Here is a 72,089-nt window from a genome sequence, read left to right on the forward strand (position 1 = left end):
TACGTAAAAGTACATTGTAAGTCAGCTGATGTGTGCTCGGAAATTAGATCATCTTTTAAAGTACATAATGTAAGTTAATCATGTTACTTTTGAGGTTGCAAATATTTAAGATCATGAACTGTAAGTACCAAGAGGGTTTGAAGGATTAGAAGCTAAAATAATCGAAGAAAATAAGTTTCATCGAAACACGAAGTTGGGAATGCTATAACTCGTACTTTGGGGGTGATACTAGGATGATTAACATGATAAGGAGGTGATATTATTAGGGATTTTAGCCATATTATAGTCATGTGTTATTTTTTGAAGTCAAACGATTTAGGAAACAGAAGTTGACAAAAGTTGTCGCAAGTTACGTTGATAAATTTACATAAAACTTAGGTCTAATGTTACTGAGATTTTCTCTTAATCTAATTAGATTTATAGGGTGATACAAACACCAAATTAAATATATACAAGTCTAGTTTCCAATGCATTAAACCATTCGTCGATACGACATCGGAGTATACAGATATTCGCTTTTTCACAAAACTGCACAAGTAGCTCCCTTTTGGACCCACAAGTGCGGTGGAAGTTTATATTGATATATAAAGTTGTAGCCTTCGTCTCTAAGGCTCACTTCGACCCAAATTAGGCCTGCAAAGTCTCTTTAGACATCCTTAGGGTTTTGAAGCAATTCCATCATCCGCAATTCAAAAGCAAGATGCAAACACATCAATGCGATACTTACGACATAGGTAAGACTTTGCCATCCCCCTTTCTCCTTATAACTCGTTTTTGGAAATATCTTCGTGGTTAAAGAAGCTTTTCACCTTTGTATTTTACTTATACAAGCATAAGTAAGGTGTGGATAAAAGGGAAAAAGGTTTGGAAGCAAGAACACAAGAGGTTTGTATGGTTTTCGTTTTGTTTTCAGCATGATTTAGTTTAGCTATGTTCTAGCCTTTTTCTTGATCCTTTAGGGATGTTTAAGGGAAATATCAGCATGTATTGTATACTTGTATATTATTTAATTCCACATGTGAATTGTGGAAGCAAATAGTTTAGGTTGGAACTTCAAAACAAAAATAAAAAGCAAAAGGGCAAATCCCCATTTGGCCTATGCCATCTAAACATTCGTTTGTTCCGTTCCTTTGATGTTTTATGTATACCTAAACCCCATATGTTCCTAATATATTCATTTAAGATTACATAAGCTTAATTATCGTGTGTTGATGCTTGGATTATTCCTATATCATATTTAGACTTTCATGTAACAAGTTAGCCACTATGAGTCGACATTACATTCACAATTTCGTTTTGTCGATCGTTTGACACTATTGTGGATAACTGGATCTCCTTTAGTTTGATATTATCATCTTGGCCGAGTATCCATTCCCGTGTATATTGTGGTGCTTGCTGTTGTTTTTGAGGATCATCAAGTTTTAGGGGAAACTCTGCCGAAATATTTGGAATTTCGAAGAGTTTGACAAATCTTGAGTTCCTTGGTTCTAAATTGATTATAGAGGGATCAAAATGAGTTAATTTATCTTAGTATCTCATGTATATACTCAGTTTCTCCCTAAAATGGTGATAGGCTCATATGTCCAACTTATGGACAACAAGCGTCAGATTACATTTGTGATTCTGTTTATGGTTTCCTTCATGATCTCTTGAGTCCATATGATGTTTCCACGTGTCTTATGCCTCATACATGCTTACATTGATTATGCTTGAGGGATATATCCCATAACACCAGCAAGGCCTATTGATTATATGCTAGGGGGAGATAGCCTATAACTCCAGCGAGTCCTATTAGATTTTCTTCTACACAGACTCATCCATGAATAAATAAGATACATATTTTTGGTAATTAGATAATAAGATGATCATGTCTGCAATACCAATTTCTTACCATAAATTACTTCATTTTAAGGTCTCAAAACACACACACCCCTTTATGATTCAAAGTGGAACAAGTGATTTAATCACAACACAACTTGTTTATCATTCCCAACACCCATATACAACCCACACTTAGTCTACGGAGCCTCTAAAAATACCAAAGAGTACAATGATAGTGCCGGCAACAAGACTCTGGCTATACCTCAAAACACGATAACATATACTAAACAAAAGATGCACAACCCCGGAATGAGATGGAGCTCACAAAGTCAGCTGGGAAGAATGAGAACTGCAATCATCGGTCAGTATCCTTCGCTGTGGAACCACCTACATCCATTAAATATGCATCGCCCCGGCAAAAGGGACGTTAGTACATGTCGAATAGTACTAATATGCAAACCAAACTCCAATTTAAGAACTCGGAAATACAATATGAATATGATGAATAAAGGCGACAATAGAATAGCATAGATAGTCATTTAAACCAAAGCAAGCTCATCAAGAGTTGTCATTAACATTTATAGAATTTAAGATGAGATCCTCTGTAACCATTTTCACACAAAGCGGCCCCGCCGCCTCACCCCAATGTATGCAGGTGGAGGTGTAAGCACAATACCAACTTTCTACTCAAGCGGCCCTGCCGCCTCACCCCAATGTATGTTGGTGGAGGTGTAAACACAATAACCATTTTCACACAAATGGCCCCACTGCCTCACCGCAATATATGCGTGTGGAAATGCATCAACGATACCGATACCTACACAAAGCGACCATGCCGCCTTACCCCAATATATATAGGTGGGTGGTGGTGCAACAACAATTCCAAAATCATACACAAAGCGGTCCTGCCGGCTCACCCCAATATATGCGGGTGGAGGTGTAACCCCGATCACAATCTCTACACAATTTGGCATAATAATTTTCCACATAAATCACGACTTGGAATCATAACACGTAGATACACAATCCATAATTGGGATCACATCCTCAATTTATAATACAATTTGATAAGGGCATTTGAAACATGAATTGAACATATATCTTTGTCACAAAACTTATTCGGAATACTCAACTTGTAATAAATATCTTGGAACTTACAAGGATATTGAGGTTCCAATTCTTAAAGTAACGTTTAGCCAACATACCTCAATTGAGCTTCCTTAAACTCTAAAATGTTCTGGATTTCTTAGCAACTTCAATCTATTTTAGAAATATAACAAGTTGAACAAAAATTAGGAAGATGATCATGGTTATAGCTCATTTGAGCATTTTATCAAACACTAAGTGTGCATTAAGATTTCAAGGTCCTATTATGGAGGGTTCTATCATCCCACAACCCATTCCTTACCATGTTTAGTTCAACAATCTCCCTACTCCCCTTTGATAACACATGCATGTAAAATAAACAACTCTGATGCCCAAATATTATCTTGCTAATTACCCATTTTCAGATAATTTCAAAATTAGGGGTTATGGTGTAGAATATTACCTCTAGGATGAAGACCTAGTGAGTTTTCCTTGTTAATCTTCAATGATTCGAGCAAGAATTGAAGGACAATTTGTTAAAGATCACTCTCTCACTCTCAAAATGTCATATTTTAGCTAAAAATGGTACAAATCGTCTATTTAACGAAGTAGGGTCGGGTTATAAAAACCCAAAAATGAAGCTCCGGAACAGGGTATGCAATCGCATATGCGAACGCAGAACTGATATGCGGTAGCATATGCGATCACAGAAGTGGTGCTAAAAAAATAGAAACTTTACCTGGGTATGCGGTAGTTATGCGGCCCACATACCTATTCTGTGGTCGCATAATGCACCACAGGACTGGTCTGTGGTCGCATAATGCACCGTAGATGTTTGCCCAAACTGCCTCTCCCCTGCTTCATTCTTCGACCATTATGCGGTCTACATAGTGATTTTGCGGCCGCATAGTGGGTTGCAAAAATACATTTTTCTGCCCATGTCTTTCCTTCACTTTCCAGTGCATTGTTCAAATCAAAAAGTATGAGCCGCGGCGAGATTTTACGGGGCCTAGTCTAGCACCATGAAAAATTATTTTTCCTTTGCGAAATTTTACGGGGCATTACATTCTATCCCACTTCGGATCATTCATTCTCGAATGAGGGTCAAATTCCGTCATTAGCATTCAATGTAACTCAATTTTTAATTCACACACACCAATAGTTTCAAAATTTGGCTAACTCCCTAAATTTCCAAAAATTTGCCTGAGTCTCCCTTGTAACTGGGCTTATTCACCTGCTTGACAACCCCAGAAACATATCCTGACAACATATACATAATCCAACGATGTAACATAACACAAAACAACACCATCTGTGGCCTTACAAGCAATATATTACCAGAGAGGAACACCTTAACGTCAATTTGTACAAATGATACATAATTCATAGAAGGTAATCCTTAGAATTTTCATAGAACACAACTTTATAAATACATGGCTATTCAAACAAATAAGGATACTTTTTCTTCGTTTCATCCTCGGCCTCCCAAGTAGCCTCTTCAACCTGTTGGTTTCACCATAGCACTCTCAGGGAGGCAATTTCTTTATTTCTCAACTTTCGGACTTTTCGATCAATAATAGAAACTAGAATCTCTTCATACGTACATGAAACACCGGGTGCACTAATAATATCTCAAACACGTAAACCTAGTCCGACACCATGAAACATTATTTTTCCTTTGCGAAATTTTACGTGCCTTACACCTGATTTGGCGGACATAGCCCGTAACACCGGACAAGTACCATTTTAGATAGTAGTTCAGTTTCAGCACAGTTTCAGCTTAACCTTCGGTTAAGTTCCAGATCAGTTGCTAGTTTAGACTCTTGTTTAGCTTTCAGCTTATATTCAGATTTCCAGCTTACAGTCATACTTTAGTATGCTTTATATATGATTTCCACCCTACATACTTTGTACATATCGTACTCACGTCCTTTTCAAGGCGCTGCATTTCATGTCATATAGGTACCGATAGATCAGCATTTGAGTCACATCAGTAGGCCATCCACCAGCTGTTGGAGTCACTCCGCTTACTCCCAGAGTTACTTATCTTTATGCGTACAATCAGCTAGTTTGGGTATGATGGGGTCATGTTCATCATGTTCCATCCAATACTTTTTTAGTTCAGCACTCCTAGAGGCATGTAGATATGCACTTGTGTAGTTAGTATGTTTCTATATGTCAGATTTTTTTAGCCTCGTCAGTGTTCCAGATTGTACAGTTCTTATCGGTTATGCTTATGCTTTTAAATTTTATCCGTTTATATTCATGACTAGCATATTATCAATAAGTTTAGTAATGATCAGCACCTAGTGTCAGTTATTCGTCGTGACCCCAGGCTGGGTCGTGACAAACATGGTATCAGAGCAAAGTTCAGTCCTATGGTATCTGCAGGCCATGTCTAGTAGAGACTTGTTTATTGATGTGTTTTGCACCACACTTATAGACAGGGGGCTACAAGATATTTAGGATGGTTCCTTTTCTTTCCGGTCTATATTGTGCGATAGAACTGAGTCGTATGTATTTGCTCCTAATCTCTATCTTATTTATGTTCTTAGTGATGACTATCAGTACTACGGGTCAAACCCGTCCGAGGAGGATCCATCCGAGGATCCATATGAGTCATTTGTTCGAGTAGTTTCGATTCCGCGAACAACAAATGGGGTGAGAGGAGTTCGACCTCACCAACACCCATAGTTTCATTATCAGTGCTAGTTGATCGGGGTATAAAGGGAGTGGTGCAGGGATTAGCATAGCCGGGTCACCCCCAGGCTCAAATATATGTTAGGGTATTTACGGACACCAGCTCTTCTGACGAGCCAGATAGTTCATAGTCTTCGGAGTGCGTTAAAACTTGGTTCGTGTATGTATGTCATGGGATATGCGAATGAAGAGGAGAGTTGTTAGGCCAAGAGGATGAAGGTGGCTGATAAGGATGTGAGGATTCTGCTTTGAAGTGTGTTTGATTGAAGCTCTTATATATGATCGAGGAGCACGGTCGCGCACGTAAGAGCCATATAAATACCCCCAAGGCCGAGTAGAGAGAGGGGCTAAGTCATTTCTTTGAGCTAGGGCTTGAATATCAAGGGGAACCCATCCTATACTTCCCTCCCATGAACCAAGGTAATGTTTTTGGAGTAATCTTGAGTTGATTACTACTCCTAAACACTTATATTAACTAGGATTAATCTTAAAAATCCATAGATTTCCATTCAAATCCCCAAATTGGCAAGAACACTACAAGTTGGAATTTTCAAAAGTCTCACTACAAGAGGTATGTCTACCATCTCTAACTACTCTATGGTGATTAACTATCTATGAAATATATGTTAGGACTTATGGGATGGTGATTGGAAGCCATAAGTGCCTAACCTGGGTTGTGTTGGTGTTGTAGAGATTGTAAATGGTTTAATTAATGAGTTTGATGGTTTGGGTGTGAATTGTTGGGCATGCGTGTGCTAATGGAAGTTGTGGATGGCCTAGAGATGATGGTAAGGTGGTTGTTAGGTGAAGAAATTCCATTGAAGGATGTTGTTGAAAGATATTCACGTTAGATGTTTGATAAAAAGTATAAATGACTTAAAGTATAGAAATCATATTGGTACAAATGTGTTGCATTGTTGTAGATTGAAGTTGTTTAGTGTGGTGGACCATCGTAGTACTATTAAGGGGCAAATTTCAGGTATGTTGGCTAAACTACTCTCTTAGAATTGAATTCCATGATGTTTCTGCAAGTTTCAAGTATGGTTGGCTCAAGTTCCTAATAAATTCGACTATTCCGAATGAACCTTGTGTCGATATATATATATATATATATATATATATATATATATATATATATATATATGTGTGTGTGTGTGTGTGTGTGTGTGTGTGTGTGTGTGTTCAAAATATATTTCGGATGCACTTATCATATTATGTTATCCTCCGAGAACATGTTCAAAGTATGATATGTGTATTAAAATGTTATGACTCTTAGTCGTGTTTCAAATGAAAGTCCATTATGCTTAACTTGGAAAGAATACTCCATGCGTCCAAAACTCCTATTTCTCATATATATACTTAAGACCTTGATTTCGAATAATTATATTATTGATAATCTATAAAGATGCTTGAAAGTGATAGAAGTGAGTTAAATTGTGTATTGCCCTTTTTGGGAAAAAATATATCAAGAATAAATGGTGCGTTACTTTATGATTTTAAATTGCGCTTCGTTTGCCAATCATTTTACTCTATTTCTTGGAAAGAAATCTATTGTGTTTAAAGTCTTCATTTCTAATGAACTTAAAGTTATGATTTCAAAAATATTATATATGTTGATATTAATGATGATGATACATGAGAGGAAAGAAATGGGAGTGTGGGACATGAAATATGGCCACTGTGCCATGAATAAAGAAACTTGTGAATGGCAAAAAGAGCCAAGGAAATATTGTTGTTATGAGTGGTTAAAATACTAATTAAGATTTATACAATGTGAAAGATGATGAGATGAATACATTTCTATTTATGTTACGTTGTGTGAAAAAACAAAAATAAATATTTTTGGGAGTATCATTAGCAAACCGAGGAAGGGTGGTTCATATGGCCCACGCCCAAAACTACACGTGCCGGTGTAGCGGTGGATTGTGATTATTCCCCTTATTTGGTATGAGACTGATATTAGTTTGAATTGGAAAGTCAACCCACACGACATATAAATGGTTAACTACCAAGACATTCAGGATTGTCTCGATTCTTTCTACTCTAGATCGTGCCATGAATCTTAGAGAAATAGGTAACCTTCTCTTCCTATCGAATTCCAGACGTATCGAATGCCTTAGCGACAGGTAGGAAAAACCCAAGGTCCTAGAGAGGGTGATAGCCCATTGGGGTATAATTATGGAGTACATGTTAGTAACAAATGAGACTTGAGAGGATGTTGAAAGTGGGATACAATGGATAGTAGTACATATTAGAGCATAACCTCATCAGAAAGTACAAAAGCATTTATCATGTTTTATGGTTATCTGTTTACCTTAGTTACCAGTTATGTAGTTTTTCAGTTAGCAGGTTTATGGTTATTGTTACACCCCATGTTTTCGTACATGGAAGCACGCCATAAGTAAATTGATGGAAACTCGAAAAATGAGATGTTACATCCCGCATTTTCATATGTTAAAGTTTCATCGTAAGTTAATCGACGTAAGTTCGGGAATGAAATTATTTTGGAGATTATAAGTATTATGCTATTTCAAACAAGTGATGAGTAAATTCGTGAAGGTGAGAGGGTAAGCAAATTGAAGAAAATGAATTTCGTCGAAGTTTGACATTTTGGAATAAAATATGGCCTGAGCTAAAATACCCAATATTTATGGACTAGTACCATACAAGGTACCACATGACCACGATAGTAAGGTATATATAAAGTGCGTTAAAAGTGGGTAGTATTTTAAATAAGTTGGGATAATTCTTAATTATGCGGACAATTGGTTAATTATTAATTAGTGGGAGATTAACTAGTCAATTAAGAATTAGTGGATAATTAATTAAGATATTGGGATAAGGCCTAACAAGTCAAAACGTGGCAGCCCCTTTCTTTCATTTAGTGACTCTTACCTTACAATTGAAAGGTGTCACAATTGAGTAAGATTAAGGCTTAGTCATTACTATGTGGGCCCCACTACATTTAATGCATAAGACCCCTCTAATTCAAAAAGAGGTCTAATATACAAGTGTTAGAAAACGTTCAGGTGGTATTCAACCAAAGTTTACACAAAAAACTTTTCATTTGAAGCAAAAACCATGGACTTCTCATCTTTCAATCTATCCTCTTTACTCATCCTTTTCATCCCACCTTTAATCTATCTAATACTAAATCAATCGACTCTACATTCTTTAAAATCCAAAATCTTCCACCAGCGCCATTCCAGTGGCCATTAATAGGAAACATACCAAATTTCATAGGCAAAAATCCCCATATCAAATGTGTATAATATAGTAAGGAAGTACATTATAATATAGTACTCTTTCTATTAGAAAGTTACGTGAGTATATCTTGAAAGAACATCATACGAATATTTTTCCTACTTCGATCCGCCGTTACGTGTCGTCGCAATCAACGGAAAGGCTATACCTACTTTCTTTTTGGCATGACCCAAATGATACTGAAAGAAACGAGCAAACGCACATTTCCATAAATGACTCTATTCATAGAAATATTAGGGGTGTCCATATTCTTGATTTCCCATGTGAATTATTATTATATCTTCTGTTCATGGGTCTCAGAAAAATACGTATTTGATAAAAATTTTCCGATAGGCATATTATTTTTATGACATTCCGAGAAAATCTTATTAAGGTATTTCTTAAGGCATATTATTCTTATGACATTCCGAGAAAACATTATTAACGTATTTCTTAAGTATTTCATGCATTTATACATGTACATTGACCCATGACCAGATGGCGTTATATACGCGTATATTATATGTATATGGGATATGGGAAAAGGTTATGGCGTTATATACGCACCACCACCTGATCAGCTGGTATACATTGATAATTTACCCACAATGGCTTAAATGATATGATGGGATGCCCTCAGAGGCTTGATGATGCTATGAACGCATATACCTATGCATGGTATGACATTTATACGCATATGCATGACATTATAAAAATGAAATGACTCACAGAGCTATGCACACGTACATGTCGAGTCTTTTACTCCATGTTTCTCTCATGTCTATTATTTACTAATTTTCATTCCTTACATACTCGGTACATTATTTGTACTGATGTCCTTTTTGCCTGGGGACGCTGCGTTTCATGCCCGCAGGTCTCGATAGACAGGTCGAGAGTCCTCCAATTAGGCGATCAGCTCAGCTGAAGATGTTGGTGCACTCCATTTGTTCCGGAGTTGCTTATGTGGTCAGTATGATTAGAACATGTACTGATTAGTATGGTGGGGCCCTCTCCCGACCTTTATGACAATTATGTACTCTTAGAGGCTTATAGACATATGTCATGTACGTGAAAGATTGTACGGCCTTGCCGGCCTATATTTTGAGTTTATAAATGATCATGTTAGCCTATTAGGCCCGTATGTCACGTGTATATGATGAAGTAATAAGAAAGATATGTTACGTGGGTACTCGATTGAGTAAGGTACCGGGTGCCTGTCGCGGCCCATCGGTTTGGGTCGTGACAGTTATTCAGTATGCCAGTATTCAGTTGTTTAGTTACTAGATCTCTAATTATTAGTGTATCAGAATTCCGGTGACTTCTAAGTACACAATGATGTATACGGGTGGTAAAAGAAAATGTAAGTAACAATGATTATTGCTAAATATTCATGTGTTTTAGGTACAAATTAAGACTCAAGACTCGCCGGATGGTGCAAAAAGTGATTTACCAGATAATGGTATACTTTGAAGGATAAGTTTGCATATGGTAGCTTATCTGTATGCGTTTTGACCTCATAGAACAATTTCATTTTAATTCTTGTAAATGGAGCCACATGTTGGATGATGATATTTCATATGTTAGACCCCACGGTGTAACAAGTTAAGAATTTAATTGTAGCGGGCATGAATTGATGACGATAGTTTTCGACAAAAGAAGAGCCTAAGGGCAAAATAAATAGGAGTCAGAAACGTTTGATATATACAAAGTTGTGTTTTTCGTAAGACTCATGCATGACTAAGAAGATATGATGTACAAAATGAGAATCAAGAGAAGCCGATATTAAATTTCAGGGAATGATTTTAAGTTGTTAAGATTTATTCATATTAGAACTAGAAAGTACCACATTAGTAAGTTACCATAAGAGCAGCTATTATTGTGAGATAAAGGATATGACAGTTCCCCTTAGGTTTTGTGACTAAGTGTTTACCGCATATATTTATAGTATGATATGATTTTGAAGTGTATAGAAAGTTTTGGGGTTTGATAATCCAATTTCATTTAAGACAAATGAAATTTCTCTAAGTGTGATCCATGTGCATCATTCAAAACAAAGATAGTATGCGATTGCAGAATAGGGTCAGATGGTAAGGGAAGTTAGAAATAACATTATGCTTCACTTTAGTTATCCAATGTACAACAAGAATACATGATTCTAGCAAGTGGTTAGTAAAAGAATAGTAAGTACGTTTTGAGTTGATATAGTGAATTAGCAATTTCATCAGAGCTAGTAGAGCTACAATTTGATTCACTTAGCTAGGTTAACTCTAGTTAGTGGATGACAATTTGAAATATTGAACGTGTGTTAGAACCCAAAGAGTTTAAGTTAAACGCGAAGTACAGTGATAGTGGAAGAATAAATAAAATCAGCTAGGCAGTAAGAGAGCCAACTACAGAAGAATACCCTTTAAGAATTTTCAAAAAGGGGTCTCCCCAAGATCGACAGTGTGAGCAGAGTTAAGTCATTAAGATTGTGTTTGATAGTTGTGAATACATCAACTTTCCGTTTATGTAAGTAATTTTGTATTTTCCTAGTAAGAAAGATTTCTCAGAAGTAAGTCGGATGATGAGCCACCACTGACATAAAGTGCATAGAATTACAGAAAATAAGGAAAGTTGGCCGGATACCAAAAACAGGAGAAGGATCTGCAAGTACAATACCTTAACCTTTGGTTTAAGGGGGAGTTGCGAAAATCATCAGTAAGTCCGGTTGGAGATTCGAAACCCACATATTTAGCATATGATATAAAAACTGTAAAATCATGCCCAATTATGTATCATTAGTAAGTATTGACTTGGTTTCTCCAAAAGGAGTCAAGCTAGGAGTCCGACTTTCGGACTCCGAAGGTGGTGGAATTGTTTTCTAGAATAAGACTTGTTCCTCCTTAGTAACCGAAGTGAAGGAGATCACTACTTGTTGAAGTTGAACTAGGGGATTCACATGTATAAGATGATGGCTTTTGGATAAGGGGGAGATGATGGTACTTTGTGGTACCAAGACTGATTGTGTGTCCTAGACATAAACGGACATAGAGAAGGAGGATCATGTTAGAAGCCCGTAATTCCAAGTATTATATCTATTGAGGTTCCGCAAAGATGTATCATGATCTCAAGGAAATTTATTGGTAGAACGACATGAAAAAGAACGTCATAGACTTTGTGGCCAATTGTCTGAGTTGTCAGCAAGCGAAAGTAAAGCAACACAAATCCTAGTGTTTTACCATAGAATATACATATACTTTAGTGGAGATGGTAAATATGGACCATATAATAAGATTATCTCGCTTATTTGAAAAGCATTGTTTGTATGGGCGAAGGTGTAGATCACTAATTGGTTGGTTCAAAGTTGTTGAAGCAGAGTTGTTGGGAACAGATTTGGTCAATCAGTCTATGGAGAAAGTCAAGTTGATTCAAGAGCATTTGAAGACAGCTCAGAGTCACCATGCGAACATGCAACATAGAGACCTATAGTTTCAAGTCGATGATTGGGTGTTTCTAAAAGTTTTGCCTATGAAAGGTGTTACAAGATTTGGTAAGAAAGGAAAGCTCAGTCCCAGATACATCAGGCCGTATAGGATCTTACAAAGTATCGGGCATATAGCTTACGAGTTAGAGTTGACACCAGAATTGGTGGTTGTACATGCAGTATTTCACGTATCATGTTATAACATTCAAGTTTCCAGTGTTCAGATCTCATTTCATGACATCCATGTTTCTAATATTTAGATATCATGTTAGAACATTCATGTCTGTTCAAGTACTGAGATACTCATATCAGTCCAGTACTCAAATATTCATGCCAGCCTAGTACTCAAATATTGATGTCAGTTCAGTGCTCAGATATTCACGTCAGCTCGGTACTCAAATATTTGTGCCAGTTCATTATTCATATATCCACGTTAGTTCAGAATTGACGTATCCATAACAGACTAGGATTCATGTATATGTTTCATGTTATGCGTATTATGATGCCCTATGAAGCTAGTTATGCTCTATTAGCTGGTCGGTATTTTGGAGAAATGTCGAAAGTAGCTATCCTTCTCATTCATAACTTGTATTATAATCTCCATGTCTTTTAGTATTCAGTCAGCTCAGTGTTCAGTCAGTTCAGTAACAATTCAGTTCAGTAGCTATTCAGTTCAGTATGTCAGCACATTAGTAATCCTGTATTCATTTAGTTTAGTATGCAAGTGTTCATTAAAGTTCAATGTTCACATGTTTCCACCAGACCCGTTTAAGGTCAAGAGTCAGCCATAGTTATAGTCAGGACAATCATTCGATGACGAATGATCCCAAAGGGGAGGTAATATAACACTTTGCAAATCCGGATTAGTTGTGGATGCATTAAATGAGTATTAATGTGACCTTTTAGACATGTTAAGTCATATCGGGATGAGTATGGGTGGAAACAATTGTTTTGAAATCAAGACAGAGATTGAAGTGTGTAAAATTCAATAGAATCGACTAAGTTTATGGGAGGTCCATCTTATATCCTTAGACGGTGCAAGGCCATGAAAACTCAAGGCCATAGATAGTTCAAGGCTATAAAAACTCAGTGCCCCAGATATTACAAGGCACTATCCAGGGTATCAACCTCAGCGCTTCAGACAGTGCAAGGCAATGTAGTTTTGGCGCCTCCGATGGTTCCTTGCACAGTTATTTCTCTTCCCCTGACGATGTCTCGTGCCTGCGAGGTTTATCCTAGATACTTTTATTTTCCTCCTTAATTTTGGGACATGTTCACTTATTTAAAATCCCCATCTCGTTTCCCCACACCCCTAACATGAAAACCTACTCTAGAAAGGGAAGCTCTCAAGAACCTAACTTCCCCTAGGTCCCTCCATCACCCAAGGTAAGTTCTAACGATAATTCTAAGTTAATTTAAATTCTCAACACCTTATTAACATGGGTAAATCCTTCCACTCATTAGATATTCAGTCGAGATACCATTGTTGAGAAAGGAATCCCTGAAACTCGAATTCAAGAGGAGTGAACTTCGAAAAGGTAATGCTTCTACTCCCTAATCATTTATAACTATGAATTGATAAGTTTTTGGGAGAATAGTAAATGGGTTTGATAAAGATAACCATAAGAACTAGGGTTTTGGATTGTTGAATTATGATTGTTGTAAACATATGGGTGATGAGAAATGGTGTTAGTTACATCTATTTGGGATTGTAGAATCACCTAGAAGTAGTAGACTGAGAACTTGGTATAGAAAAAGACAAATTACTAAGGTCGATGAGGCTTTACACCCATAAGGTGTTTGATAAAATTTCTAAGTTACTAAAATTGGAGCATTAGTGCTAATATTGGTTCCTCTTGATATATATATATTGTCATAGATTATCGTTGAAAGAGGCGACGAACATCGTGATACTCTTTAAAAGGGCTAGAGCTAAGGTATGTGAGGCTAACTCTATTTATACTTGGGAATGTTTATGATTCTACCTACGTCCCATTCTTTATGACTGCTACAAGTTTCCTCAGAATGTAATTAAGCCTTAGTCCCATGAATAGTTGTAGAACTTCTATTCTCTAGATGGCATAGTTTCATAATCGTTCAATATCCTATGTGCTTTAGTTATGAAAAATGAATTTATTATGAATACGTGTCTCAGTCTAGTTCTATTCAGCATTCCAGTATCATGTAACTCAGTATAATTCAGTAGCTTAGTATCATTGTAACAACCCGTAAAATTTTGAACTACTTAAGCGCTATTAAGAAAGTTGATGTACGCTAATTGTATTATTTTGTGTGTAGACAAGGAATATTATATGAATGATATCAATTGATCATGATAATATATGTATGAGGTGCATTAAGAATGGTTTATGGTCTAAGAAGAACCCAAAGGCTAAGTCAAGTTGAAAATTATATGATGGGATAAAGTTTCAAGCGAGTTCGCGCAAGACCTAACTAAAAATGAGAATAACTCTCATTATATGAAGATTTATATGCTGTATAACATATCAAATTAAAGCCCTTTTACTCTATTTTCCAATGAATTAAACCGTTCATCATTTGGATATGAATACAGAACGTTATGGCCATTTTACTGGACCTATGTCATATGTGCGCCAGATGCGCGACCGCGCATATTTGAGAGTTTCTGCCTCAAGTGCGCGGCCAGATGCACGACCATTTATCTAGGTGCACGGCCGCGCATGTAGGAACCCATTAAATAACCCCAAGGCCTGGTAGAGAGAGGGGTTAAGTCATTTCTTGAGCTAAAACCTGATATTTTAGAGAGAAGTGAGAGTGTTCTAGAGAGAGGAAGTAGATGGGGTGTTTTGTTCATCAAGATCTTGTTCAAGACTTGAAACCCAACAAGGAAATCTTACAAGATCTTCACTCAAGAGGTAATATTCAAACATCTATTCTTCAATTTCGAGTTTGGGGTAAAAGATGGGTGATTGGGAGTATGATCCTTGGGTGTAAGAGTATTAATTGTACATGCTTGTTCCAATAATATTTGCGGAAAGATTGTTGAGCTAAAATAAATAAAGATTGGGTTGAGGAGTGAAGGAAATATTGTAGAAGAACCTTGTAGTCAAATTTGTACATCTAGTGTTTGATAAAAAGTCTAAATGACTTAAAGTATAGAAATCTTGCTAATATTAGTGCAATTGTGTTGCATTGTTGTAGATTGAAGTTGTTTAGTGTGGTGGAACGTCGTAGTATTATAAAGGGGCGAATTCCAGGTATGTTGGCTAAACATCTTTACTAGAATTGAATTCTATAATGTTCTTGTAAGTCCCTAGTTATTCTTTATAAATCAACTATACCGAATAAGCTTTGTGTTGAAAGGTATATGTTCAAAATGTGTTGCGGATGCTCTTTTCATATGATGTTATACTTTGGGAATGTGTTCAACGCATGATTTGGGTATAAAAGTGTTATGACTCCAAGTAGTGTTTCAAGTGAAGGATATTATGCCAAATTGTGTAAGAAGTCTCAATGTGCAGAAGACTCTTATTTGCTCATAGGTGTACTAAAAGTCATGATTAGGGATTCCTTGTTGTCGGTAATCTATATAGATGCTTGAAGGTGAAAGTAGTGAGTTGGGGATATAAAGTGTGAAGTAGTGAGTTTAGGATATAAAGTGTGAAGTAGTGAGTTGGGGATATAAAGTGTGAACACCGTGCCAAGAATGAAATTAATACTTGTGGCCAATAGCGCCAACGAAGTAAAATGATGTGTGAAATGTTATGAAATGAGCCTTGATTCAACTATTCCAAATTGACTCCGAAAATAGAATTATCCAAAAGCTTATGTACTCTAGTCATGTCCAAATATGGTTGTTCTAACTAATGCTATGCTTGGTGGGTATTTCCAATATGTTTTGAGTTCTTACGTATACATGAGTTGAAATTGTGTATTGGCCTTTTCAGGGAAAGGTATTTTAAGAGTATTATATATGATGATGTTTATGATGATAATCCTTGAAAGTAAAGAACAAAAGTGCGGAATATGATATGCGGCCATAGTACCATGAATGAATAATTTTATGTATAGCCAAGGGAGTCAATGAAATAATGATGTTGTACGTAGTTGAAAGTCCTAATTAAGTGATATATGGTGTGAAAGGTTATGAGATGAATGTATTTGTACTTTTGTTTCCAATGTGTTCTAAGCCCTACATTCTTGCGAGTAAAGACTATGATGTTCCTAAATGTTCTAAATGTTCTTAATGTTGTATGATCACCCATGGCAAGTACACGTAAGTGACAGTATGAACATGAAATGTGGTCGTTTCCTAAGTGAGAATTATGAAGTGTTGTATGTCCCAATGGTTTTAACTATAGTTGTATGCTTCTGAAATAATGTATGTAAATGACTTCGATTGTTAAGTCCCCAAGAGTCATGAAGCTAGATAATGACCTCAAGAGGTCAAGGGAATGAATAATGAGATGTAAGGGAGATGTCCTTTGTTAAATGATGATGAACCTTAAGAAAAGGAATTGGGCCCATGTTCCATTGAAATCGACTTATTGATTTACCATGCATGCGCTAAGGTAATGAGTAGTGTTTCTCCATGATGAGTATGAACATGAAGTATTTTAGTGATATGAGTAATTACGACCTTAACTGTAATGACAAACTATGTCGCTTTGAGTTTATATATGGTATTGTGATTGGGATTACACCTCTACCCGCATATATTGGGGTTAGGCGGTAGGGCTGCTTTGTGTTGGGATTGTGGTATTGTGATACACCTCCACCTGCCTATATTGGGTTGAAGCGGTAGGGCCTCTTTGTGTTGGTATTGTGGTATTTTGATACACCTCCACCCGCATATATTGGGGTGAGGCGGTATGGCCGCTTTGTGTAGAGATTGTGGTTTCGTGATACACCTCCCCTGCTTATGTTGGGCGAAGCGGCAGGGCTGCTTTATGTGAAGGTGGTTATAGAGGATCCCTGACTGAATATCTATAAATGTTAATGGAAGCTCTAAATAAATTTTCTTGACGTTAACGCCTATCTAAGCCCATTTATTGTTTCTATGATTCATCATATTCATGTCGTATTTCCAAGCCCTTGAATAAGTGTATTTTTATTGTGTAAGCGAACACTATGAACGGTCGACGAGATGCATAGGTGTATAATATGATATGTGAATACTTAGGACGGTCTATGAAATGTATACGTGTAAAATAAGAGAGGAAGGTGCCACTTTCATTGGCCTTGTTTGTACATGTTGTTATAGTTGCATTATATTATGTATTCCACGTACAATTTATATGGCTCGGTTGATCCTAAAAGATGTTTAGAATGATGCAAATATAATAAGACTTGAAATGTGTTCCTATGGGATGTTTCGTAGTTTCATGATGTACTTTATTTGCCTCTTATTTGAATCACCGTATTTTTATATGTTGTTTTGACTGCCTTACATACAAGTATTATTCCAGATGTACTCACGTCCTTTTTGCCGGGAGCGCTCCATCTTTTAATGGATGCAAGTATACTTCTACAGAATAATATATCTTTGATAGGGATCTTCTTCACTACTCAGCTTATGGTGAGCCCGCTACAGTTCAAGTAGGTGTTTGAGTCTAGTTTGTTTTATGTATATAGGTATCCATTGTCAGTAAAGCTCCATGTACACTGTGGGTCATGTAATCAAAGATTTGAGTTATGTTATGTATTTATGTTCACAGTATTTACAGTTATTTATAGAGCTGTGTAACCATCACAAGAAAGAAAATATGGGCCAAATGTATTTAATATGAAAGTCATGATCTTATTATGTTATAGTAGCATACATTAGTAATGATGAGAGGTTAGTGTAAATTAGGCTTGCTCGACTGGGTTTACTCGGTTGAGCGTCGGTTGCACTCCTCGATTTCGGGGCGTGACAAACATGGTATCACAGCATGGTTTAGGAGTCCTAAGGTGTCGTGGAGCTGTGTTAGTAGAGTTCCTCTTATAGGTGTGTTGCCAGCCACACTTATAATAGGGAGGCTACAACGACATTTAGGAAATGTTTCTCTTCTTCTATCCTCGATCGTGCCTTAAGGTTCCAAGTTAGTCTCGGAGTTCCCTTGGTAATACCAAGGAATGTTGCATATCATGCTACATAATGAGAAAGGCCTAAGGATTAACGGAATGATGCACATGGCAGGCATAATGTGTGAGGTCCCAACTGTCCTCGTAATGGAGGAATGAAAAGCCAAGGATACGACCAGAGCTAAGAAAGGTCATAAAGTTGACCTGGATGGTCATAGTTATTGATTTAATATATATGGTGCAAAGTGGTATAATCTATATGTTGTTTAGGATTGATTTCTGTGATTCTCGGATAGGTGGATAAGCCCAGTTACAGGGGAAACTCTGTCGAAATTTAAGAATTTGAAATTTTTCAAATGATGTATAAGACTGATGTAGTCATAAGTGCCTATGTATAATGGTTGGGGGTAAAATGATGGTAACTCTATTCTTAGAAGGGACTTGTAAAACATTCGAGGACAAATTTTCTTAAGTGGGGGAGTAACACCCCGTAAAATTTCGAAGTACTTAAGCGCTATTAAGAAAGTTGATATGCGCTAATTTTATTATTTTGTGTGTAGACAAGGACTATTATATGAATTATATCAATTGATCATGATAATACATGTATGAGGTGCATTAAGAATAGTTTATGGTCTAAGAAGAGCCCTAAGGCTAAGTCAAGTTGAAAATTATATGATGGGATAAGGTTTCAAGTGAGTTCGCACAGGACCTAAATGCAAACGAGAATAACTCTCAACATATGAAGAGTTATATGGTGTATAACCTATCACATTAAATCCCTTTAAGTCTATTTTCTAACGCATCAAACCGTTCCTCGTTTGGATATGTATACAGAAAGTTATGGCTATTTTACTAGACTTGTGTCATATGTGCGCCGAGATGCACGGTCGCGCACGTAGGAAACCATTAAATAACCCCAAGGCCGGGCAAAGAGAGGGGTTAAGTCATTTCTTGAGCTAAAACCTTATATTTTAGAGAGAAATGAGAGTGTTCTAGAGAGAGAAAGTAGATTAAGTGTTTTGTTGATCACGATCTTGTTCAAGCCTTGAAACCCAACAAGGAAATCTCACAAGATCTTCACTCAAGAGGTAAGATTCAAACACCTAGTCTTCAATTTCGATTTTGGGGTAAAAGTGTGTGATTGGGAGTATGATTCTTGGGTGTAAGAGTATTAATTATGCATGCTTGTACCAATAAGGTTTGTGGAAAGATTGTTGAGCTAAAATAAGTTTTGAGTTATTACGTAATCATGAGTTGAAATTGTGTATTGACCTTTTTGGGGAAAGATATTTCAAGAGTATTATATATGATGATGTTTATGATGATAATCCCTGAAAGTAAAGAATGAAAGTGCGGAATATGATATGCGACAAGTAAGTGATAGTATGAACATGAAATGTGGTCGTTGCCAAAGTGAGAATTATGAAGTGTTGTATGTACCAATGGTTTTAACTATAGTTGTATGCTTTTGAAATAATGTATGTAAATGACTTCGATTGTTAAGTCCCCAAGAGTCATGAACCAAGATAATGACCTCAAGAGGTCAAGGGAATGAATAATGAGATGGAGGGGAGATGTCCTTTGGTAAATGATGATGAACCTTAAGAAAAGGAATTGGGCCCATGTTCCATTGAAATTGACTTATGTATTTGCCATGCATGCTCTAACGTAATGAGTAGTGTTTCTCTATGATGAGCATGAAAATGAAGTATTCCAATGATATGAGTAATTACAACCTTAACTGTAATGACAAACTATGTCGCTTTGAGTTTATATATGGTATTGTGATTGGGATTACACCTCTACCCGCATATATTTGGGTGAGGCGGTAGGGCCGCTTTGTTTTGGGATTGTGGTATTGTGATACACCTCCTCCCGCATATATTGGTGTGAGGCGATAGGGCCGCTTTGTGTTGGGATTGTGGTATTGTGATACACCTCAACCCGCATATATTGGGGTGAGGCGCTAGGGCCTCTTTGTGTTTGGATTGTGGTATTTTGATACACCTCCACCCGCATATATTTGGGTGAGGTGGTATAGCCGCTTTGTGTAGAGATTGTGGTTTCGTGATACACCTCCACCCGCTTATGTTGGCGAAGCGGCAGGGCCGCTTTGTGTGAAGGTATTTATAGAGGATCCCCGACTGAATATCGATAAATGTTAATGGAAGCTCTAAATAAATTTGCTTGACATTAACGCCTATCTAAGCCCATTTATTGTTGGTATGATTCATTATATTCATGTCGTATTTCCAAGCCCTTGAATAAGTGTATTTGTATTGTGTATGCAAACACTATGAACGGTCGACGAGATGCATAGGTGAATAATATTATATGTGAACACTTAGGACGGTCTATGAAATGTATGAGTGTAAAATAAGAGAGGAAGGTGCCGCTTTCATTGGCCTTGTTTGTACATGTTGTTATAGTTGTATTATATTATGTATTCCACGTACAATTTATATGGCTCGGTTGATCCTAAAAGATGTTTAGAATGATGCTAATATAATCAGACTTGAAATGTGTTCCTATGGGATGTTTCATAGTTTCTTGATGTACTTTATTTGCCTCTTATTTGAGTCACCATATTTTCATATGTTGTTTTGACTGCCTTACATACGAGTACTATTCCACATGTACTCACGTCCCTTTTGCCGGGAGCGCTGCATCTTTTAATGGATGCAGGTATACTTCTACAGAATGATATATATCTTTGATAGGGATCTTCTTCACTACTCAGCTTATGGTGAGCCCGCTACAATTCTAGTAAGTGTTTGAGTCTAGTTTGTTTTATATATATAGGTATCCATTGTCATTGAAGCTCCATGTACACTGTGGGTCATGTAATCAAATATTTGAGTTATGTTATGTATTTAAGTTCACAATAGTTACAGTTATTTATAGGGCTGTGTAACCATCACGAGAAGGAAAATATGGGCCAAATGTATTTAATATGAAAGTCATGATCTTATTATGTTATGGTAACATACATTAGTAATGATGAGAGGTTAGTGTAAATTAGGCTTGCTCGACTGGGTTTACTCGGTTGAGTGCCGGTCGCGCTCCTCGATTTCGGAGCATGACAATCATATATTGCAGTATGATTCTCAGTTACTAATTCTAAATTCCTGAATGTTGAACACCTGTATTTGGGCATGAGGCCGCGGTTTTTGCATCTTCGGGCCTGAGACCGTAGTTTATGCTTTATGTATTTTTGGGCATGAGGCTGCCCTTATGTATACGTATACTTGGGCCCGAGGCCGCAGCTTGTGCACATATATATTGGGCCTGAGGCCGCATTTTATTATTCAGATAAATAGGTGGTTCATCATTCAGAGGAGAGAGTATTCATATCCTTACTTCCTTTGTTCAGTTCTGTTATCAATTATCTATTTTCATTTCAGTTTCTCTCTTAGCTGTTATCGTTTCAGTTATCAGTTAATGGTCATTTCAGTATTTTGTTATCAGTTCTTAGTTATCAGCTCAGTTTCAATTCTAGTATTTACAGTTCTTTCTTTCAGTTGTTTTACATACCAATGCAATTCAAATGTACTGACATCCCTTTTTGCCCAGGGCCTGCATCTCGCAATGCAGGTAACGATTTATAGGTTGACAATTCTGCTTGCTTGAACATCTCGTATCAGCTATTGGTGAGCCCAGTCTTTCGAGGCATTATCCCCTTTTTTTTAGTCTTCAGTCTTTATAGTATTTCAGTAGTAAGGTATGCCAGGGACCTTGTCCTGGTAAACAATTAGCATTACAATATTCTTAGAGGCTTCGTAGACTATAGTTCAATCAGTCAGATGTTAGCAGACTTTTATGTGTTAGCCTTGTCGGCTACTTATTTACACTTGCAGACTTTTCAGTGTTTTCTGCATCTATGATATTTCAGTCAGACGCTTTAGAAGATCATATTCATACCACATGTTGATCCAGCCATACAGTTGGTTTGCTCGGTCACATGCTGTCAGGCATAGAGTGTCGTGTTACGCCCAGGCCATGGCGTGACACAAGGCCAGGTAGAGAAAGGGGCTAAGTCATTTCTTTGAGCTAAGGCTTTCATATCAAAGGGAACCCATCCTATACTTCCCTCCCATGAACCAAGGTAATAGTTTTGGAGTAATTTTTAGTTGATTACTACTCATAAACACATATATTAACTAGGATTAATCTTGAAGATCCATAGATTTCCATTAAAATCCCCAAATTGGTCAAGAACACTACAAGTTGGGAGTTTCAAGAGTCTCACTACGAGAGGTATGTATACCATCTCTAACTACTCAATGGTGATTATTTATTTATGAAATTTATGATAGGACTTATGGGATGGTGATTGGAAGCCATAAGTGCCTAACTTGGGTTGTGTTGGTGTTGTAGAGATTGTAAAATGGTTTAATTAATGAGATTGATGGTTTGGGTGTGAATTGTTGGGCATGCATGTGCTAATGGAAGTTGTGGATGTCCTAGAGACGATGGTAAGGTGAATTATTGGTATGAAAAGTGGTTGTTAGGTGAAGAAACTCCATTTAAGGAGGTTATAGAAAGAAATGCACGTTAGATGTTTGATAAAACATCTAAATGACATAAAGTATAGAAATCTTACTAATATTGGTACAAAAGTGTTGCATTGTTGTAGATTTAAGTTGTTTAGTGTGGTGAACCATCATAGTACTATTAAGGGGTGAATTTCAAGTATGTTGGCTAAACTACTCTCTTAGAATTGAATTCCATGATGTTTCGGCAAGTTTCAAGTATGGTTGGCTCAAGTTCCTAATAAATCCGATTATTCCGAATGAACCATGTGTCAAAATATATTTATATATATGTATGTTCAAAATGTGTTCTGGATGCTCTTATCATATTATGCTATCATTTGGGAACGTGTTCAAACTATGATATGTGTATTAAAATGTTATTAATTTTAGTCGTGTTTCAAATGAATGTCCATTATGCTTAACTTGGAAAGAATACTCCATGCGTCCAAAACTCCTATTGCTCACATATATACTTAAGACCTTGATTTCGAAAACTCATATTGTTGATAATATATAAAGATGCTTGAAAATGAAAGAAGTGAGTTGAAATTGTGTATTGCCCTTTTTGGGAAAAGTATTTCATGAATAAATGGTGTGTTACTCGTCTATGATTTTAACTTGAGCTTAGATTGCCAATCATTTTACTCTATTTAATGGAAAGAAATTTATTGTGTTTAAAGTCTTCATTTCTAATAAACTTAAAGTTTTGATTTCCCGAATATTATATATGTTGATATTTATGGTGATGATACATGAGAGGAAAGAAATGGAAGTGTGGAACTTGAAATACGGCCATCGTGCCATGAATAAAAATATTGTGAATGGCCAAAAGAGTCAAGGAAATACTATTGTTGTGAATGGTTGAAAATACTAATGAAGATTTATATAATGTGAAAGATTATGAGGTAAATATATTTGTATTTATGTTACCTTGTATGAATAAATTAAAATTTTTTTTTTGGGAGTATCATTAGCAAACCGAGGAAGGGTAGGTCATAAGGCCCACACCCGAAACTACATAAGACGGTGTACGAGTGGATTGTGATTATTCTCCTTATTTGGGATGAGATTGATATTAGCTGTGAATTGGATAGTCAGCCCACATGGCATATATAGGAAGGAGGCCTAGCCGATCGGGTTGAGATAGGACGCCATGTTGCGCACATGGCGGCACTACTCTTTGTAACAACTCTTTTCGCATCACATGTTGTACGTAGTTGAAAGTCCTAATTAAGTGATATATGGTGTGAAAGGTTATGAGATGAATGTATTTGTACTTTTGTTTCCAATGTGTTCTAAGCCCTACATTCTTGCGAGTAAAGACTATGATGTTCCTAAATGTTCTTAATGTTGTATGATCACCCATGGCAAGTACACGTAAGTGACAGTATGAACATGAAATATGGTCGTTTCCTAAGTGAGAATTATGAAGTGTTGTATGTCCCAATGGTTTTAACTATAGGTGTATGCTTCTGAAATAAAGTATGTAAATGACTTCGATTGTTAAGTCCCCAAGAGTCATGAACCTAGATAATGACCTCAAGAGGTCAAGGGAATGAATAATGAGATGTAAGGGAGATGTCCTTTGTTAAATGATGATGAACCTTAAGAAAAGGAATTGGGCCCATGTTCCATTGAAATCGACTTATTGATTTACCATGCATGCGCTAAGGTAATGAGTAGTGTTTCTCCATGATGAGCATGAACATGAAGTATTTCAGTGATATGAGTAATTACGACCTTAACTGTAATGACAAACTATGTCGCTTTGAGTTTATATATGGTATTGTGATTGGGATTACACCTCTACCCGCATATATTGGGGTTAGGCGGTAGGGCCGCTTTGTGTTGGGATTGTGGTATTGTGATACACCTCCACCTGCCTATATTGGGGTGAAGCGGTAGGGCCTCTTTGTGTTGGTATTGTGGTATTTTGATACACCTCCACCCGCATATATTGGGGTGAGGCGGTATGGCCGCTTTGTGTAAAGATTGTGGTTTCGTGATACACCTCCCCCGCTTATGTTGGGCGAAGCGGCAGGGCTGCTTTATGTGAAGGTGGTTATAGAGGATCCCTGACTGAATATCTATAAATGTTAATGGAAGCTCTAAATAAATTTTCTTAACGTTAACGCCTATCTAAGCCCATTTATTGTTTCTATGATTCATCATATTCATGTCGTATTTCCAAGCCCTTGAATAAGTGTATTTTTATTGTGTAAGCGAACACTATGAACGGTCGACGAGATGCATAGGTGTATAATATGATATGTGAATACTTAGGACGGTCTATGAAATGTATACGTGTAAAATAAGAGAGGAAGGTGCCCACTTTCATTGGCCTTGTTTGTACATGTTGTTATAGTTGCATTATATTATGTATTCCACGTACAATTTATATGGCTCAGTTGATCCTAAAAGATGTTTAGAATGATGCAAATATTATAAGACTTGAAATGTGTTCCTATGGGATGTTTCGTAGTTTCATGATGTACTTTATTTGCCTCTTATTTGAATCACCGTATTTTTATATGTTGTTTTAACTGCCTTACATACAAGTACTATTCCAGATGTACTCACGTCCTTTTTGCCGGGAGCGCTCCATCTTTTAATGGATGCAAGTATACTTCTACAGAATGATATATATCTTTGATAGGGATCTTCTTCACTACTCAGCTTATGGTGAGCCCGCTACAGTTCAAGTAGGTGTTTGAGTCTAGTTTGTTTTATGTATATAGGTATCCATTGTCATTAAAGCTCCATGTACACTGTGGGTCATGTAATCAAAGATTTGAGTTATGTTATGTATTTATGTTCACAGTATTTACAGTTATTTATAGAGCTGTGTAACCATCACAAGAAAGAAAATATGGGCCAAATGTATTTAATATGAAAGTCATGATCTTATTATGTTATAGTAACATACATTAGTAATGATGAGAGGTTGGTGTAAATTAGGCTTGCTCGACTGGGTTTACTCGGTTGAGCGCCGGTTGCACTCCTCGATTTCGGGGCGTGACAAACATGGTATCACAGCATGGTTTAGGAGTCCTAAGGTGTCGTGGAGCTGTGTTAGTAGAGTTCCTCTTATAGGTGTGTTGCCAGCCACACTTATAATAGGGAGGCTACAACGACATTTAGGAAATGTTTCTCTTCTTCTATCCTCGATCGTGCCTTAAGGTTCCAAGTTAGTCTCGGAGTTCCCTTGGTAATACCAAGGAATGTTGCACATCATGCTACATAATGAGAAAGGCCTAAGGATTAACAGAATGATGCACATGGCAGGCATAATGTGTGAGGTCCCAACTGTCCTCGTAATGGAGGAATGAAAAGCCAAGGATACGACCAGAGCTAAGAAAGGTCATAAAGTTGACCTGGATGGTCATGGTTATTGATTTAATATATATGGTGCAAAGTGGTGTAATCTATATGTTGTTTAGGATTGATTTATGTGATTCTCGGATAGGTGGATAAGCCCAGTTACAGGGGAAACTCTGTCGAAATTTAAGAATTTAAAATTTTTCAAATGATGTATAAGACTGATGTAGTCATAAGTGCCTATGTATAATGGTTGGGGGTAAAATGATGGTAACTCTATTCTTAGAAGGGACTTGTAAAACATTCGAGGACAAATTTTCTTAAGTGGGGGAGTAACACCCCATAAAATTTCGAAGTACTTAAGCGCTATTAAGAAAGTTGATATGCGCTAATTTTATTATTTTGTGTGTAGACAAGGACTATTATATGAATTATATCAATTGATCATGATAATACATGTATGAGGTGCATTAAGAATAGTTTATGGTCTAAGAAGAGTCCTAAGGCTAAGTCAAGTTGAAAATTATATGATGGGATAAGGTTTCAAGTGAGTTCGCACAGGACCTAAATGCAAACGAGAATAACTCTCAACATATGAAGAGTTATATGGTGTATAACCTATCACATTAAATCCCTTTAAGTCTATTTTCTAACGCATCAAACCGTTCCTCGTTTGGATATGTATACAGAAAGTTATGGCTATTTTACTAGACTTGTGTCATATGTGCGCCGAGATGCACGGTCGCGCACGTAGGAAACCATTAAATAACCCCAAGGCCGGGCAAAGAGAGGGGTTAAGTCATTTCTTGAGCTAAAACCTTATATTTTAGAGAGAAATGAGAGTGTTCTAGAGAGAGAAAGTAGATTAAGTGTTTTGTTGATCACGATCTTGTTCAAGCCTTGAAACCCAACAAGGAAATCTCACAAGATCTTCACTCAAGAGGTAAGGTTCAAACACCTAGTCTTCAATTTCGATTTTGGTGTAAAAGTGTGTGATTGGGAGTATGATTCTTGGGTGTAAGAGTATTAATTATGCATGCTTGTACCAATAAGGTTTGTGGAAAGATTGTTGAGCTAAAATAAGTTTTGAGTTATTACGTAATCATGAGTTGAAATTGTGTATTGACCTTTTTGGGAAAAGATATTTCAAGAGTATTATATATGATGATGTTTATGATGATAATCCTTGAAAGTAAAGAATGAAAGTGCGGAATATGATATGCGACAAGTAAGTGATAGTATGAACATGAAATGTGGTCGTTGCCAAAGTGAGAATTATGAAGTGTTGTATGTACCAATGGTTTTAACTATAGTTGTATGCTTCTGAAATAATGTATGTAAATGACTTCGATTGTTAAGTCCCCAAGAGTCATGAACCAAGATAATGACCTCAAGAGGTCAAGGGAATGAATAATGAGATGGAGGGGAGATGTCCTTTGGTAAATGATGATGAACCTTAAGAAAAGGAATTGGGCCCATGTTCCATTGAAATTGACTTATGTATTTACCATGCATGCTCTAACGTAATGAGTAGTGTTTCTCTATGATGAGCATGAAAATGAAGTATTCCAATGATATGAGTAATTACAACCTTAACTGTAATGACAAACTATGTCGCTTTGAGTTTATATATGGTATTGTGATTGGGATTACACCTCTACCCGCATATATTTGGGTGAGGCGGTAGGGCCGCTTTGTTTTGGGATTGTGGTATTGTGATACACCTCCACCCGCATATATTGGTGTGAGGCGGTAGGGCCGCTTTGTGTTGGGATTGTGGTATTGTGATACACCTCAACCCGCATATATTGGGGTGAGGCGCTAGGGCCTCTTTGTGTTTGGATTGTGGTATTTTGATACACCTCCACCCGCATATATTCGGGTGAGGTGGTATAGCCGCTTTGTGTAGAGATTGTGGTTTCGTGATACACCTCCACCCGCTTATGTTGGCGAAGCGGCAGGGCCGCTTTGTGTGAAGGTATTTATAGAGGATCCCCGACTGAATATCGATAAATGTTAATGGAATCTCTAAATAAATTTGCTTGACATTAACGCCTATCTAAGCCCATTTATTGTTGGTATGATTCATTATATTCATGTCGTATTTCCAAGCCCTTAAATAAGTGTATTTGTATTGTGTATGCAAACACTATGAACGGTCGACGAGATGCATAGGTGAATAATATTATATGTGAACACTTAGGACGGTCTATGAAATGTATGAGTGTAAAATAAGAGAGGAAGGTGCCGCTTTCATTGGCCTTGTTTGTACATGTTGTTATGGTTGTATTATATTATGTATTCCACGTACAATTTATATGGCTCAGTTGATCCTAAAAGATGTTTAGAATGATGCTAATATAATCAGAATTGAAATGTGTTACTATGGGATGTTTCATAGTTTCTTGATGTACTTTATTTGCCTCTTATTTGAGTCACCATATTTTCATATGTTGTTTTGACTGCCTTACATACGAGTACTATTCCACATGTACTCACGTCCCTTTTGCCGGGAGCGCTGCATCTTTTAATGGATGCAGGTATACTTCTACAGAATGATATATATCTTTGATAGGGATCTTCTTCACTACTCAGCTTATGGTGAGCCCGCTACAATTCTAGTAAGTGTTTGAGTCTAGTTTCTTTTATGTATATAGGTATCCATTGTCATTGAAGCTCCATGTACACTGTGGGTCATGTAATCAAATATTTGAGTTATGTTATGTATTTAAGTTCACAATAGTTACAGTTATTTATAGGGCTGTGTAACCATCACGAGAAAGAAAATATGGGCCAAATGTATTTAATATGAAAGTCATGATCTTATTATGTTATGGTAACATACATTAGTAATGATGAGAGGTTAGTGTAAATTAGGCTTGCTCGACTGGGTTTACTCGGTTGAGTGCCGGTCGCGCTCCTCGATTTCGGAGCATGACAATCATATATTGCAGTATGATTCTCAGTTACTAATTCTAAATTCCTGAATGTTGAACATCTGTATTTGGGCATGAGGCCGCGGTTTTTGCATCTTCGGGCCTGAGACCGTAGTTTATGCTTTATGTATTTTGGGCATGAGGCTGCCTTTATGTATACGTATACTTGGGCCCGAGGCCGCAGCTTGTGCACATATATATTGGGCCTGAGGCCGCATTTTATTATTCAGATAAATAGGTGGTTCATCATTCAGAGGAGAGTGTATTCATATCCTTACTTCCTTTGTTCAGTTCTGTTATCAGTTATCTGTTTTCATTTCAGTTTCTCTCTTAGCAGTTATCGTTTCAGTTATCAGTTAATGGTCATTTCAGTATTCTGTTATCAATTCTTAGTTATCAGCTCAGTTTCAATTCTAGTATTTACAGTTCTTTCTTTCAGTTGTTTTACATACCAATGCAATTCAAATGTACTGACATCCCTTTTTGCCCAGGGCCTGCATCTCGCAATGCAGGTAACGATTTACAGGTTGACAATTCTGCTTGCTTGAACATCTCGTATCAGCTATTGGTGAGCCCAGTCTTTCGAGGCATTATCCCCTTTTTTTTAGTCTTCAGTCTTTATAGTATTTCAGTAGTAAGGTATGCCAGGGACCTTGTCCTGGTAAACAATTAGCATTACAATATTCTTAGAGGCTTCGTAGACTATAGTTCAATCAGTCAGATGTTAGCAGACTTTTATGTGTTAGCCTTGTCGGCTACTTATTTACACTTGCAGACTTTTCAGTGTTTTCTGCATCTATGATATTTCAGTCAGATGCTTTAGAAGATCATATTCATACCACATGTTGATCCAGCCATACAGTTGGTTTGCTCGGTCACATGCTGTCAGGCATCGAGTGTCGTGTTATGCCCAGGCCATGGCGTGACACAAGGCCAGGTAGAGAAAGGGGCTAAGTCATTTCTTTGAGCTAAGGCTTTCATATCAAAGGGAACCCATCCTATACTTCCCTCCCATGAACCAAGGTAATAGTTTTGGAGTAATTTTTAGTTGATTACTACTCATAAACACATATATTAACTAGGATTAATCTTGAAGATCCATAGATTTCCATTAAAATCCCCAAATTGGTCAAGAACACTACAAGTTGGGAGTTTCAAGAGTCTCACTACGAGAGGTATGTATACCATCTCTAACTACTCAATGGTGATTATTTATTTATGAAATTTATGATAGGACTTATGGGATGGTGATTGGAAGCCATAAGTGCCTAACTTGGGTTGTGTTGGTGTTGTAGAGATTGTAAAATGATTTAATTAATGAGATTGATGGTTTGGGTGTGAATTGTTGGGCATGCATGTGCTAATGGAAGTTGTGGATGTCCTAGAGACGATGGTAAGGTGAATTATTGGTATGAAAAGTGGTTGTTAGGTGAAGAAACTCCATTTAAGGAGGTTATAGAAAGAAATGCACGTTAGATGTTTGATAAAACGTCTAAATGACATAAAGTATAGAAATCTTACTAATATTGGTACAAAAGTGTTGCATTGTTGTAGATTTAAGTTGTTTAATGTGGTGAACCATCGTAGTACTATTAAGGGGTGAATTTCAAGTATGTTGGCTAAACTACTCTCTTAGAATTGAATTCCATGATGTTTCGGCAAGTTTCAAGTATGGTTGGCTCAAGTTCCTAATAAATCTGATTATTCCGAATGAACCATGTGTCAAAATATATTTATATATATGTATGTTCAAAATGTGTTCTGGATGCTCTTATCATATTATGCTATCATTTGGGAACGTGTTCAAACTATGATATGTGTATTAAAATATTATTACTTTTAGTCGTGTTTCAAATGAATGTCCATTATGCTTAACTTGGAAAGAATACTCCATGCGTCCAAAACTCCTATTGCTCACATATATACTTAAGACCTTGATTTCGAAAACTCATATTGTTGATAATCTATAAAGATGCTTGAAAATGAAAGAAGTGAGTTGAAATTGTGTATTGCCCTTTTTGGGAAAAGTATTTCATGAATAAATGGTGTGTTACTCGTCTATGATTTTAACTTGAGCTTAGATTGCCAATCATTTTACTCTATTTCATGGAAAGAAATTTATTGTGTTTAAAGTCTTCATTTCTAATAAACTTAAAGTTTTGATTTCCCGAATATTATATATGTTGATATTTATGGTGATGATACATGAGAGGAAAGAAATGGAAGTGTGGAACTTGAAATACGGCCATCGTGCCATGAATAAAAATATTGTGAATGGCCAAAAGAGTCAAGGAAATACTATTGTTGTGAATGGTTGAAAATACTAATGAAGATTTATATAATGTGAAAGATTATGAGGTAAATATATTTGTATTTATGTTACCTTGTATGAATAAACAAAAAAATATTTTTGGGAGTATCATTAGCAAACCGAGGAAGGGTAGGTCATAAGGCCTACACCCGAAACTACATAAGCCGGTGTACGAGTGGATTGTGATTATTCTCCTTATTTGGGATGAGATTGATATTAGCTGTGAATTGGAAAGTCAACCCACATGGCATATATAGGAAGGAGGCCTAGCCGATCGGGCTGAGATAGGACGCCATGTTGCGCACATGGCGGCACTACTCTTTGTAACAACTCTTTTCGCATCACATGTTAAACCACATTGTCCGTGGGGAGATGGCCTAGCCAATCGGGAGTGATCGGACTCTGTGCTAAAAATACGGTGGTATATCAATGCTAATGCTTCCATGGTGTTTCCCCTTCTATCATTGACTTTCTATTTTGTAAGATGACATTTAGCTTTACATACTAGTACTATTCCATATGTACTAACTTACCTTTTGTCGGGGGCGCTGCATCTTCAATAGATGCAGGTAGTTCATCAGCGGGCGGTCTTGATCCTCATTAGCAGTTACTCTCTACTCAGCAGGTTTTGGTGAGCCCTACTTTGGTCAGGGCTTTATGTCATTTGATGTTATATTTTTTGCTTTGAGGTATAGCCGGGGTCTTATCGCCGGCACTTCCATTCTACTCTTCTGTTGTACTTAGAGGCTCCATAGACATAGTGTGGGTGGTGTTTGATGTTGGGAATTGAACTTGAAGTGTTGGTATTTTTGCAAACATGTTTTTCATCATATCTATAAACTTGTAATATTTTGGAAATTGTAAATGAATATCCTTTGAGTAATTGAAAAAGAATATGGAACACTTGACTCTTCTTTTGTCTATCACTTGTACTGATTCTTATATTGTTAATGGGCAAGGTTGGGTAGATGGCATCTCTCAGGCCTGCTTAACTAGGGTATCGTGGTTGAGCGCCAGTCACGCTCCTTGAGCTCGGGGAGTGATAGTGATCTATACCCCAATTTTAATATCTACGAGTCTAGTTTCCAACGCATTAACCCGTTCGTCAATACAACGTAGGAGTGGAGTGATATTCGTGTTTTCGCGAGACTGCGCAAGCAGCTGCATTTGGGACCTACAAGGTCGGTCAAAGTTTATCTTGATATATATAGTTGTAGCCTTCGTCTATGAGGCTCATATCGACCTAAATCAGACTTAAAAAGTCTCTATAGATATCCTAAAAGCATCCACAGGGTTTTGAAGAAATTCCATCATCAGCAATTCAAAATCACGATGTGAACACATCAACGCGATCCTTAGGACATAGGCAATACAAGCATAATTAAGGGTGTGGATCAAAGGGAACAATGTTTCGAAGCAAGAACACAAGAGGTATGTAGGGTTTTCATTTTGTTTTCGGCATGATATAGTTTAGCTATGTTCTAGCCTTTCTTCTTGATCTTTTAGGGTTGTTCAAGGGAAATATCAGCATGTATTGTATCATTGTATGTAATTTTATTCCATATGTGAATTATGGAAGGAAATAGTTTAGGTTGGAACTTCAAAACATAACAACAACAAACGGGAAAATTGCCCATTTGGCCTATGCCATCTCGATTTTCGTTTGTTCCCTTCCTTTGATGTTTTATGTATACCTAAACCCATATGATCCTAATAGATTCAATTAAGATTACATAAGCTTAATTATCATATGTTTATGCATAGATTATTCCTAAATAAGAGTTAGACTTTCATATGAGTCGACATTATATTCACAATTCCGTTTTGGCGATCGTTTGACACTATTGTGGATAACTAGATCTCCTTTAGTTTGATGTTATCATATTGGCCAGGTATTAATTCCCGTGTATATTGTGCTGCTTGCTGCTGTTTTGGGGGATTATCAAATTTTAGGGGAAACTCTACCGAAAGTTTTGGAAATTTGAAGAGATGGACAAATCTTGAGTTCCTTGGTTCTAAATTAATTATTGAGGGTTCCTAATGAGTTAATTAATCTTTGTATCTCATGTACACACTCAGTTTCTCTCTAAAATGGGGATAGGCTCCTCCGTCCATCTTATGGATGACGAGCGTCATATTACGTTTGTGATTCTGTTTATGGATTCCATCACGATCTCTTGAGTCCATAAGATGTTATCACATGTGTTATGTCTCATACATGATTACACTGATTATGTTGGGGGGATATATCCCATAACACCAGCGAGACCTATAGATTAAATTATAGGGGGAGATAGCTCGTAACACCAACGAGGCCTATTGATTATATGTTGGGGGGTATAGTCCACAACACCAGTTGGGCCTGTTGATTATATATTTATCTACTGCGAGGGGGGGTATGGACCATAATACAAGTCAGGCATGTTATGTTCGTTTATATAGAAACAGTTTGCATTGCATGACTATACATGAGGCTAGTTTAATTTTATAGTTACCTTATTTGGGGGACATTGCCCATTTCACCTGACATGTACCCGTTCAGATAGTAGTTCAGTTTCAGCACAGTTTAGCACCTTTAGTTCAATTCAAGACTAGTTGCTAAATAGACTATTGTTTAGCTTTCAGCTTTTATTGAGATTTCTAGCTTACAATAATACTTTAGTATGATTTACATATGCGTTCCACCCTACATATTATGTACATATCGTACTCACGTCCCTTTTAGGGCACTGTATTTCATGTTGCGCAGGTACCGATAGATAAGCATTTGAGCCACATCAGTAGGAAATCTACCAACTGTTGGAGTCACTCTGCTTACTCCCGGAGTTACTTATCTTTTGGTATGTGTACAGTCAGATAGTTTGGGTATGACGGGGCCATGTTCCATCCAGTACTCTTTCAATTCAACACTCCTAAAGACTTGTAGATACGCACCCAAGTAGTTAGTATATTTCTATATGTCAGCTTGTGTTAGGCTTGTCAACTTTCGATATTGAAAATTTCTTATCAGCAATGCTTATGCTTGTTCAGTTTATCTTTTTATATTCATGATTAGTAGATTATCATCAAGTTTAATGATGATCGGCACTTAGCGTCGGTTATCCGTGGCGGCCCTAGGCTGGGTCGTGGCAATAACCTGGCAAATTAATTATTCTCTATTTCGAGGGTTTGGTTCATTTTAATATAGTTTGAGTCGTAGAGCTCGATTTTGGGCAATTTTGGAAGGGATTTTCGCAGTTTGGACCAGGGTAAGTGTTTTTGACTTGGATATTTCAATTATTCATGATTCTACCATTGTTTTTATCATTTAATTAGTAATTTATGTTGGAGAAATTGGGGGGTTTTGTAAATGATTTCCTAAATAAGAAATTGAGAATTTCAAGGTCGATTTGAGGTCGAAATTGAATAATTTTTGTGTGGTTGGACTCGATTCGGAATGGGTTCTCAGAATTTTTAAGTTTGGTCGTGTTCTGAGGTGCGAGCCCGGGGTTGACCTTTTGAGCTGACTCTTTCATTTCATTAAATATTGAATCTTTATTATCCAAAATTGTTTTTCATGGCTTTTATTTATAATATTAAGTTATTTTTGCTAGATTCGAGTCGTCTGCAAGTTCTTTCATACGGGAAGGGCTTTTTAGTGCACTGATTTAGCTTGTTCGAGGTAAATATCTTGCCTAATTTTGTGTGGGGGAACTACACCATAATGATTGGTTGATTAAACTATTAGAATTACGTGGAAGACTTGTACACGAGGTGACGAGTTTGTACACGGCCTAATATGTGAAACTTTTGCCGGTTTAGACCCTTAGGTTTCGTTTATACATTTAATTGAAGTTGCATTCCATTGTTAAATTTACCCTCACATGTTTTACTTGAAGTTGTTAGTATATGTTCTATCTTTTATTTCCAAATATACTCTTATATGCTTTAAACAAAGTTGTTACCTCTCTTATTTACGCGTTATCTCTCTCATTGTTGAGTTATTCTTATTTGAAGTCATTGTTACATGTTATCTCTTCCATTAGTGATTTATTCTTATTTGATGTCGTTGTTACATGTTATCTCGTCCATTGTTGATTTATTATTATCTGAAGTCGTTGTTACATATTATCTCTCTCGTTGTTCAGTTATTCTTATTTGAAGAAATTATTACTTGTTATGTCTTTCATTGTTGAGCTTATTTTTAAGTTTCATTGTCTTTTTGTAATTCTTGTGTTGACTTACTTATTGCACTCTCGTGTTATTGTTGTTATAGTTGTTGTACTCAGTGTTGTTGAGTCGTGGGCAATGTGTGGTTGTGGTATTGGGATTTTTGTTAAGGGAATGTTGTGGCATATGGGCACATGTGGTGCGAGTTGTTATAATGTGTTGTTGTGTTTTTTGGCACATGTGGGATTGTTCAAAGGATTTGTCGGGGTGTTTGCATGCGCGTTGTCCGTGCTATTGTTATTAGTGATATTTGCACATGCGGCATAACATGACGGGCTATATATGTTGGGTTTGCGCATATGGCGAGACAGAGTGGGATAATTATTATGTGTGTATGGCGAGACAAGGGGGCTATGTCGGGGATGACTTGTGATGGCCTAGGGGAATTGTCATTGATAATATTTGTGTGGTAGTGTGACTATCTTGTGTGAGTCATGCATATTAAGGGCTTTTGTTGTGTTTTTTCCAATGTGCTATTCGGTGTATCTCATCTTACTTGTCTCTATTCATTGATCATGTACGTGTATTCTTGTAGATCTTCTTTCTGTGTGAGGACTGGACTGTGGGTACATGAGTTATCCGTGCGGATATAAGATATTGTTACTGTTGGCACACGAGTTATCCATGCAATTATGAGGTTATTATTAATTGTATTGGCGAATGTTGTCTGTGCAGTGCATGTGTTGTCCGTGTAGTTGTGATTGACAAAGTAGGCACGACATGCCATGTGATTATGATTCGTGATTTAGGACTTGTGATTTGTGATTATCATAGGTTAGTCTTGATACTTACAACTTACCATTGTGGTGTATTCATGTTACGCTTCTATACATTTTAGTGCAGATCCAGGTACATTCGCCTGGGCCGGATGCCAGTGATAAACCTGCTATTTGGGAGACTTCAAGGCACACATACTTGATGCTCGTAGGCCTCAGGGTCACCTTCTGGTTTTAGTTGTATTGCTGCTTATCTCGTGTTCAAAATATTAATGTATTTAGAGATTATTAGAGCACTCTCTGTAGAGCATATGACTCAGTTCCACTAGGTTATGGGAAATTTTGACAGTTGTATTGTTTGTATTTTGTTATGGTAGATTAATAGTTTAATTTGATATCTAAGCTGCAAATCTTGTTAACTCTCATTGTATTGTTGGCTTACCTAGTCTTAGAGACTAGGTGGCATCAGGACATCCTAAGGTGGGAATTCGGGGTCGTGACAGTTCTGTTGCTACCGGCTTTTGGGAGACTATGAGGTAAATGATATGTCGTCCGCAGACCTTAAAGTTCTCTTTCATTATTTCTACTATTGTGGTTTTGCTATTCAGATAGTTGTATTGAGAATTTGGCCTTGAATTTTGATGCTCAGTAGTGCTCAAGTACTCGTCGACACCAAATCATTGTGATTATTGTAGACGTATTGTTTTTGTTTTCATCAGTTATTTAGCATATTTCAGCAATTGAGTTTATTAAATCGTGTTTATTCAAACTCGTTCTTATAGTGTGACTGTTGGCTTGCCTAGCAATTAGTGTTAGGCATCATAGTAGCTCCGGTGGGAGTTGGGTCGAGACAAGTTGGTATCAGAGCAATAGGTTGCTTAGGTCTCATGAGTCATGAGCAAGTTTAGCAGAGTCTTGCGGATTGGTACAGAGACGTCTGTATCTATCTTCGAGAGGCTATCAAACTATTAGGAAATTTCACTTTCTTGCATTCTTGTCGTGTAGATTTATTCATTCCGAAGTCTAAACCTCTAGTCTTCTATTATCTCACAGATGACAAAGACACATGCAATCGGATCTGGCGGGATGAGCACTAGTACCACCAGTTAGAGTCGCGAGAGGTCGGGGCTGCGGTAGGGCCAAGGTGTGGCTCGTACTATATCTAGGGAAATACATATGGAGCAGGTTTTAGATATTGTTGAGCTAGTGGGACTAGCTCAGGAACTATCATTGCCAATTATTATTCTTGGCACTTTAGGAGGCCTTAGCCCAAATTCTGACTGTGTGCACAAACTGGCTCAAGCGGTATTTATTGCAGTTGCACCAGCTACCTCGCAGGCTAGGTGAGGTGCCCAGACTCCTGACACCCATACTCTAGAGAAGCTATCTCAAGGTCATTGTTCAGCGGGTTGCTACTGCTCGGGCCGAGGTTGGTCCACCTTTAATCGATGAGGAGCAGAAGAGGTTTGAGTGGTTTGGGAGGCTTAAAGTTCCATATTTAGCTAAGGAGGGTCAGAGGATGCTTAGGATTTTCTAGATTGGTGTGAGTGGATTTTTTTCACAGCGTGTATTTTGGAGACTAGTGGAGTTGCATTTACCACTATTGAGTTGACAGAGGCAGCCTACAGATGGTGGAAGTCTTATGAGTTGAGCAGGCCAGGTGGTGTAGCTCCACTTACATGGCATGAGTTCTCAGTTCTCTTTTTAAAGAAGTTTTTCCCACAGACTCGCAGAGAAGAGTTGCTTAGAGATTTTGAGCAGCTACATTGGGGGGATATGACTGTGACTCAGTATGAGATGAGATTTGTGGATCTAGCTTGTCAGGCTATACAGTTGGTTCCCACTGAGAGAGAGAGAGGATCAGGAGGTTCATTGGTGGCCTCAACTATTGTCTACGTTACAGTTTGGCTCGAGAGTCTGAGACGGATGCTAGGTTTGACCAGGTGGTCAAGATTGTTAGGCGCTTGGCAAGGGTTTGCAGGCTTGAGCGCGAGGAGGGGAAATGCATGAGCCCCGTGGTTTCGATGGTTTTACAGGTACCTCGTCTGGATGTCATTCACATCGTAGCAGAGGTCGTCCTTTTAGGCCCGCTCAAATGTCTCGTTAGGTTCTTCATGGTTCATCAGCTAGCCACGGTTCACACAACACTCATCCAGCTCAGTCATTGTTGCGACCAAACACACTCACGCAAGTATACGCGGTCGTCAAGTAATAAAGTGACTAAAAGTCGGATATCGAAACCACGAGGACTTATGATTAACTATTAACTAAATTAGACTATCATTATTATCTAAACAAGAATTAAATCTAAAAATATTTTATTCCAACTAATTAAATAAGAAAAATATAAATAATAACTTTGAACAGAGAAAGAGCAGATTTTTATGATATCAATGTAATGAAAACGATCTAGGGTTATGGGCTATCTAACAATCCTATTGTATTCTTCAATTGAATTGACCGACTGATTTATCTAGCTTATTGGTTGACAGGGTTAATGCTCATAAGAATCTGTCGAGTTCTTACTCGCCTATTCAAGCTAACCTAACGCCTATATGTCTATGGAGTTAGAATCAACAAGAACGCATTTATAATTCCTGTAAATCAACCAAGCAAGGCAATTAGGTATATGTCTATCCTAACTACGAATCCGTTCCCCGATGCCCGAGTTCAAGAACTTGCCCTACTCAATCCTGTATGCAATATAGAATTCCCACTTTCGAGTTCAATTCTAGATTCGTAGATAATATTCAATTGGTGATCAAGCAATTAAATAATTAAGTGCAAGATTGAATAAATAAACTAATATGATAAATCAAGAAGTCAAAATCAATATCCGAATAACAATAGTCATGAAAGAACCACAACCCTAGAACGTGAAGTTTAGCTCCACATAGACATGGTAGCCAAACAACAAATCATATAAAGAAACATAAAAATTACTAAGTTTGGTGGGAGAAAGAAGAAACTTGATGAATTCCGGCCTCCACAGCTTTGTCGTGGCTTTTTCCCTCTTCCCACTATGTTCGATAACCTAAAAGAGGCGTTTTTAGCTTATATATTGCGTACAAAAGTCGTGGGCCAAAGCTCTCCTATTCCTAGTCCAATTCGGCTTCAGGGATTGATGCTAAGGTGGATGCGACGCATCCACCTTGTCCTCCATTTCAATTTTTTCTGCGAAGGTGGATGCGACGCATCCACCTTGTCCTCTATTTCTCAGCTTTGCACGCGATGGCGGACGCGACGCATCCAGCCTTCTCTTCTACTTCCCAGTTTCGCACGCGATGGCGGACGCTATGGCCCAACTTCACTGCTAAGGTTGCATGCAAGATGATCTTTTCCTAGGTTGGATGCGACGCATCCAACCCTTCTTCCTCTGGCTAAACCACCTTTTCTTCATATTTTGCACTCCGAACACCTTAAATCGTCACACATAACTTAATTAGTCATCAAACCAATAATTACACCATGTTGGGTGTTTTAAAGATTAAATAACATCAAAAAGTGGTTAAAACATGGGTAAAGTAACATCAACACATATCGAAATATGCCAAACATCACTACCCCACACTTAAACCTTTGTTCGTCCTCGAACAAACCATCCTATAGTAGATGAAACAAAATTGAGCTCTTATCATTCAAAGCACACTGCACCTCTGACCGTGGTTATTTGCAACAATTAGGCTCTAGGCTATGCATCACATACCCTTCGCTTTACTTAATCCATTCTTTTAAAAATATTCGAACAAAGACAACATGCTCACAACAATCCTAACCTCAAAAACCGACTCAATGTCACTATGCACTCATGGCTTGAACAACCAACATCATAGAGAAGTCTAATAACGTTACCTATCCCTCGTGAAACCATGTGCCCTCACAACAAAAGCAGAGAGAGTAGAATCAATCCACACATTCGAATCTCATGCTCACAAAGAAAATCGCTCACTCTCACAAAAGAAGTCACATGCATGTAGTTGGTACCATAGGCTTGCCCTTAATGTAAATCTCTACTAATGTAAGCTCGCTCGATCTAAAATCAATTAGGACTTTTTCATGGTTGTAATGTGGGCTAAGGGACGGGTAGGATATATTTAAGGAATAGTGACTCACCCTCCTAAGCACTTTAATACATCACAAAATTACTTTAAGCGCAAATTCTTCAACACCACTTCAATTTCACAAACAATATCACCCCCAAAACAGTCCCTTTTTCTTTAAGCACTACTTTAATTCATACCCACTAGCAAGAACAAGATAACAATTTATTCATTTATATTTTTCTTTCTTTTTTTTTTTCCTTCAGATTTTTCTCTTCTTTTTTTCTTCTTTTAATTTCCGCTAGTGGTGTATTATTTTACAAAATAAGTGCACCCTTCTTTCTTTCATTGGTTCCACTCAAAAGTCACCCCACACTTAGTCCCTTCTTACTTCTTTTAGCGCTCATCTAACAATTAAAGTGCTTTAAGAGGTAAAAGGATCAAAACAATGTCAATTAAGAATAAAAAGGGTATAGGCTTGTAATGTGGGTACCAAATAAAAGGTCTACAGGCTCAAAAGGGTTAACTAGGGATAGATTCTATTTGTGATAAGCAATAAGCTCAAAAAGATCAAAGAAAGCCTAAAATCATTTTTCAAACCGAGCATCACCTAAAATTTCGCTTCAACTCACATACCGGGCAAGTTCTAGACACAAGTACAATACATGGACAATACAAAAACCTTACCACACATGGCACATGACTCATTAAGGACGATCACATTCCGACTCTCAAGCAATGCAAGTATTCACGGAGCCACGAGATATTAAGTATTAAACACAAGGTGAACATAAGTCATGTAAACGAGACATAGGCGTCACAAAACATGCTATCCAATTTAACAAGGCATCATCAATAAATTCAAATCATACAAAAGATACTACACATGCGAAAGTATAAATATGTTACTATCAAACAAGTCAAGGGCGCCTAGGTTCATCATTCTTGCTCCTTTTATTCCCTAAATTCCTAATCTACTCGGAAAGAAAAAAACTACCCGGTTCAAACTACATCCCATGGAAAAGAACCGAGGCACAAAGAAAAACCACAGGGGATTATTACTACCTAAAGAAAGCTAAAAGACATATTTTTGGATTTTTGTTTAGACTTTAATCCCTCAAGAAAACTATCTAGGAGATCAATCGTCGGGAAAAGTCCAATTTTTCTAATTTTTCATTTTTTTTTTTAATTTCTTTTTTTTTTCTTTTTTCTTTTACAAAAGCTACTACACTTAAGAATGAGTACTACAACTAAGCTAAAATAGCACAGAAACTCATCCAAACGATCTCCTCCAAAAACTTGTTGCGACCAAACGCACTCACGCAAGTATACGCGGTCGTCAAGTAATAAAGTGACTAAAAGTCGGATATCGAACCCACGAGGACTTATGATTAACTATTAACTAAATTAGACTATCCTTATTATCTAAACAAGAATTAAATCTAAAAATATTTTATTCCAACTAATTAAATAAGAAAAATATAAATAATAACTTTGAACAGAGAAAGAGCAGATTTTTATGATATCAATGTAATGAAAACGATCTAGGGTTATGGGCTATCTAACAATCCTATTGTATTCTTCAATTGAATTGACCGACTGATTTATCTAGCTTATTGGTTGACAGGGTTAATGCTCATAAGAATCTGTCGAGTTCTTACTCGCCTATTCAAGCTAACCTAACGCCTATATGTCTATGGAGTTAGAATCAACAAGAACGCATTTATAATTCCTGTAAATCAACCAAGCAAGGCAATTAGGTATATGTCTATCCTAACTACGAATCCGTTCCCCGATGCCCGAGTTCAAGAACTTGCCCTACTCAATCCTGTATGCAATATAGAATTCCCACTTTCGAGTTCAATTCTAGATTCGTAGATAATATTCAATTGGTGATCAAGCAATTAAATAATTAAGTGCAAGATTGAATAAATAAACTAATATGATAAATCAAGAAGTCAAAATCAATATCCGAATAACAATAGTCATGAAAGAACCACAACCCTAGAACGTGAAGTTTAGCTCCACATAGACATGGTAGCCAAACAACAAATCATATAAAGAAACATAAAAATTACTAAGTTTGGTGGGAGAAAGAAGAAACTTGATGAATTCCGGCCTCCACAGCTTTGTCGTGGCTTTTTCCCTCTTCCCACTATGTTCGATAACCTAAAAGAGGCGTTTTTAGCTTATATATTGCGTACAAAAGTCGTGGGCCAAAGCTCTCCTATTCCTAGTCCAATTCGGCTTCAGGGATTGATGCTAAGGTGGATGCGACGCATCCACCTTGTCCTCCATTTCAATTTTTTCCTGCGAAGGTGGATGCGACGCATCCACCTTGTCCTCTATTTCTCAGCTTTGCACGCGATGGCGGACGCGACGCATCCAGCCTTCTCTTCTACTTCCCAGTTTCGCACGCGATGGCGGACGCTATGGCCCAACTTCACTGCTAAGGTTGCATGCAGGATGATGTTTTCCTAGGTTGGATGCGACGCATCCAACCCTTCTTCCTCTGGCTAAACCACCTTTTCTTCATATTTTGCACTCCGAACACCTTAAATCGTCACACATAACTTAATTAGTCATCAAACCAATAATTACACCATGTTGGGTGTTTTAAAGATTAAATAACATCAAAAAGTGGTTAAAACATGGGTAAAGTAACATCAACACATATCGAAATATGCCAAACATCACTACCCCACACTTAAACCTTTGTTCGTCCTCGAACAAAACCATCATATAGTAGACGAAACAAAATTGAGCTCTTATCATTAAAAGCACACTGCACCTCTGACCGTGGTTATTTGCAACAATTAGGCTCTAGGCTATGCATCACATACCCTTCGCTTTACTTAAGCCATTCTTTTAAAAATATTCGAACAAAGACAACATGCTCACAACAATCCTAACCTCAAAAACCGACTCAATGTCACTATGCACTCATGGCTTGAACAACCAACATCATAGAGAAGTCTAATAACGTTACCTATCCCTCGTGAAACCATGTGCCCTCACAACAAAAGCAGAGAGAGTAGAATCAATCCACACATTCGAATCTCATGCTCACAAAGAAAATCGCTCACTCTCACAAAAGAAGTCACATGCATGTAGTTGGTACCATAGGCTTGCCCTTAATGTAAATCTCTACTAATGTAAGCTCGCTCGATCTAAAATCAATTAGGACTTTTTCATGGTTGTAATGTGGGCTAAGGGACGGGTAGGATATATTTAAGGAATAGTGACTCACCCTCCTAAGCACTTTAATACATCACAAAATTACTTTAAGCGCAAATTCTTCAACACCACTTCAATTTCACAAACAATATCACCCCCAAAACAGTCCCTTTTTCTTTAAGCACTACTTTAATTCATACCCACTAGCAAGAACAAGATAACAATTTATTCATTTATATTTTTCTTTCTTTTTTTTTTCTTCAGATTTTTCTCTTCTTTTTTTCTTCTTTTAATTTCCGCTAGTGGTGTATTATTTTACAAAATAAGTGCACCCTTCTTTCTTTCATTGGTTCCACTCAAAAGTCACCCCACACTTAGTCCCTTCTTACTTCTTTTAGCGCTCATCTAACAATTAAAGTGCTTTAAGAGGTAAAAGGATCAAAACAATGTCAATTAAGAATAAAAAGGGTATAGGCTTGTAATGTGGGTACCAAATAAAAGGTCTACAGGCTCAAAAGGGTTAACTAGGGATAGATTCTATTTGTGATAAGCAATAAGCTCAAAAAGATCAAAGAAAGCCTAAAATCATTTTTCAAACCGAGCATCACCTAAAATTTCGCTTCAACTCACATACCGGGCAAGTTCTAGACACAAGTACAATACATGGACAATACAAAAACCTTACCACACATGGCACATGACTCATTAAGGACGATCACATTCCGACTCTCAAGCAATGCAAGTATTCACGGAGCCACGAGATATTAAGTATTAAACACAAGGTGAACATAAGTCATGTAAACGAGACATAGGCGCCACAAAACATGCTATCCAATTTAACAAGGCATCATCAATAAATTCAAATCATACAAAAGATACTACACATGCGAAAGTATAAATATGTTACTATCAAACAAGTCAAGGGCGCCTAGGTTCATCATTCTTGCTCCTTTTATTCCCTAAATTCCTAATCTACTCGGAAAGAAAAAAACTACCCGGTTCAAACTACATCCCATGGAAAAGAACCGAGGCACAAAGAAAAACCACAGGGGATTATTACTACCTAAAGAAAGCTAAAAGATATATTTTGGATTTTTGTTTAGACTTTAATCCCTCAAGAAAACTATCTAGGAGATCAATCGTCGGGAAAAGTCCAATTTTTCTAATTTTTCATTTTTTTTTATTATTATTTTTTTTTCTTTTTTCTTTTACAAAAGCTACTACACTTAAGAATGAGTACTACAACTAAGCTAAAATAGCACAGAAACTCATCCAAACGATCTCCTCACCCCACACTTAAAATTTTGCAATGTCCTCAATGCACATTATAAATAATAAGAGGGTAAACGAGACTCCCTGGTAGGCCAAAGGCCGAAGCAATAGCGGCTCACGAGGTACTCAGACTTCCCCCAGGCATCGTCCTTTGTGTGGGCACCCCACACTTAGTCCTCACCATCTAGCTCGCTTTTGCACTCTTCTAATGGCTTTGCTTCCTATGCTCATAATCCTACAAAACAAAAATAAATACTACAAAATAATAAAAATAAAATAAAATAAAAAGTAAACAAAAATAGAAGAAAGCAGTAACGCTGGGTTGCCTCCCAACAAGCGCCTGATTTAACGTAGCGGCACGACATGAACCACTTTTTGCCTCCACCTCGAACTTATGAATTGAGCCCCTAACATGGCATCCAGTTTGCGGCTATGCTCCAGTGGTGGGGCTACAAAGATAACCAGGCCAAGTAATAAATTTTTCACTCTACACTTCTCGGCCTTTAGATGAGAAATGTATGTTTTGCTTTTTGGCATGACAAATTCAAAAATATAGGCATCATGTTCCTCTTCCATTGACTCCTCCAAAGGCTTAGATGACTCGATTTCCATGTCATCATCCAAATACAATGTTGAAAAATATTTAGAATGAGGACCAACACGCCCCAACTTTAGAATTGTATTACTATTTATATCCTCATATGTGCACACATTAGAGTCTTCAAATATAAAATTATCTGCTACCTCGCATGGCTCTAGTGTACTTTTCTCAACATGGGCATCATCAATAGAAATATGCTCGAATGATTGGCTCTCCACTTTTAGCTCCTCAATTTGGCGTATAAGCTCCTTTTCAGCTTCTGACAACTCATTACTATGTTGTTGGGCGATAGACGCAACAACCTTTGCATTTAATTTATCTTGCAAGTCGTGAATAGTAGTGACAAATTTATAGATCCCTTGTCCCAGTTTAGATCTTCCCTCTATAAAGTGTCTCATCCCATCAGTAAGTTCCTCATGTTGAGCTTCATATATTTCTAACTTTTCAGCCTGTTCTGCCAGCCAAGTTTGGCTCAAAATCTCCTCTTTTTCAAAAATTTTCTCTTGCTGGTACTCGCTCTCTTCATTCAATTCTTCCATATTGGCCTTCATTCTTGTGATTGCTGCCCTCATTCTTTTCATATCTTTTTTGAGTTCATCCTGTTGCTCTGCTACTTGCCTCAGAATATCCCTGATATATGCATCAGGCTCCATATCCTGCACTTCATTGCCCCTATCAAACTCAGAAATATCATTAGAAAGATCATAATAAGGGCTCAGAGAAGGATGAACAAAATTAGGACAACCATCCCAATGGCCATCTTGACCACCACACATATTACAAATATTCCACTCAAAGGATTGAGATTGTGCACACAACTCGCTCCTGGGAACATTCTGACAATTTTTCCACCAGTGGGGTCCTCCACAATATGGACAAGGATCATCAAAATAAGAATAACCATCATTCGAACAATTTTTATTCCAAGATGCCATGCTAAAATAAATAAAAAATACTAACTAAAATAAAATAATAAAAAAAACATGAATAGATAAAAAAATGTCTAATCTAGAAAAATAGCAAATTTCTAAGTCCCCGGCAACGGCGCCAAAAACTTGTTGCGACCAAACACACTCACGCAAGTATACGCGGTCGTCAAGTAATAAAGTGACTAAAAGTCGGATATCGAACCCACGAGGACTTATGATTAACTATTAACTAAATTAGACTATCCTTATTATCTAAACAAGAATTAAATCTAAAAATATTTTATTCCAACTAATTAAATAAGAAAAATATAAATAATAACTTTGAACAGAGAAAGAGCAGATTTTTATGATATCAATGTAATGAAAACGATCTAGGGTTATGGGCTATCTAACAATCCTATTGTATTCTTCAATTGAATTGACCGACTGATTTATCTAGCTTATTGGTTGACAGGGTTAATGCTCATAAGAATCTGTCGAGTTCTTACTCGCCTATTCAAGCTAACCTAACGCCTATATGTCTATGGAGTTAGAATCAACAAGAACGCATTTATAATTCCTGTAAATCAACCAAGCAAGGCAATTAGGTATATGTCTATCCTAACTACGAATCCGTTCCCCGATGCCCGAGTTCAAGAACTTGCCCTACTCAATCCTGTATGCAATATAGAATTCCCACTTTCGAGTTCAATTCTAGATTCGTAGATAATATTCAATTGGTGATCAAGCAATTAAATAATTAAGTGCAAGATTGAATAAATAAACTAATATGATAAATCAAGAAGTCAAAATCAATATCCGAATAACAATAGTCATGAAAGAACCACAACCCTAGAACGTGAAGTTTAGCTCCACATAGACATGGTAGCCAAACAACAAATCATATAAAGAAACATAAAAATTACTAAGTTTGGTGGGAGAAAGAAGAAACTTGATGAATTCCGGCCTCCACAGCTTTGTCGTGGCTTTTTCCCTCTTCCCACTATGTTCGATAACCTAAAAGAGGCGTTTTTAGCTTATATATTGCGTACAAAAGTCGTGGGCCAAAGCTCTCCTATTCCTAGTCCAATTCGGCTTCAGGGATTGATGCTAAGGTGGATGCGACGCATCCACCTTGTCCTCCATTTCAATTTTTTTCTGCGAAGGTGGATGCGACGCATCCACCTTGTCCTCTATTTCTCAGCTTTGCACGCGATGGCGGACGCGATGCATCCAGCCTTCTCTTCTATTTCCCAGTTTCGCACGCGATGGCGGACGCTATGGCCCAACTTCACTGCTAAGGTTGCATGCAGGATGATGTTTTCCGAGGTTGGATGCGACGCATCCAACCCTTCTTCCTCTGGCTAAACCACCTTTTCTTCATATTTTTCACTCCGAACACCTTAAATCGTCACACATAACTTAATTAGTCATCAAACCAATAATTACACCATGTTGGGTGTTTTAAAGATTAAATAACATCAAAAAGTGGTTAAAACATGGGTAAAGTAACATCAACACATATCGAAATATGCCAAACATCAGTCGTCCTTCAGTTCCCTTCCTGCTCAAATCACGTACCATGCTCCATCAGTTCAGGGTTCACTAGTACCGGATTCTTCTAGTGGTTATTCTAGTTCCCAAGGTCCAATTTAGGCCCCTCAATCATTCCCAGTGCGAGGTTTACATGATTTTGGAGAGTTGGGACATGTGATAAAGTATTACTACCGTCATTACATAGGTCTAATGTAGTAGGGGCCAGAATCTGACTCTTGCACCATTTGCTACACAAACCGCCCTGCCAGCTCGTGGCAGAGGTTGTGTGGGTCGAGTTTGCCCTAGAGGGGGAGGTAAGTCAGGTGGTGTTCAGGATCGTTTCTATGCATTTGCTACCAGACCATACGTAGTTGCTTCTGATGTTATGGTCACAGGTATTGTTTTAGTGCGCCGCAGAGATACTTCAGTATTATTTGATCCTGGTTCCACTTATTAATATATGTCATCATACTTTGCTCGTTATTTGGATATGCCTCGTAATTCTTTAACTATGTTTGTTCATATATCTACGCCGGTGGGTGATTCTATTGTTGTGGACCCTATATATCGGTCTTGTGTGGTGACTATTGGGGGATATGAAATGAGAGTTGATCTTTTATTGCTTAGCATGGTTGATTTTGATGTGATTTTTGGCATGGACTGGTTGTCGCCTTATCTCTCTATCCTTGATTATCATGCTAAGATCGTGACATTGGCAATGCTGGGGGTGCTGAAGTTGGAGTGAAGAGGTTCCCTGGATTATGTTCCTAGTAGGGTATTTGGCCTACTAGGTTGAGAAGGGATGTTTGGCGTACTTGGCCTTTGTGAGGGATATTAGTGCTGATACTCCTATCGCCAATTTAGTTCCGATAGGGATGGAATTTCCTTATGTGATTCCAGCAGTTCTGCCGGGACTTAGCCCATCTCTATTTCACTCTACCGCATGGAACCTATAGAGTTGAAGGAGTTAAAGGAATAGTTGCAGGAACTACTAGACAAGGGCTTCATCAGGCCTAGTGTGTCACCTTGGGGTGCACCGGTTCCATTTGTGAGCAAGAAGGATGGTACTATGAGTATGTGCATTGACTACAAGCAGCTGGACAAGGTTACTATTAATAACAGGTACCCACAACAACGCATTGATGACTTATTTGATCAACTTCATGTTGCTAGAGTTTTCTCGATGATTGATTTGAGGTCGGGTTACCATCAGATTAAGATACGAAATTTAGATATTCCGAAGACGACATTCAGGACTTGCTATGGTCACTATGAGTTTCTAGTGATGTCTTTTATGCTGACCAATGCCCCAACGACCTTTATGCACTTGAAGAACATTGTGTTCTAGCCATATCTTAGTTCTTTCATCATTGTATTATTGGTGTACTCACACAACTAGGAGGATCATGAGCAACATCTGAGGATCGTACTCCAGACATTGAGGGAGAAAAAGCTATATGCTCAATTCTCTAAGTGTGAGTTTTAGCTCGATTCAATGGTGCTCTTGGGGATCATGGTGTCTAGTGAAGGGATTAAGGTGGATCCGAAGAAGAATGAGCAGTTTAGAGTTGGTCTAGACCATCTTCAGGCCCAGAGATTTAGAGCTTCTTTGATTTGGCAGGTTATTATTGCCCTTTTTGGAGGGTTTCTCTTCTATTTCTACAACTTTGACTAGATTGACCTAGAAGGGTGCTCCTTTTAGTTGGTCTGATGAGTGTAAGTGAGCTTTTATAAGCTCAAGACTACATTAACTACATCCCCAATATTGGTGTTGCCTACATGTTTGGAATCTTACACTGTATATTATGATGCGTCGCTTATTGGGCTTGGAACGGTGTTGATGCAGGATGGTAGGGTGATTACCTATGCATCTTGACTGTTGAACATTTATTAGAAGAACTACCATGTGCATAGATTTAGCAGCCATTACTTATGCGTTGATGATTAGAAGGCTCTATCTATATGGCGTTCCATGTGAGGTCTATACCGACCATCAGAGTCTCTATCTCATGTTCAAGAAAAAGGATCTTAATTTGCCGCAACGATGATGGTTACAGTTGCCAAAAGACTGTGATATCACCATATTATATCATTTGGGAAGGTAAATTTGGTGGACGACGCATTAAGTAGGAAGGCTGAGAGTATGGGCAGCATGGCATATTTATCAGTAGCAGAGAGGCCACTAACCACGGATGTTCAGGCTTTTGCCAATCTGTTTGTGAGATTGATTGTTTCGAAGCCTAGCCACATTCTTGCTTGCGTTGTGGCAGTTAGTTGTTGGAGGGTAGAAAGGCTTGCCAGTTGGATGATCCTCACTTATTGGTATTGAAAGACATAGTGCAACGAGGTGGTGCTAATGAGCTTGTGATAAGTGATGATGGTGTTATGTGGCTTCAAGGCCGAATTTGTGTTCCAATTATTGATGGGTTGAGAGATTTGATCCTTAAGAAGGCTCACAGCTTGCACTATTCCATTCAACCAGGTGTCACAAAGTTGTACCGTGACTTGAAACAATACTATTCGTGGAGGAGAATGAAGAAAGATATTGTTAATTATATATCTCGGTGTTTGAATTGCTAATATGTGAAGTATGAGCATCAGAAACCGGGAAGGTTGACTCAGATATTGGAGATACCAGAATGGAAGTGGGAGCACATCGCTATGGATTTTGTGGTAGGCTTACCACAGACCTAGAATAAATATGATGTAGTCTGGGATAGTATGGATCGGTTGACTAAGTCCATACACTTCATTCCGGTGATGACTCCCTATTCTTCCTAGTGGTTGGCTCAGATTTACATTCGTGAGATTGTTCGGCGTCATGGAGTGTTTGTGCCTATAATTTCGGATTGAGGCACTCAGTTCATATTGTAGCTTTGGAGAGCGCTGCGGCGAGAGTTGGGCACACGGGTAGAATTGAGTACAACATTTCCTCCCCAAAAGGTATATGAGGCTAACTCTATTTACGCTTGGGAATGTTTATGATTCTCCCTACGTCCCATTCTTTATGACTGCTATGAGTTTCCTCAGAAAGTAATTATGCCTTAGTCCCGTGAATAGTTGTAGAACTTCTATTCTCTAGAAGGCATAGTTTCATAATCGTTCAATATCCTATGAGCTTCAGTTATGAAAAATCAATTTATTATGAATACATGTCTCAGTCTAGTTCTATTCAGCATTCCAGTATCATGTAACTCAGTATAGTTCAGTAGTTTAGTATCATTGTAATACCCCGTAAAATTTCGAAGTACTTAGGCGCTATTAAAAAAGTTGATGTGCGCTAATTATTTTATTTTATGTGTAGACAAGGACTATTATATGAATGATATCAATTGATCATGATAATATATATATATGAGATGCATTAAGAATTGTTTATGGTCTAAGAAGAGCCCTAAGGCTAAGTCAAGTTGAAAATTATATGATAGGATAAAGTTTCAAGTGAGTTCGCACAAGACCTAACTGCGAACGAGAATAACTCTCAACATATGAAGAGTTATATGGTGTATAACCTATCCAATTAAAGCTCTTTGAGTCTATTTTCCAACACATTAAACTGTTCATCATTAGGATATGTATACAGAAGGTTATGGCCATTTTACCATACCTATGCCATATGCGTGCCAAGATGCGCAACCGCGCATATTTGAGAGTTTCTACCTCAAGTGCACGGCCAGATGCGCGGTCACTTACCCAGGCGCGCGTCCGCACACGTAGGAACCCATTAAATAACCCCAAGGCTGGGTAGAGAGAGGGGTTAAGTCATTTCATGAGCTAAATGTTATATCCCGTACTTTAATATTAGGAGGAGTCGTAGTAATCTATATGTGCTTGAATGGATTAAGACCATTAATGAGGTTATAAAGGATTTGTGACTATGTTATTGTAAGACCCCATAAGTTTAACAACCTTGATACCGTTATATACATTTGATACTGTATTTTGAGTGGAAAAGTTTTGTAAAAGAAAGTTTGAAAAATATAATTTTATATAGTTATTAATATTACTACTTTCAAATATGCTTTAAATTATACATAGAATATAAGAAAGTTTATGAGATTTTCTTTATTGTAAAGATAAAAATTATTTTCTCACAAGAAAAAAATGGTTATCTTTTTACCATTTTAAGAATTAAACGTACGGAAATTTGTACTCTTTGTATGTGATTAGGAAATTTAGAAGTTGAGAAAATATATATATTTTTACATGGATGTTTTAATGAAATAATAGTGTATGTATTGATTTTATATGGTACGATAATTTATTAATATTTTAATAGTAATATTTCAGTAATTTGAGATAATTCATAATTATGCGGGTAATTGGTTAATGACCGGGTAACGGGACATTACCTAATTAACTAATAAGTTGGATAAAGATTAAATTTCCCCCACCCCCACGTGGCAGCATCCCTCTAAGCCTATGAATGACTCTTAAGTCATTAGTCTAGGTGGAAAGACTAGGACAAGTCTTATAACCTAAGTAATTACATAACACTTCATTTTTGATATCTTTAATACAAGACACTACAATCAAATTCCTTCAATCCCTTAAACACACTACAATCTGATATGAAGTTTTACATATTAGCAACGTGAATTCTTACAAATTTCCTACACATTCCTACAAAAACACTACAATGTGCTATCTTTAGCCAAAACTTCAAACCGAGATTTCATAACAAAGTTAATTCATTTTCCAAATAGCAACATTATTGCTAAGTTCTTAAGGAAAGGTTTCGGTCAAGATTTTCTTTGCATAGCAACGTGATTGGTTCGAGCTTTTCATACGACTTGTTCCGTGTTTTGTCGCAAAAGACGTGTGTTAGAGAAATTGTCAAGAGAATCGACTCATGTATATTAAGGCTATCCCTCCTTTCTTTTGGCATGATCCAAGTAGCGATAGGTAAACGTAATGGTATTTCATAAGCGTTTCTACTCTTAGCAGTTAAGGATGTCTACGTTATTCATTCCTGTAAAGTGATATTCAAGCATGCCTAAGTATGTTTCTAGTTCCCTGTTCAGGTATTTGATAAAGATGTTAATATTAATAGTATTGTGATATACGCATCTTCATGTACAACCGAGCTACGGCCGGTAGGGTAGTTACGCATTTACAACCGAGCTACGGCCGGTAGGGAAGTTATACATCTACCACCGAGCTATGGCCGGTCGGGCAGTTACCACCGATTGGGCAATTATGTATTATTATTTACTACTGGTTGGGCATTTATGAATTTACCACCGAGCTACGGTCGGTCGGGTAGTTACCACTGATTAGTTGGGCAGTCATGCATCTTACGATCTAGATAATAGTCTCAAAGAGAAGCATTATATATATAAGAATAATACGTATGTATATACGATGAACCTTCAGAAATTCAGGTTGATTCTTATATGTCTTTAATTAATGTTGACTTATGGATATGATTCAATTTTTCCTTACATAGTTAGTACATTATTCGTACTGACATCCTTTTGTTAGGGACGCTGCATTCATGCCTGCAGGTATAGATAATCAGTTGGACAAGCCCTCATAGTAGATGAGGTTAGCATTCAGCGAAGGATCGGTAAGACTCCACTTCATTCGGAGTGCAGCCGAGTCTATAAGTCATCGTGTCAGAGTTTTATTACAGATTTATGGGTAAGTCGGTACCCTGTCCCATTTGATGTCAAATAATGTTAGAGGCTTTGTAGACAGAGGTTCATTTTGTACAGTGTGTCAGAGGCCTTGACGGCCCATATGTATTCATGTTTTAAGAAAGATGGTTCATTGATACAATGTTTTTCCACTTACAATTATACATTATGAGTGGTAGCCATGTGGGCCCATGATAGTTACAAAAGGAATGAGTTCAGTTAATTCAACCTATGTATGTTCTAGTTTTGGTCGAACGATCATGAGTTACAGAGTGATTCGCTCGGGCCAGTACGGCACCGGGTGCCAGCCATGCCTCCCCAGGTTTGGGGCGTGACAAAGTGGTATTAGAGCGGGTCGTGTCCTAGAGAGTCTACAAGGCCATGCCTAGTAGAGTCTCACTTATGGGTGTGTTGCGCGCCACATTTATAATTGCGAGGCTATAGGGCATTTAGGAAATGTTATCATTCTTTTGTTTACAGATCGTGCCACAGAGCTGAGTCGTAAGAAGTCAGTATGAAGCTTTCACTAGATTTTGTATGCACCAGAGGTGTAGATATCACAGTAGAGCTTTAAGGCATAATTTCCACCTATGTGGAAGGGAGGTTATGAAAAAAATAAAAGATACGATGCGAGATTGAAAAGTGAGTAAGGTAAAGGTAAAGAAGATACGAGATACTCAAGTACAAAAGATTGTGAATAGTCGAGACTTCAGATAGAGGTTAGGTTTTAGTTTAGTTTACAGAGGAGACCCTAGAAAAGGTTTTGTAAATCTCTAAGAGTTAACATTCGAGGACGAATATTTCTAAAGGGGGGAAGGATGTTATATCATATACTTTAATATTAGGATGAGTCGTAGTAATCCATATGTGTTTGAAGGGATTAAGACCATTAATGAGGTTATAAAGAATTTGTGACTATGTTATTGTAAGACTCCGTAAGTTTAACAACTTTGATACCATTATATACATTTGATATTGTATTTTGAGTGGACCATTTTTGTAAAAGAAGGTTTGAAAAATATGATTTTATATAGTTATTAATATTACTAATTTCGAATATACTCTAAATTATACACAGAATATGAGAAAGTTTATGAGATTTTCTTTATTGTAAAGATAGAAATTATTTTCTCACAAGAAAAAAAAGGTTATCTTTTTATCATTTTAAAAATTAAACGTACGAAATTTTGTACTCTTTATATGTTATTAAGAAAATATATGTATTTTTACATGGTTCTTTTAATGAAATAATAGTGTATGTATTGAATTTATATGGTCCCATGATTTATTAATATTTTAATATTTTATTAGTAGTATTTTAAGTAATTTGAGATAATTTTTAATTATGCGGGTAATTGGCTAATTACCGGGTAACGGGACATTACCCAATTAACTAATAAGTTGGATAAAGATTAAATTTTCCCCCCACCCCCACGTGGCAGCACCCCTCGAAGCCTATGAATTACTCTCAAGTCATTAGTCTAGGTGGAAAGACTAGGACAAGTCTTATAACCTAAGTAATTACATAACACTTCATTTTTGATATCTTGAATACAAGACACTACAATCAAATTCCTTCAATCCCTTACACACACTACAATCAGATATGAAGTTTTACATAGTAAAAACGTGAATTCTTACCAATTTCCTACACATACCTACAAAAACACTACAACGTGATGTCTTTAGCAAAAAATTCAAACCGAGATTTCATAGCAATGTTAATTCATTTTACAAATAGCAACGTTATTGCTAAGTTCTTAAGGAAAGGTTTCGGCCAAGATTTTCTTTGCATAGCAACGTGATTTCTTTGAGCTTTTCATACGACTTGTTTTGTATTTTGTCACAAAAGACGTGTGTTAGAGGAATTGTCAAGAGAATCGACCCAGGTATCCTAAGGCTATCCCTTCTTTCTTTTGGCATGATCCAAGTAATGATACGTAAACGTAATGCTATTTCATAAGTGTTTCTACTCTTAGCAGTTAAGGATGTCTACGTTATTCATTCCTGTAAAGCGATATTCAAGCATGTCTAAGTATGTTTCTAGTTCCATGTTGAGGTATTTGATAAAGATGTTAATACTAATAGTATTATGATATACGCATCTTCATTTACCACCGAGCTACGGCCGGTTGGGCAGTTATACATCTACCACCGAGCTACGGCCGATCGGGCGGTTACCATCGGTTGGGCAGTTATGTATTATTATATACCACCGGTTGGGTAGTTATGCATTTACCACCGAGCTACGACCGATCGGGAAGTTACCACTAATTAATTTGGCAGTCATGCATCTTACGATATGGATAAGAGTCTCAAAGAGAAGCATTATATATATAAGTATAATAAGTATGTATATACGATGGCACTTCAGAGATTCAGGTTGATTCTTATATGTCTTTAATTAATGTTGACTTATGGATATATTTCAGTTCTGCCTTACATACTCAGTACATTATTCGTACTGACGTCCTCTTGTTGGGGACGTTGTATTCATGCCTACAGGTATAGATAATCAGTTGGACGAGCTCTCATAGTAGACGAGGTTAGCATTCAGCGAAGGATCGGTAAGACTCCACTTCATTCGGAGTGCAGCCGAGTCTATAAGTCATCGTGTCAGAGTTTTGTTATAGATTTATGGGTGAGTCGGTACCCTATCCCATTTGATGTAAAATAATCTTAGAGGCTTTGTAGATAGAGGTTCATTTTGCACAGTGTGTCAGAGGCCTTGACGACCCATATGTATTCATGTTTTATGAAAGATGGTTCATTGATACAATATTTTCCCACTTACAGTTGTACATTATGAGTGGTGGCCATGTGGGCCCATGATAGTTACAAAAGGAATGAGTTCATTTAACTCGACCTATGTATGTTCTAGTTTTGGTCGAACTATCATGAGTTACAGAGTGGTTCGCTCGGGCCAGTACTGCACCGGGTGCCAGCCACACCTCCCCAGGTTTGGGGCGTGACACTAAAACCTGATAATTTAGAGAGAAGTGAGAGTGTTCTAGAGAGAGAAAGTAGATGAAGTGTTTTGTTCATCAAGGAAATCTCACAATATGTAAGACTCAAACACCTAGTCTTCAGTTTCGTGTTTGGGGTAAAAGATGGGTGGTTGAGAGTATGATTCTTGGGCGTAAGAGTATTAATTATACATGCTTGTACCATTACGGTTTGTCGAAAGATTGTTGAGCTAAAATTAATAATGATAGGGTTGAGGAGTGAAAGAAATATTGTAGAAGAACCTTGTAGTCCAATTTGCACATCTAGTGTTTGATGAAAAGTCTAAATGACTTAAATTATAGAAATCTTGCTAATATTGGTGCAACTGTATTGCATTGTTGTAGATTGGAGTTGTTTAGTGTGGTGGAACATTGTAGTATTATTAAAGAGCGAATTCCAGGTACGTTGGCTAAACTTCTTTCCTATAATTGAATTCTATGATGTTCTTGTAAGTACCGAGTTATTCTTTATAAATCAACTATTCCGAATAAGCTTTGTGTTGAAAGGTATATGTTCAAAATGTGTTCCGGATTCTCTTATCATATGATGTTATCCTTCGGGAATGTTTTCAAAGCATGAGTTAGGTATAAAAATGTTATGACTCCAAGTAGTGTTTCAAGTGAAAGCTATTATGCCAAATTGTGTAAGAAGTCTCAATGTGCACTCTTAATTGCTCATAGGTGTACTAAAAGTTGTGATTAGGGATTCCTTGTTGTCGATAATCTATATAGATGCTTGAAAGTGAAAGTAGTGAGTTGGGGATATAAAGTGTGAAGTAGTGAGTTGAGGATATAAAGTGTGAAGTAGTGAGTTAGGGATATAAAATGTGAACATCGTGCCAAGAATGAAAGTTATACTTGTGGCCAATAGTGCCAACGAAGTGAAATGATGTGTGAAATGTTATGAAATGAGCCTTGATTCAACTATTCCAAATTGACTCCGAAAATAGAATTATCCAAAAGCTTATGTACTCAAGTCATATCCAAATGTTGTTGTTCTAACTAATGCTATGCTTGGTGGGTATTTCCAATATGTTTTGAGTTCTTACGTATTCATGAGTTGAAATGGTATTTCAAGAGTATTATATATGATGATAATCCTTGAAAGTAAAGAATGAAAGTGCGGAATATGATATGCGGCCATAGTGCCATGAATGAAGATTGATATGTATAGCCAAGAGAGTCAATAAAATAATGATGTTGTGCGTAGTTGCAAGTACTAATGAAGTGATATATGGTGTGAAACGTTATGAGATGAATGTATTTGTACTTTTGTATATAAGCCCCTTCGTTCTTACGAGTAAAGACTATGATGTTCCTAAGTGTTCTAAATGTTCTTAATGTTGTATGATCACGTATGGCAACTACAAGTAAGTGATATTATGAATATGAAATGTGGTCGTTGCCTAAGTGAGAATTATGAAGTGTTGTATGTCCCAATGGTTTCAACTATAGTTTTATGCTTCTGAAATAATGTATGTAAATGACTTCGATTGTTAAGTCCCCAAGAGTCATGAACCTAGATAATGACCTCAAGAGGTCAAGGGAATGAATAATGAGATGGAAGGGAGAAGTCCTTTGTTAAATGATGATGAATCTTAAGAAAAGGAATTGGGCCCATGTGCCATTGAAATCGACTTATATATTTACCGTGCACGTGCTAACGTAATGAGTTGTGTTTCTCCATGATGAGCATGAACATGAAGTATTCCAATGATATGAGTAATTACGACCTTAACTGTAATGACAAACTATGTCGCTTTGAATTTATATATCGTATTATGATTGGGATTCCACATCCACCCGCATATATTGGGGTGAAGCGGTAGGGCTGCTTTGTGTTGGGATTGTGGTATTGTGATACATCTCCACCCGCATATATTGGGGTGAGGTGGTAGGGACGTTCGGTGTATAATGTGATATGTGAACACTAAGGACGGTCTATGAAATGTATATGTGAGGAAGGTGCCACTTTCATTGGCCTTGTTTGTACATGTTGTTACAGTTACATTATATTATGTATTCCACGTACAAATTATAGGGTCAACTATTCCTAAAAGAAGTATAAAATGATGCAAATATAATAAGACTTGAAATTTGATCCTATGGGATGTTTCGTAGTTTCTTCATGTACTTTATTTGCCTCTTATTTGAGTCACCGTATTTTCATATGTTGTTTTGACTGCCTTACATACGAGTACTACTCCACATGTACTCACGTCCCTTTTGCCGGGGGGCGCTGCATCTTTTAATGGATGCTGGTATACTTCTACAGGATGATATGGATCTTTGATAGGGATCTTCTTCACTACTCAGCTTATGGTGAGCCCTAGAGCTCTAGTGGGTGTTTGAGTCTAGTTTGTTTTATGTATATAGGTATCCATTGTCATTGAAGTTCCATGCACACTGTGGGTCATGTAATCAATTATTTGAGTTATGTTATGTATTAATGTTCATAGTATTTATAGCTATTTATAGAGATGTGTAACCATCACGATAAAGAAAATATGGGCCATTGAGACAAATGTATTTAATATGAAAGTCATGATCTTATTATGTTATGGTAAATCATGCATGAGTAATGATGAGAGGTTAATGTAAATTAGGCTTGCTCGAATGGGTTTACTCGGTTGAGCACCAGTCATGCTCCTCGATTTCGGGGCATGACAATCATATATTGCAGTATGATTATCAGTTACTAATTCTAAATTGTAGAATATTGAACACCTATATTTGGGCATGAGGCCGCGGTTTGTGCAACTTCGGGCCTGAGACCATAGTTTATGCTTTATATATTTTTGGGCATGAGGCTGCCCTTATGTATACGTATACTTGGGATCTAGGCCGCAGCATATGCACATATATATTGGACTTGAGGCCGCAGTTCAATATTCAGATAAATAGGTGGTTCATCATTCAGAAGAGAGAGTATTCAAATCCTTACTTCCTTTGTTCAGTTCTGTTATCAGTTATCTATTATCATTTCAGTTTCTCTTTTAGCAGTTATCGTTTTAGATATCAGTTAACGATCATTTCAGTAATTTGTTATCAGTTCTTAGTTATCAGTTCAGTTTCAATTCTAGTATTTATAGTTCTTTATTTCAGTTGTTTTACATACCAATGCAATTCAAATGTACTGACGTCTCTTTTTGCCCAGGGCCTGCATCTCTCAATGCAGATAATGTTTTACAGGTTGACGATTCTTCTTTCTAGGACATCTCGTATCAGCTATTAGTGAGCCCAGTCTTTCTAGGCATTATCCCTTTTTTTTAATCTTCAGTCTTTATAGTATTTCAGTAGTAAGGTATGCTAGTGACCTTGCCCCGGTAAATAACTAGCATTACAGTATTCTTAGAGGCTTCATAGACTATAGTTTAATCAGTCAGATATTAGCAGATTTTTTTCTGTTAGTCTTGTCGGCTACTCATTTACACTTGCAGACTTCTCAGTGTTTTCTGCATCTATGATATTTTAGTCAGACTCTTTAGTAGATCATCATGTTGTATATTTATACCACATGTTGATCCAGCCATATAGTTGGTTTGCTCGGTCACATGCTGTCAGGAATCGAGTGTCGTGTTACGCCCAATCCATGGCGTGACACAAGGCCATGTATAGAAAGGGGATAAGTCATTTCTTTGAGCTAAGGCTTTCATATCAAAGGGAACCCGTCCTATACATCCCTCCCATGAACCAAGATAATATTGTTTGAGTAATTTTGAGTTGATTACTACTCCTAAACATTTATATTAACTAGGATTAATCTTGAAGATCCATAGATTTGCATTCAAATCCCCAAATTGGTCAAGAAAACTACAAGTTGGGATTTTCAAGAGTCTCACTACAAGAGGTATGTCTACCATCTCTAACTACTCTATGGTGATTATTTATTTATGAAATATATATTAAGACTTATGGGATGGTGATTGGAAGGCATAAGTGCCTAACATGGGTTTTGTTGGTGTTGTAGAGATTGTAAAATGGTTTAATTAATGAAATTGATGGTTTGGGTGTGAATTGTTGGGCATGCATGTGCTAATGGAAGTTTTGGATGGCCTAGAGATGATGGTAAGGTGAATTATTGGTATGGAAGGTGGTTGTTAGGTGAAGAAACTCCATTGAATGAGGTTGTAGAAAGATATGCACGTTAGATGTTTGATAAAAAGTCTAAATGACATAAAGTATAGGAATCTTACTAATATTGGTACAAAAGTGTTGCATTATTGTAGATTGAAGTTGTTTAGTGTGGTGGACCATCGTAGTACTATTAAGGGGTGAATTTCAAGTATGTTGGCTAAACTACTCTCTTAGAATTGAATTCCATGATGTTTCGGCAAATTTCAAGTATGGTTGGCTCAAGTTCCTAATAAATTCGACTATTCCGAATGAAACTTGTGTCGAAATATATTTATATATATGTATGTTCAAAATGTGTTCTGGATGCTCTTATCATATTATGTTATCCTTTGGGAACATGTTCAAAGTATGATATGTGTATTAAAATGTTATTACTTTTAGTTGTGTTTCAAATGAATGTCCATTATGCTTAACTTGGAAAGAATACTCCATGCGTCCAAAACTCCTATTGCTCACATATATACTTAAGACCTTGATTTCGAAAACTCATATTGTTGATAATCTATAAAGATGCTTGAAAATGAAAGAAGTGAGTTGAAATTGTGTATTGCCCTTTTTGGGAAAAGTATTTCAAGAATAAATGGTGTGTTACTCGTATGTGATTTTAACTTGCGCTTCGATTGCCAATCATTTTACTCTATTTCATGGAAATAAATCTATTGTGTTTAAAGTTTTCATTTCTAATGAACTTAAAGTTGTGATTTCCCGAATATTATATATATTGATATTTATGATGATGATACATGAGAGGAAAGAAATGGAAGTGTGGAACTTGAAATACGGCCATCGTGCCATGAATAATGATCTTGTGAATGGCCAAAAATGCCAAGGAACTATTGTTGTTGTGAGTGGTTGAAAATACTAATGAAGATTTATATAATGTGAAAGATGATGAGGTGAATATATTTGTATTTATGTTACCTTGTGTGAATAAACAAAAAAAATATTTTTGGGAGTATCATTAGCAAACCGAGGAAGGGTGGGTCATAAGGCCCACATCCGAAACTACATAAGCCGGTGTACGAGTGGATTGTGATTATTCCCCTTATTTGGGATGAGATTGATATTAGGTGTGAATTGGAAAGTCAACCCATACGGCATATGTAGGAAAGAGGCCTAGCCGATCGGGTTGAGATTGGATGCCATGTTGCGCACATGGTGGCACTACTCTTGGTAACAACTATTTTCGCATCACATGTTAAACCACATTGTCTGTGGGGAGATGGCCTAGCCGATCGGGCGTGATCGGACTCTGTGCTAAAAATACGGTGGTATATCCGTGCTAATGTTCTCCCAACCAAAAATATATATTATTTTTGTATTATAAAAATTGTTATGTTTTAACTTGGCATTTGGATATTATTGATTGTTACTTGTTGCTTCCGGGGTGTTTCCCCTTCTTTCATTGGCATTCTATTTCGTAAGAGGACATTTAGCTTTACATACTAGTACTATTCCATATGTACTAACTTACCTTTTGCCGGGGGCGCTGCATCTTCAATGGATGCAGGTAGTTCATCAGCGGGCGGTCTTGATCCTCATTAGTAGTTACTCTCTACTCAGCAGGTTTTGGTGAGCCCTACTTTGTTCAGGGCTTTATGTCATTTGACGTTGTATTTTTTGCTTTGAGGTATAGCCGGTGTATTGTCGCCGGCACTTCCATTCTACTCTTCTGTTGTACTTATAGGCTCTGTAGACATAGTGTGGGTGGTGTTTGATGTTGGGAATTGAACTAGAAGTGTTGGTATTTTTGCAAACATATTTTTTATCATATCTATAAACTTGTAATATTTTGGAAATTTTAAATGAATATACTTTGAGTAATGGAAAAAGAATATGGAACACTTGACGCTTCTTTTGTTTATCACTTATACTGATTCTTATATTGTTAATGGGAAAGGTTGGGTAGAGGCATCTCTCAGGCCTGCTTAACCAGGGTATCGTGGTTGAGCCCCGGTCGCGCTCCTTGAGGTTGGGGAGTGACAGTGATCTACACACATTTTTGAATATATACGAGTCTAGTTTCCAACACATTAACCCGTTTGTCGATACAACGTAGGAGTGGAGTGTTATTCGTGTTTTCGCGCGACTGTACAAGCAGCTCCATTTGGGACCTACAAGGTCGGTCGAAGTTTATCTTGATATATAAAGTTATAGCCTTCGTCTCTGAGGCTCATATCAACCCAAATCAGATTCAAAAATTCACTATAGATATCTTAAAAGAATCCTTATGGTGTTGAAGAAATTCCGTCATCAGCAATTCAAAATCAAGATGTGAACACATCAACGCGATCCTTATGACATAGGCAATACTTTGCCACCCCCCTTTCTCATTATAACTAGGGTTTTGGTAAGAGCTTCATGGTTAGGGAATATTTTCACCACTGTATTTTAGTTATACAAGCATAATTAAGGACGTTATACATAAAATGATCTGGTTTAGCTATGTTCTAGCCTTTTTTCTTGATCTTTTAGGGTTGTTCAAGGGAAATATCAGCATGTATTGTATCATTGTATGTAATTCAATTCCATATGTGAATTATGGAAGGAAATAGTTTAGGTTGGAACTTCAAAACATAACAACAGCAAGAGGGAAAATTGCCCATTTGGCCTATGCCATCTGGACTTTTGTTTGTTCCCTTCCTTTGATATATTATGTATACCTAAACCCATATGATCCTAATAGATTCAATTAAGATTACGTAAGCTTAATTATCATGTGTTTATGCTTAGATTATTCCTAAATAAAAGTTAGACTTTCATATGAGTGGACATTACATTCACAATTATGTTTTGGCGATCTTTTGACACTATTGTGGATAACTAGATGTCCTTTAGTTTGATGTTATCATCTTGGCCAGGTATTTATTCCCATGTATATTGTGTTGCTTTCTGCAGTTTTTGGGGATCATCAAGTTTTAGGGGAAACTCTGCCGAATGTTTTTGAAATTTGAAGAGATGGACAAATCTTGAGTCCCTTGGTTCTAAATTAATTATTTAGGGTTCCTAATGAGTTAATTAATCTTTGTATCTCATGTACATACTCAATTTGGACCGGGGTAAGTGTTTTCGACTTGGATTTTTCAATTATTCATGATTCTATCATTATTTTTATCATTTAATTAGTGATTTGTGTTGGAGAAATTGGGGGGTTTTGTAAATGCTTTCCTAAAAAATAAATTGAGAATTTCAAGGTCGATTTGAGGTCGGAATTGAATAAATTTTGTATGGTTGGACTCGGATCGAAATGCGCTCTCAGAATTTGTAAGTTTGGTCATGTTTTGAGGTGCGAGCCCGTGGTTGACCTTTTGAGTTGACTCTTTGATTTCATTAAAAATTGAATCTTTATTATTCAAAATTGTTTTTCATGGCTTTTATTTATGATATTGAGTTATTTTTGCTAGATTCGAGTCGTCTGCAACTTGTTTCACACGGGAAGGGATCTTTAGTGGATTGATTTAGCTTGTTCGAGGTAAGTATCTGGCCTAATTTTTGTGGGAGAACTACACCATAGTGATTGGTTGATTAAACTATTAGAATTACGTGGAAGACTTGTACATGAGGTGATGAGTTTGTACACGGCCTTATATGTGAAACTTTTACCGGTTTGGACCCTTAGGTTTCATATGTACATTTAATTGAAGTTGCCCTCCGTTGTTAAATTTACCCTAACATGTTTTACTTGAAGTTGTTTTCACATGTTCTATCTTTTATTGCCAAATATACTCTTATATGCTTTAAACGAAGTTGTTACCTCTCTTATTTACGCGTTATCTCTCTCATTGTTGAGTTATTCTTATTTGAAGTCATTGTTACATGTTATCTCTTCCATTGTTGATTTATTCTTATTTGACGTCGTTGTTACTTGTTATCTCATCCATTGTTGATTTATTCTTATCTGGAGTCGTTGTTACATGTTATCTCTCTCATTGTTCAGTTATTCTTATTTGAAGAAATTATTACTTGTTATGTCTTTCATTGTTTAGCTTATTCTTCTGTTTCATTGTATTTTTGTAATTCTGTGTTGACTTACTTATTGTACTCTCGTATTATTGTTGTTGTAGTTGTTGTACTCAGTTTTGTTGAGCCGTGGGCTATGTGTGGTTGTGGTATTGGTATTTTTGTTATGGGAATGTTGTGGCATATGGGCACATATGGTGCGAGTTGTTATATTGTGTTGTTATGTTTTTTTGGCACATGTGGGATTGTTCAGAGGATTTGTCGGGGTGTTTGCACGTGAGTCGTCCGTGCTGTTGTTATTAGTGATCTTTGCACATGCGGCATAACAAAGCGGGCTATATATCTTGGGTTTTTGCACATGGAGAGACAAAGTGGGATAATTATTATGTGTGTATGGCGAGACAAGGGTGGCTAAGTCGGGGATGACTTGTGATGGCCTATGGGCAATGTCATTGATAATATTTGTGTGGTAGTGTGACTATCTTGTGTGAGTCATGCATATTAAGGGCTTTGGTTGTGTTTTTTCCAATGTGTTATTCGGTGCATTTGATCTTACTTGACTCTATTCATTGATCATGTACGTGTATAGTTGTATATCTTCTTTCTGTGTGAGGACTGGACTGTGGGCACATGAGTTGTCCGTGCGGATATAAGATATTGTTAATGTTGGCACGTGAGTTATCCGTGCAATTATGAGGTTATTATTAATTGTATTGGCGCGTATTGTCTGTGCAGTGCATGAGTTGTCCGTGTAGTTGTGATTGACAAAGTAGGCACGAGATGCCATGTGATTATGATTCGTGATTTGGGACCCGTGATTTGTGATTATCACATGTTAGTCTTGATACTTACAAGTTTCCTTTGTGGTGTACTCATGTTACGCTTCTACATATTTTTGTGTAGATCCAGGTACATTCGCATGTGCCGGATGCCGGTGACAAACCAGCTATTTTGGAGACTTCAAGGCATACCTGCTTGATGTTCGCAGGCCTCAAGGTCACCTTCTGCTTTTAGTTGTATTACTACTTATCTCGTGTTCAAAATATTAATGTATTTAGAGATTATTAGAGCACTCTCTGTAGAGCGTTTGACTCGGTTCCACTAGGTTATGGGAAATTTTGACAATTGTACTGTTTGTATTTTATTATGATAGATTAATAGTTTAATTTGATATCTAAGCTGCAAATCTTGTTAACTCTCATTGTATTGTTGGCTTACCTAGGCTTAGACACTAGGTGGCATCACGACATCCTAAGGTAGAAATTCGGGGTTGTGACAGTTCTGTTGCTACCGGCTTTTGGGAGACTGTGAGGTAAATGATATGTCGTCCGCAGACCTTAAAGTTCTCTTTCATTATTTCTACTATTGTGGTTTTGCTATTCAGATAGTTGTATTGAGAATTTGGCCTTGAATTTTGATGCTCAGTAGTGCTCAAGTACTCGTCGACACCAGATCATTGGGATGGTTGTAGACGTATTGTTGGTGTTTTCATCAGTTATTTAGCATATTTCAGCTATTGAGTTTATTAAACCGTGTTTATTCAAACTCGTTCTTATAGTGTGACTATTGGCTTGCCTAGCAAATAGTGTTAGGCGCCGTAGTGGCTCCAGTGGGAATTGGGTCGAGACAAGTTGGTATCGGAGAACTAGGTTACTTAGGTCTCATGAGTCGTGAGCAAGTTTAGCAGAGTCTTGCAGATTGGTACGGAGATGGCTATATCTATCTTCGAGAGGCTATCAAACTATTAGGAAATTTCACTTTCTTGCATTCTTGTAGTGTAGATTTGTTAATTCCGAAGTCTAAACCTCTACTCTTCTATCATCTCACAAATGATAAGGACACGTTCACTCGGATCTGGCGGGATGGGCACTAGTACCACCAGTTAGAGTCGCAAAGGCTAGGGTCACGGTAGGGCCGAGGTGTGGCTCGTACTATATCTAGGGAAATACATGTGGAGCAGGTTTCAGATACTGTTGAGCTAGTGGGACTAACTCAGGAACCAGCATTGCCAATCGTTATTCTTGGCCTTCAGGAGGCCTTAGCCCAAATTCTGACTGTGTGCACGAACCTGGCTCAGGCAGTATTTATTCCAGTTGCACCAGCTACCTCGCAGGCTAGGTGATGTGCCCAGACTCCCGACACTCGTACACTAGAGAAGTTATCTCAAGGTCATCAGACACCGGGAATGTTACCTATTTAGCGGGTTACTACTGCTCGGGCCGAGGTTGGCCCACCTTTGATCGATGAGGAGCATAAGAGGTTTGAATGGTTTGGGAGTCTTAAAGTTCCATATTTAGCTGAGGAGAGTTAGAGGATGCTTAGGATTTTCTAGATTGGTGTCAGTGGATTTTTTTCACATCGGATATTTTGGAGACTAGTGGAGTTGCATTTACCCCTATTGAGTTGACAGAGGCAGCCTACAGATGGTGGAAGTTTTATGAGTTGAGCAAGCCAATTGGTCCAGCTCCACTTACGTGGAATGAGTTCTCAGTTCTCGTTTTAAAGAAGTTTTTCCCACAGACTCGTAGAGAGGAGTTGCTTAGAGATTTTGAGCAGCTACGCCAGGGGGATATGACAGTGACTCAGTATGAGATGAGATTTGTAGATCTAGCTCGTCATGCTATATGGTTGGTTCCCACATAGAGAGAGAGGATCAGGAGGTTGATTGGTGGCCTCAACTATTGTCTACGCTACTGTTTGGCTCGAGAGTCTGAGACGGATGCCAGGTTTGACCAGGTGGTCAAGATTATCAGGCGCTTGGCAAACGTTCGCAAGCTTGAGCACCAGGAGGGGAAATGCATGAGCCCCATGGTTTCGGTGGTTTTAGAGGTACCTCATCTGGATGTCATTCACATCATAGCAGAGGTTGTCCTTTTAGGCCCGCTCAAATGGCTCGTCAGGTTCCTCGTGGTTCATCAGCTAGCCACGATTCATACAACACTCGTCCATCTCAGTGGTCCTTCAGTTCCCTTCCTGCGCAATGCTCATCTCATGCTCCATCAGTTTAGGGTTCACTAGTATCGGATTCTTCTAGTGTTTATTCTAGTTCCTATGGTCCGATTTAGGCCCCTTAATCATTCCGGGTTTGAGGTTTCCATGATTGTGGAAAGTTGGGACATCTGATAAAGTATTACCCCCGTCATTACATAGCTCAAATGCAGTAGGGTGGCCAGACTCTGACTCTTGCACCATTTGCTACACCACCCGCCCAGCCAGCTCGTGGCAGAGGTCGTGTAGGTCGAGTACACCCCAGAGGGGGAGGTATGTGAGGTATTGTTCAGGATTATTTCTATGCATTTCCTACCGGACCATACGTAGTTGCTTCTGATGCTATGATCACATGTATTGTTTTAGTGCACCGCAGGGATACTTCAGTATTATTTGATACTGGTTCCACTTATTAATAAATGTCATCATACTTTGCTCGTTATTTGGATATGCCTCATGATTATTTAACTATATTTGTTCATGTATCTACGTCGGTGAGTGATTCTATTGTTGTGGACCCTGTATTTCGGTCTTGTGTGGTGACTATTAGGGGATATGAAATGAGAGTTGATCTTTTATTGCTTAGCATGGTTGATTTTGATGTGATTTTTGGCATGGGCTGGTTTTCGTCATATCTCTATATCCTTGATTGTCAGGCTAAGACCGTGACATTGGCGATGCTGGGGGTGCTAAGGTTGGAGTGAAGAGGATCCCTGGATTATGTTCCTAGTAGGGTAATTTCACATTTGAAGGCTCAACGAATGGTTGAGAAGGGATATTTGGTGTACTTGGCCTTTGTGAGGGATGTTAGTGCTGAAACTCTTATCGTGAATTTAGTTCCTGTAGGGATGGATTTTCCAGATGTGATTCCAGCAGTTCTGTCGGACATGTCACCCGACGGGGAAATTGATTTTGTTATTGGCTTGGTACTGGACTTAGCCCATCTCTATTTCACTGTACCGCATGGAACCTATAGAGTTGAAGGAGTTAAAGGAACAGTTGCAGGAACTACTAGATAAGGGCTTCATCAGTCCTAGTGTGTCACCTTGGGGTGCACCGGTTCCGTTTGTGAGCAAGAAGGATGGTACTATGAGTATGTGTATTGTCTAAAAGCAGCTAAACAAGGTTACTATTAATAATAGGTACCCACAACAATGCATTGATGACTTATTTGATCAACTTCAAGGTACTAGAGTGTTCTCGAAGATTGATTTGAGGTCGGGTTACCATCAGTTGAAGATACGGGATTTAGGTATTCTGAAGACGACATTCAGGACTTGCTATGGTCGCTATGAGTTTCTAGTAATGTCTTTTACGCTGACCAATGCCCCATCGGCCTTTATGCACTTGACGAACATTGTGTTCTAGCGATATCTTGATTCTTTCATCATGGTATTTTTGGTGTACTCACGCAGCTAGGAGGATAATGAGCAACATCTGAGGATCGTACTCTAGACAAAGAGGGAGAAGTAGCTATATGCTAAATTCTCTAAGTGTGAGTTTTAGCTCGATTCAATGGTGTTCTTGGGGCACATGGTGTCTAGTGAGGGGATTAAGGTGGATCTGAAGAAGATTGAGCAGTTTAGAGTTGGTCTAGACCATCTTCCGGCCCAGAGATTTGGAGCTTCTTGGATTTGGCTGGTTATTAGCGCCATTTTGTGGAGGGTTTCTCGTCCATTGCTCCACCTTTGACTAGATTAACCTAGAAGAGTGCTCATTTTAGTTGGTCCGATGAGTGTGAGGAGTGCTTTTAGCAGCTTAATACTATATTAACTACAGCCCCAGTATTGATGTTGCCTACATGTTTGAAATTTTACACTGTACATTATGATGCGTGGCCTATTTGGCTTGGAATGGTGTTGATGCAGGATGGTAGGGTGATTAGCTATGCGTCTCAACAGTTAAACGTTTATGAGAAGAACTACCATGTGCATAGATTTAGCAGCCATTGCTCATGTGTTGATGATTAGAAGGAACTATCAATACGGCGTTCCATGTTAGGTCTATACCGACCATCAGAGTCTCTAGCTCATGTTCAAGAAAAAGGATCTTAATTTGCCGCAACGAAGATGGTTACAGTTGCTGAAAGACTATGATATCACCATATTATATCATATGGGAAGGTAAATGTGGTGGACAATGCATTGAGTAGGAAAGCTGAGAGTATGGGCAGCATGGCATTTTTACCTGTAGAAGAGAAGCCACTAACCACGGATGTTCAGTTTTTTTGCCAATCTGTTTGTGAGATTGATTGTTTCGGAGCCTAGCCCCATTCTTGCTTGCGTTGTGGCAGTCAGTCGTTGGAGGGTATAAAGGCTCACTGGTTGGATAATCCTCACTTATTGGTATTGAAATACATAGTGCAACGAGGTGGTGCTAGGGAGGCTGTGATAAGTGATGATGGTATTATGCGGCTTCAAGGACAAATTTGTGTTCCAATTATTGATGGGTTGAGAGAATTTATCCTTAAGAAGTCTCACAGATTGCGCTATTCCATTCAACTAGGTGCCACGAAGCTGTACCGCGACTTGAAACAATACTATTGTGGAGGAGAATGAAGAAAGATATTGTTTATTATATATCTCGGTGTTTGAATTACTAACAGGTGAAGTGGGAGCGCATCGCTAAGGATTTTGTAGTAGGATTACCACAGACCTTGAAGAAATATGATGCAGTGTAGGTTATTATAGATCGATTGACTAAGTCCATACACTTCATTCCGGTGATGACTCCCTATTCTTCCGAGTGGTTGGCTCGGATTTACATTCGTGAGATTGTTCGGCGTCATGGAGTGTCCGTGTCTATAATTTTGGATTGAGGCACTCAGTTCATATTGCAGCTTTGTAGAGCGGCGCGGTGAGAGTTGGGCACACGGGTAGAGATGAGTACAACATTTCCTCCCCAAAAGGACGGGTAGTCCAAGCACACTATTTAGATAGTGGAGGACATATTACGTGCCTGTGTTATTGATTTTGGAGCTTCATGGGATTTGTTTCTTCCATTAGCAGAGTTAGCCTGCAACAATAGCTTTTAATCGAGTATCCAAATAGCTCCTTATGAGTCCTTATATGGGAGGAGAGGTTGTTCTCCGATTGGTTGGTTTGAGCCTAGGGAGGCTAAACTGTTTGGCACTGATTTGGTCTGAGATTCCTTAGAGACAGTGAAGGTGATTCAGAAGCAGATTTGTACAACACAGTCCAAGTAGAAGAGTTATGCTGACCAAAAGGTTCATGATGTTGCATATATGGTAGGTGAGAAGGTTCTGCTCGGAGTATTGCCCATGAAGGGTGTCATGAGATTCGGGAAGAAAGGGAAGTTGAGTCCTAGGTATATTTGCCCTTTTGAGGTTATTGAGAGAGTTTGAGAGGTGGCCTACAGACTTGCCTTGCCACGTATTCTATTGGGAGTTCACTCAGTATATCTTGTTTCTATGTTCCAAAGTATTATGGTGATCCGTCACATGTTTTGGACTTTATCACGGTGCAGCTAGATAAGGATTTGACTTATGATGTGGAGCTGGTGACCATTTAGGATCGGTAGGTTTGGAAGTTAAGGGCAATGAATATAACGTCAGTGAAGGTGCAATGAAGAGGTCAACCAGTACAAGAGGCTACATGGGAGACCGAGGAGGAGATGCTTATCAGATAACCTCACCTTTTTAGACTCCACGTATGATTCTAGACCCGTTTGAGGATGAACGTTTGTTTAAGACGGGGAGAATGTAATGACCCGGCTGGTCGTTTTGTGTATTGCAGCCCCGTTCCCCCATCTATTTCCTCTTCCATATTCATTTGTGGTTATGTGACTTTCGGGGGTGGTTGGTTTGGTTTTGGGAAGGTCCTGGATTGAATTGGGAAACATAGTCTCAAAGTTAGAAGCTTAAGTTGAAAGAGTTACCGAAGTTTGACTTTTGTGTAGATGACCCTAGAATGGTATTTTGATGATTCCAATAGCTTCGTATGGTCATTGTGGACTTAGCGTTTTGTCCGGATTTGGATTTGGATTTGGATTTGGAGGTTTGTAGGTTGGTTTGGTTCTTTTTGGTGAAAGTTGGAAAATTGAAGGTTTGGAAGATTGATAGGTTTGACTGAGAATTGTCTTTGTCGATATCGGGCTCATATTTTAGTTCCAGTAGTTGGAATAGGTCTTTTATGTTATTTAGGACTTGCATGCAAAAAATAGGGGTCATTACGGGTAGACTTGATGTGTTTCGGCATGTGTTTTGGAAGTTGGAAGTTCATTAGGCGGGAATTGGGTGTGATTCGTGGTTTTGATGTTGTTTTGTGTGATTTTAGGCCTCGAGTAGGTTCATGATATGTTTTGGGATTGGTTTCAGTGATTGGATATGGGCCCAGAGGCCTCGGGTGTATTTCAGATGAGTTTCAGACCATTTATTCATGTTTGGCATAGCTGATATATGACGTCTGGTTTTTT

This window comes from Nicotiana tomentosiformis, chromosome 2 (genome assembly GCF_000390325.3).
Source record: "Nicotiana tomentosiformis chromosome 2, ASM39032v3, whole genome shotgun sequence".
Taxonomy (NCBI): domain Eukaryota; kingdom Viridiplantae; phylum Streptophyta; class Magnoliopsida; order Solanales; family Solanaceae; genus Nicotiana; species Nicotiana tomentosiformis.